A 71,581-nucleotide genomic window follows, 5' to 3' on the forward strand; every position below is an offset into this window, starting at 1 on the left:
ACCTAGGTCATAGTAGTTGATCTGCGAAACAGGCAAAGCGAGTGAAGGATATTTTAGACTCTTCGATATCCATGTGCGCATGTTCATGCAGCGTGTGCGAAAGCAAACTTAAATGTTGAAAATTCATAGACGAGATCTACATGTTGCAACACACATTACGTATATGGGGGAACGAATTTCCTGTAATGTCCGATGTCTCAAACTAGGAAGTTCCACTGCCTGTTATCGAGATGGTGCCTGACTGTAGTCTCTGTAGACATCCTAAAGGTCGACCACAATCGACGAGAATTCGAAATGACATGGATGTTAGGGAGACAGGTGAACCCAAACTGTGCACTATGTGTCGAACATCCGGACATAACCTATCAATATGCTCACATCGTGTCTACGTTTTCGGTTAATCATCTCGTAATGCTGGACTCCAAGATGTCGAGTGTTGGCATGCTTATACCGCGAGGTTGCCGGAAGATTTAGTTGGGGATCTGCAGTGTTGGCATGCTTATACCGTGAGCTTTGTCGAGCGACAAAGCCGTCTACGAAAACAATGGGCGGTTGCTGCATTTTACTGCAGTCTTGGGCATTATACCGAATGTCATTTCTGGCATCAGTGAGCCCCCAACCGTATGTCTGGCCACTCGTTAATAGGTAAATATGTAGTTCAATTTTGCCATCTATTTTTTTATTGTATACTATAATATACTTATTTTTTGCATGGGAAAAATAATTTGATAATTTTTCTTTTTTTAGATGGGTAACTGTACCGAGAATCGGGCGATCGTTCACCATACCTATGTACCGTATGATGATAGAGACTCATTTCGGGGATGGCGTAAAATACGATTCCGAATATTTCTTTTTTAAATACAATAATTGTACAATAAAAAAATAATGTGTTGTCTTTATTTTGTAGTTTATATGGATGTCATATAATAAGGAAGATATCGCGACGCTCATACCATTATAGGTTATCGAGCAGCAACAGTTGTTCGTGTCAAATGTGTCGTTGATTCATTTCTATATGGTGGAATGGCACGATGGAAGTCAGATTTTGAGGCAGTTCGGTTGCGCACAACCTATCCTGAACCCTCCCGTCGACATCAAAGAAGTCCGCGGAATGGATAAAAAAGGTTCGGGTCGGGACGCTTTAAATTGGGCACAAAAACATGAACCGTATATCTTTCTGTAGAATCAGCGATATTCGAGGCGCCCTTCCTTGTATGTCATAGGCCCTCCTACGCCCGAGTACGCAACATGGTATATGGCATACGGGAAACCCTTTATATTCCAAGGTCAGTACATGCTGATCTAAAGAGATGCGCAACTTGAATATTCTCGATGGCAACCAAAGAATGCACAACCATGCAGCAACCGTGTTCCGCCATTCGGGAACATCGAGTCCAATACTGCCTCAAACCCCAATCTCAAGGCCCAATATGAAACATCCTACTCATCATCACACAACACGGATCCGGATCTGCTGCATGAAATTTCTCCATTGTTCGAACATATTTTTGGTGACGACCTCGAACCCCAACATTCAACACCATCTGGATCACCCTCATACCACCTGGAGTTTCATTCCGAAGCACGTACACCCACCACTGAGAATATTTTTCCATCGGCACTTCCGATCACGCAATACCAATTAACTCTCGATTATAGTGCATATGATTATTCTACCTTTCTAAGTACACCGGATGGGACACCGGACCGGACGCCGAACCGAGCAATAATCAAACGCCTCAACAAGGTGCACGGCATCACCGACGGAGGCATCCGAACCGTTACACGCCAGCACCAGGGACATCCCCGGGAACGCGACATTTTGAATTTTTTTCTGTTAATTTTTACTTTATTTTAAAATTATTCTGTAAATATTTCTTTTATTTTTAAAATTTTCTATTTTTAATATTAATTTAATTTCTCTAAAATAATAATTTGTTTGAGTAAATGACTTCGTAATATTTAAAAAATAATAATTCAAATAAGTAATACTACAGAACAAATTAAATTTATATACACAATAAAATACAATCATTCTACAATATTAATACAAAAAAATTCAAACAAAAATAATATGCACTATTTTAAATTTAAACACTCAATGAACTACAAACAGATGGGTAAAATTAATACACGAAAATTTAATTTTCAAACTTTATATATTACAGATTAAATTAAATTTACATATAAAAAATACAAATATTCTAAGAAATTATTACACGAAAATATAAAAATGAAACTTTAAATCCTAAACAACTATATCAAATTTACAGATATAAAAAAAAATACAAACATTCTTAAGAAATAAAACAATTATTTTCAATACTAGTTTCTTCACAATTAATTGTCTTCTGCTTGAATCAGGTCTATGTTGCATCGGTACTAGTTTCTTCACAATTAATCGTAATCTGCTCTAGACATTTTCTTCTTCCATTGTCCCATGAGATACCTTTGCATGGAGACTCTACCAATCAGTTCCAACTACAACCTAGTTGCGGAATAAATATTATTGCACCATAGATAATGCTCATCTGCATTGGACAACTCGATTAGCCATCTACGGTGCAAATAATCATCCAACCCTTAATGGCATAACCTTTAGGATGGACATGACAGTATATAATTCAACTCCATTAAAATATGACAGTATATAATTCAACCCCAAATTCGGTTGCACACTACGAAAAACTCCATATACAATCCACTCTAAAAAAAACTCATTTGATGATATATTACAAAACACTCTCATTTTGATGGCTTTCTCAAAATATTTTTTCTCATTCCATTTACACTATCAGAACCCAAACCACCCACTATATATAAAGTTTAATGTCGGTCATTAGAAGGTCAACACCTAAAATTATTTTTTTTCTATACACTGGTGCCAGCCATTGACAGGCCAACACCAAAAATTTTTTTTTCGTACAAGTGGTGCCGGCCATTGACAAGCCAGCACCCAAAAAAAAACTTTCATACCGGTGGTACCAGTCATTGACAAGCCAACACCTAAAAAAAAATTTCGTACTGGTGGTGTCAGCCATTGACAAGCCAGCACCTAAAAAATAATTTTTTTTTCGTACTGGTGGTGCTAGCCATTAACAGGCCAGCTCCCAAAAAAAAAATTTTTTGTACTGGAGTTACCGGCCATTGACAGGCCAGCACCCTAAAAAATTATTTTTTTTCGTACTGCTCGTGTCGGCCATTCACAGGCCAGAACCCAAAAAAAAATTTTCGTATACTGGTGCTGACCATTGACAAGCAAGCACCCAAAAAAAAAAATTCCGTACTGCTGGTGCAGGCCATTAACAGGCCAGCACCCAAAAAAAACTTTTTTTTCGTATACTGGTACCGGCCATTGACAGGCCAGAACCCAAAAAAAAAATTTTGTATTGGTGATGCCGACCATTAATAGGCCATCACCCAAAAAAAAAATTTCGTACTGGTGGTGCCGACCATTGACAAGCCAGCACCCAAAAAAAAAATTTCGTACTACTGGTGCTGGCCATTGACAGGTCAACACCCAAAAAAAAAAATTTTGTATTGCTGGTGCCGGCCATTGACAGGCTAGCACCTAAAAATTTTTTTTGTTTTTTTTTTAATTTTTGTATACCAGTATGATACGATTTAAAAAAATACACTAGTGTCAGCCATTGACAAGCCAAAGCCAAAAAATTCAATTTTTTAAAGTCTGATACAATCATCAGGCAATCATTGGTCCAAAATATCAAGTGATGCCGGCTATTGACAGGCCAAAACCCCTTTTTATTGTTCATTTCAAGTTATTTTAATGATTATTTTTAAATCTGAATAATTTTTATAAATATCAACTTTTTTGGGTCAGTTTGGTAAAATAGCCAATTTCTTTCTTCTTCATTGTTTTTTAAATTTTCTTGCTCAGTCTTACTGATCTGCCATATTGGAAATTGACAATCCACCAAAAAGGGAAAAAAAAAAGGAAAATATTTTTGTTGTCGTAAGTAATGATTATAAACTAGCTGTTTTGTCTTGTACCCAGAACATAAATAAATAATAAAAAAACAAATTAGGTGTTGATTGCCATAATCAAAGAAAAAGTAAAACCAGATATGTTTCATGTTCATATTCCTATTCCTACTCTTTTTCTGAAAGAATTTGTCATTCAGAGATAAATATTCCCCGGAAACATTGATGGAATCCATTAATTGGTGACTGCTTTTGACGAATGAGGAATTTAAGGTGAGGAGGTACTAAAAGATTTTTTATTGCACTTAAATAATACTTTAAGAAAGTAATTAGTATTATTCGGTGGGATTGTTATTGTAACAATTAAAAGGTTCGAGAATTAACGATGAGTTATGACTAAAAATAGGTATTTTGTCAAAAAACAAACAAATAAGTATTAAACATAAGTTGAGTTTATAAATGGCATTGACGACATGCATACTTACTTAAATTTAGTTTAGTTTGAAATATGGATCTCAAAATTTATCAAAATATATTTATATTTGTAAAGGCTAATTCAAACTAATTTAGATTTGTCTGTTTTTTTCAATTGAGACTTAACTCGATTGACATGAGTATTGTTGTCAATATAGAAATATGTAGATTCAAATTTTTAAATATAAATCATTTAAGTTTTTTTTTATATTTAACAATGTTTTTAGAACCAAACTGATGGTCAGTTCAGTCAAGTCATCAATTCCTTGTCTGATTGATCCAAAATATATATATAATTCTAAAAAAATAAGTAAAAATAAGGGAAATTTAAAAAATAAAAAATTATAAACACAAATAAATGACAATAATGACATAAACATCAATTATACACTTTGATTTACGTTATTTTTTCTCTTTTTTCGTATTTTCAATCATTTTTTAGTATTTGTATAGGTTGGACCGGTTGGGTTTTTTTCCCTGAATTGGGCCATCAATTTCCACTAAAAACATTTTTTTTAAAAAAAAAACAGTTCACAGTTTACAGTTCAATCCTAATTATGAGCAATTCACTCTAAATCCAGTCTATTCCTTTTATCCGGACTCGTATATTGATCAGTTCCTGATTTGATCTAATTGTCTGAACAATCCAATCTTATTTACACAATATTGATATTTGCATTATAATATTTTATATTTAATATATAATTAAATTAGATGATATATAAAATAAAAAATAATATATTATGAAATTAAAAAAGGTGTTGAGTAGGACTTGTGCTTTGAATTTTAAAATCTGACCATAATTTAAATTTTTTTAATATTCGTTTTTCAAATTTGATATTTTATCTAAAACCACTTAAATATCAAACCAATGTTTAAATTTAGATAGATAACCTGACCTTAAAAAGAGAAATCATCTATAGTTTGATTTTTGGTGCCCATTTGGATCCTTAAATTGGGGAGGGTAAGAGAAATATGAAAAAATTTGGCAAAGCCATCATAAAGAGGGTTTCAACTTTCAACCATTGAATAGCCCTTGAGATAGGGATATTCGTGAAATGTATTGTTATGGTTATCAGAATTAGGGATCGTAAAAACTCAATTTTAATAGGTTTCAATTTGACTTAATTTTTTAAGGTCGAATTTTTGAAAAAAAATCAAGTTTAGGTGAATTGGTTTGAGTAAAATTAAAGAAATAGTTCAGTTGGGTTGTGGTCGGGTTTGAGGTAAATTTGTCTCAACCGTTCCAAGACATTTACAAAAATGTCCCTAATATATATAAAGTTTTTGCTTTCAATATATATATCTATCTAAACTAAAAATAATAATCTTATTTGCTTCAAATAAGAATGGCTTAAGGGTGTAAAAAGCCCTCAAACTTTTTTAAAAAAAAAACTCAATTAAGCCCCCCTTTTTTTGCACTCAATTGAGTATTTGAACTGCCAAAATGCATTAAAAGGACCCTCAAACTTTTTTAAAAAATGCAATTAAACCCCTGCTCCTTTTTTGCAATAATTGGGTACTTGAATATCCCAAATGCATCAAAAAGGCCGGGGGCGAATCTAGGGGAGTTGACAAGGGCCCTGACCCCCCTACAATGGAAAATTTTTCATTTAGGCCCTTTATAATTTGTAAAATTTTAAATTAGTAATGGTAAAATTGCACTTTGACCCCCAAAATCATAAAAAATTTGATTTAATCCTCTAAAAGTTATAAAGATATAGGCTATTAGAATGACGAAATTGTATTTTTACTATCATAAAAATGTATAATTTAATTCTACCCCAAAAAAATTTTCTAACTTCACCCCTGGCCCCCCCAAGGCATATTTTTGGATATCCCACTAAAAAAAACCCTTTGACCGTTAACTTTAACAGTTGACCATTAACTTTAACGGTTGACTATTAAAGTTAGTTGCCCCTAATTTTTTCAGTTAAAGGCACCACGTGTCACAATCATGACGTGACATGTGACGTGACATGTGACAAAAAATGATAAAAAATAAATAAAAATTATTAAATTTTAATAAAAATGCAAAAAATATAAATTTTATTAAAATAGTACAAAAATTATAAAAAATTGTAAAATTTTATAAAAATCATAAAAAATATAAAATTTATAGAAATGTATAAAAAAATTATAAAATTTTATAAAGTCATAAGAAAATTAAAAAATGTAAAGAAATATAAAATTCGTAAAAAATTATAAAACTTATCATACCAAAAAAAAGCATTTTATAATTTTTCTAAACGATAAAATGGCTTTTTTAGTGGCGGATCCAAAAATACGACTTAGGGGCAGGGGTAAAGTCAAAATTATTTTGGGGGTAGAATTAAATTATATATTTTTATGATAGTAAAAATGCAATTTTATCATTTTAATAGTCTATATCTTTATAAATTTTAGAATATTAAATCAATTTTTTATCATTTGGGGGGGCAAAGTGCAATTTTACCATTGCTAATTTAAAATTTTATAAATTATAAAGGGCCTAAATGAAATTTTTTCTATTTTAGGGTGGGTCAAGGTCCCTGCTAGCCCCCTAGATCCACCCATAGCCTTTTTGATGCATTTTGGCAATTCAAGTATCCAATTAAGTGCAAAAAAAAGGGGGCTTAATTGCTTTTTTTGAAAAGTTTGAGGGCATTTTTTGATGCATTTTGGTAGTTCAAGCACCTAATTGAATGAAAAAAAAAGTAGGGGCTTAATTGCTTCTTTTTTTTTTTTTGAAAAAGGTCTTTTTTATGCATATTGAAAGTTCAAGTACCCAATTGAATGCAACAAAAAAATAGGGGCTTAATTGCTTTTTTTGAAAAAGTTTGAAGGCTTTTTACACCCTCAAGCCAATAAAAAACAAAACAATTAAACTAAATTTGGGTTGGAGTCTGTTCTCCTATTAAATTTTGAGTTCGATGTAGATTTTTTTTCTTAAAAATCGAGGTCAAGGTGAATTGGTCAAGCTTTGGGTCAGGGTCAGAGCAGGTAAAAATCTGCTTTGCCACGCTCCATTGCCATCCCTATTCAAAATAAATTTTGTGGTTGAATCAATCAAGTCATTGATTCGTCGATCCAATCGGTTTGAAAAATCTATCCGATTTGATTAAATAATTTTTTATAAATTAAAAAAAATGAAAACACATTTAAAAAATAAATAAATAATCATGTTCAACTACTTGTTCCAATTGGTTTTTTGTCCGATCCATACTGGTTTTCGAATCAATTGATCTAATAGCTTTCTTCAAACCAATACTTCAATCGATTTTCAATCTAATCAATCTAATCAAATGATCCAATTCAATTCAAACAACATTGGGTATCCACAATTTCATTTTAGTTAATGTACAAAAAAAAAATCAATCCATGGGATAGTTTTAATATATGGGCCTGATAGTTGAATCAAGTAAGTCATAGAAATTGGCTGAACTATATCCATTAGGCATAAATCAAGCCCCTTTCTTATTGTCAAACTAATCAAGAACCTAAAAGTAGTGTCATCCACCATAGGAGAGTATGTCTCTTCATAATCAATATCAGGTCTATGTGAAAATCCTTGTGCAACCAAACGCGCTTTATATCTCACAATTTCTCCTTTTTCATTTCTCTTTCTTGCAAAAACTCATTTATATCCCACAGGTTTTACACCTTCAGGTGTACGAAATACATGTCTGAATACATCTATCTTCGTAAGAGATTTTAATTAGAGTTTGTCCTTCAGTGACATCAATTTTTATTGGAGCATTTACAGTTGGTATATATGATTTTGTCACTCTTTTTGGATCAGTAAATGTGTCTGACAATTGATTTACTAAACTTTGTAAATGAATTATCCTTTGAACCTCCAGTTCACATTATTGCATACGAGGATCAAGGTGAGATAATGATAATTCATTTCAATCTATTTCTTTTTCAAGCTGTTTATTTTCTCCCCCTAACGTTGAAAAAATTGACTCACTAAAATGATAGTCAGCAAATCGAGTTGTAAATAAATTCCCCGTTGATGGCTCGAGATATTTAACTATTGACAATGATTCATATCCAACATATATTTCTAACCTCTTTTGAGGACCCATCTTAGACCATTTTGGTGGAGAATCAAAACATATACAGCATATCTAAAAATTCTCAAATGGAAAATATTTAGTTTCTGACCAAAAACCATTTGCAACGAAGAGAACTTATGATAACTTCTTGGCCAGACTCGAATTAATGATGCTACATTTAGTATGGCATGCCCCCAAGCAGAAATTGGAAGTTTTGACTTCATAAGTACGTTTCTGCAATCAATTGAAGACGTTTGATTAATGATTCAGCAAGATCGTTTTGTGTATGAACATGTGCTACAAGATGTTCAAAACATATTCCAATAGACATACAAAAATCATTGAAAGCTTTAGAAGTAAATCCACCAGCATTGTCAAGACAAATTGTCTTGATAAGGAAATCTGAAAATTGTGCTCGTAATTTGATCAACTAAACACGTAACCTCACAAATGACAGGTTACGAGTTGATAACAATGATACATGTGACCATCTAGTCGAAGCATCGAGTAAAACCATAAAATATCTAAATGGTCCAGACGGAGGGTTTATTGATCCACGTATATCTCCTTGTATCTGTTCTAGAAAAGTGATAGATTCATAGTTTATTGATAAATGATAAAACTAACATATTTTAATCACGTTATTAATGCGTTTTTGGATGATTATTTATGCAAACTGGTGAATTTGATGCTCCTAATCCTTTGAATTTCTGTTCATATACTTAGGTGAGCATTTGGGAGCAAAATGAGCAAGAAACGAGCAAAAATTGGTCAAAAAGAGTATATTTCAGGAGCCACACAGGCCAGGCCTTCCCACAAGGGCTGGGCACACGACCATGTGAGCCACACGTGTTGGATACATAGTCATGTGCGAGGCCGTGTTGATTTTGCAACCTGCTTCTCAAACACGCAGAAAAACACAATTTTTAGGCTTTCTAAGCATTTTAAAGTCTATAAATACCAAATAGAAGAAGAGATATAAGGGCATCAAGGAAGATCGAAGAAAACAACTCGAAGAACACCATTTGAGCCAACTCTAAAGTAGATTGCCATCAAGATCGAAGACCTCTTTTTAATTTCTTTTGAAGTTTTTATGAGTTTCTTTATTTCTTGTGGTTTTTCTAACTTTGAGATGTTTTTATTTAGAATTATGGACTAATTCCCTAGATACCTAGAGAAGATGAAACCTATGATGAATTTTATTATTTAATTTCTATTATACGCGATCAATATTTGATTCTTGTCCTCAATTATGTGTTTATTTCTTGTTTTAATATTTTTGGGATATTAATTCATGTTTAATGTGCTTAATTCAATAGAGGAAAAGTCTCTGTTTAATAGTATATATAGCATAATTGAGTGGAGTTGTATGCAATCCTAAAAATAGGATGACATAAATCTACTGGATTAGAGTCAAATCTAATAGGGGAATCCATAGATCGAGTTAATACGATGATAGGGGTTTTAATTAGAAAGAGATTTCAATTAATCAACTTAGAGTCAGTTGTCCTTACTCTCGAAATAGATATTAACATAATTTAGAGATTTCTACAGATCAAGACACTAAGTGAATAAATCGTTTAATTCAGATTCATAATAATAGATGAAGTCTAGGTGAATTCTTTCATGGGTATTGTCTCTCTCATTAGTTATTGTTCGATTATTTTCCTTATTCATTCTCTGTTGAGTCCTTAGTTAAATTAGTTTAGTAATTTTAGCTTAAAACCTATCACTCCAAATTGTTGGCTAAATAATAGAAAAATGGTAATTACTAACATTTTTAGTCCTCGTGGATATGATATCTCTACTCACCATAGCTATACTATTTATCGATAGGTGCATTTACCTTAGTCGTATTTTAGTTAGTCACGTTAGACGCATCATTTATCTTGGCTGGTGATGGCCTAATGATTAATTTGCCTTGAGAGCAAGCATCACATGAAAAATTATTAACTCGAAAAATTTGTTGGCTCTTCAATGAGTGTCCATGTGAATTGTCAATAACTTTTCACATCATAATTGAACCGAGATGGGCTAACCGTTCATGCCAAATAATAAAGTCATCAATAAATTTCTGATTTATTATAACATGTGTTTCAATTGTACTAATTGTCGTGTAATACAAACCAGAGGAGAGTGTGGACAATTTCTCCAAAACATGATTATTTCCTTGAATTATACTCGTAATGTGAAGATATTCATCATTCACTTATCTTATTGTCTCAATATGATATTCATTATGGCGAATATCTTTAAAACTTAATAAATTTCTTTGAGACTTAGGAGAGTATAACACATCATTAGTTTGAAACTTAGTTCCTCTAGGCAATAATATATTTGCTCTTCTGAAGCCTTCTATAATTTTGGTACTACCTGATATTATACCCACACTAGCTTTTTGTATTGTCAAATGAGAAAAATATTTATTATTCTTAAGTATAGTATGAGTAGTTGCATTGTCTGCTAAGCATAAGTCCTCACCATTTATCGCTAATTGAATTTGAGAGGTATTCATATTCTTCAAAAAAAATAAATAGATGTCACATAAATTTTCAAATATATAAAAATTTTCTGTAGATAGTTCAAAACATAATACAATAACCATCAAATATTGCTAAGCATAAGTCTTCACCATTTATCGCTAAGATTTATTTTTTAATTTTGTCCATCTTAGTTATTTTGTAATAAAATTACAAAATTTGCTATCAAAACACTCAAATTTTACATGAATTACTAGTTAGAAGTTGCTGAAAAAGTCTATATAATTTAGAGTTATCAGTATATTTTTTTCTAACATATCCTCATAAGTTATTTTCTCTCCATATAATTTCAATTGGGAAGTGATTCTAAACATTGTTAAGCTATATTCACACACAGATTTAAAATCTTGTAATCTCAAATGCAGCCAATCATAACGAGCTTTAGGAAGTATTATTATTTTCTGGTGGTCATATTTTTTTTTAACTATTCCAAAGGACAAGTGGATCTTTAACAGTCAAATATTCAGTTTTTAGCCCCTCGTGAAGGTGATGGCGAAGAAATATCATAGATTTGGTCTTATCTTGACTAGATGCTCCATATCATTCATTAATAGTTTCACCAAAGCCTTTTGCATCTAAGTGAATTTCAGCATCTAACATCCAGGATAAATAATTCTTTCCAGTAATATCAAGAGCCACAAATTTAAGTTTTGCAATGTTTGACATTGATGATACAACTACAATGCAAATTTAATATAAACACAAGTAGTCCCTTAACAAACTTTCAAGCATAACATAATAGAAGAGTACTCAGGCGATTACAACAATTTAGTCACAAAATAAATTACAAGTAAATTGGCTATGTTAGAAGTTTTAACAAATTACGGGGTTAGTGGAACTTTTAACAATGCAAACATACATTGATCCAAACTAACAAAAAATGCAAGACTCTTGGATTTAAGTGTTCGTGCTCATAACGTATTATAAAACAAGAATAATGTATAAAAGATAGATATATTCTATTATTTTCATCATCAGCAGCAACAGTATATTCCTATATATATTAGACTCCATATTTTTCTAATACATAAATAGGAAAGGGGTTACAAAGAGATAAAAGATGAAGAGTTAAGAAATATGAAAGATAAAAGGTGAAAGGTTGATTATAATGAACATCCACTTAATAACATTCATAACAATTATTATTATTATTATTATTATATTTGACATATTAAAAAAACATATCATATTATTATATCTTACTATAATAATCACCAAATTAGAACAAAAAATTTCTACCCCTTTTATTTAAGGTGTTTAAATTTCAGTTAAAATTGAATTAACCGATGAAATCGAACTAATTCGATTAATCGATCTAATTCGGTCGGAGGTCGTTTAATGATTTTTTAAAAGTTTGATTATCGATTAATTCGGTTCGAAACCGGAAAATTAATCGAATTAACCGAACTTTCAAAAAACCAATATTAAAAGATTATATATATTAAGCTTAGCTAGCCCACCCAAGCCCCAACCACCAGCCCACCCAATAAACCCAATCCAATATTAAAAATCCATAACTTACTAACCCTAATCCAATAACCTTAACCCAACCCAAAAATCCCTAACCAAAAATAATAATAAAAAACACAAAAATCCCCAATCCTACAACCCTAATCACTAATCTATAAATTGAAACTCATTCTCATTCATCTTCATTCTTCATCGTCAATTCATGGAGATCTTTCATTATATAAGCAAAATCAGGTTGATGTATATAATATAAACAACACCCCTATCATCATTCATACACGTTATCCTTCTCAATTTCCCTTTTATTTTATATTTTATTTCATCTTGCTTGTTTGCTTTGTTCTAGAAACAAAACACTCTTTTTCTCTCTTTGATGACACCCATTTGCTTTGCTTCTTTTCAGACTTTGGTCCCTTTTTCTATTTAATTTTCTAGGTTTTGTTTATTTTTTCAGAGTGATATTTTGTTTGGTGATTAAATATTAAGCGATTTAAAAAACATAAAAACTTCGGTTAATTCAGTTAATCGACCGAATTAACCAAATCAATTCGGTTCGATTAATGGTTTAAAAAATTCGATTAATTTAGTTAATACTAGTTCGGTTCAATTAACCGATTGAATATCCCTACTTGAATTTGCTCCGATTTGTACCCCACTAATATTAGTGATTTACGTGTAAGATTAACTTTATGTTTTATTTTTATGTTAACACTGAAAAAAAAATTTCCTCCTAAAGTTTATCGAAAAAGATGTTTCTTTTAACTTCTGCGAATTTATTGAGATTCAAAATTTTTAGTTTTGAATTTCAAAAACTCAACCAAATTTACCTATTTCTATACCTTTTTCCTTTTACAAGTCCACACATTTAGTGGAGCCTTTACATTCATGAGATTGTCACTTAAAATGACAGTCTGAACATCTGATTAAATGGATTGAAAATTTGGCAATACTGATGTTTTATATTAATCAAGTAATTACTAAAATTTTTGAAAAAAAGCTTAATCAGAAAAGGGTTCAAATTAAAGGTAATCCAAAAAGAGTAGGCAGATTTCAAATAACGAAGCTTAAAAGAATTACCATCAGTACCGATGGTATCAAGAGTAGAACCTGAAGTGAAACATGACTGACAATAGGCATCTCCAGCATAAGCACTAGTTATAACTCCCTTCACTTTCTCCAAATCCATACATAGTGATCTTCTATCGCCTTTTAACTTGATAACCAGCATTGCCCATTCACTCTCCTCAATATAATTGGTGGGGCACAACTAGTGGCAAGCAAAAGGGGCCAAAGATTTTTGTTCGCGAAGATCACTATAACTAACTGGATTTTATCGCTCACTGTACCAACCTATGTAAAAGAAAACAATTTTAGAATGAAAGTATTGGTATAAAAATAGTGAGCATTCTTTTAAAAAAATAAGGATGATTGGATCGGTGAAATCGATCCGGGTATCAATTTAGAAAAGCGTATTAAATCAGTTGTTATAGATTCGTTGAATCAAATTTCTAATTTTTTTTATTTTTTTATAATTTTTTAATAATTTATTTAATGGAATTGAATGAACTGGTCAAATCGGTGAAATAAATAAACTGACGGTATAATTAGTTCGATCACCAGTTTAGTTCTGAAAATCTTTTTAAAAAACGTGTGCATTATTTCTTTTATACAAAATTCAAATTATTTGGGTAATTCCTTTTATACAATTTCTAAATTATTCATAATTTTTCAATTCTTAACATAAAAGGTATCACGTGCTTAATTGTATTTTAGCTCATGATTTATAGATTGGTGCGTAACAACAACGATACCATTTGAGTTAAAATTTGAGAAATCCATTGAAGACCATTATCGATTTATAAATAAATTTATATTTTATAATAAGTAAACTAAATAAAAAATAATATAAGCTTTATAAAAAATTATAAATTGTATAATAACTTTCATAACACTTTTTATAAATAATATATTTTTTTTATAATTTAAAAAGTTATTTTTATAAATAAATTATGATAAAAAATTATAACATTTTTAATGAATAACTATATTATTTTTATAATGTATAGTATGAACGCATGATTAAATTATACCTATACTTCTTAACCCATAAATTTTTATAAATAAATATATTATAATATTTTTATAATATGTAAATTAATTTTTTATAATAAACTTTTTAACCATAATTTTAGAAATTTTTTAAGATTTAAATAGTATAATTTTTAGGACTTATAATACAAGAAAATATTTTGTCATAACTATCTTGAACACTTATACATATTCATGTTTATAATATAATTTTTTAGTATAAAAATAATTTTTTAAAATTTGGCTTTGAGTGTAATTGGGACCCAATTCAGTAGAACACATGTTAACTAAATATACGATCTTGTGTAATTACAAACAATTACACCCAAATCTAATTACTAGATGACTTTTCAAACCCTATCTTAAATATTCTTAATTTGATATGTTTTTGGATTTAAATTTCATTTTACTCACAATTTAATATGTTTTCTTTTATTTTAATACCGTACATATTGTGTTACTATTAATTGATTTTAAATTTTATTTATTATTTATTATATATCATTTTAAAAATAACTTTTTTAAATACCTAATTTTTACACGCATATGTAATAATTTTCTTAGTATTGATAAAACACTCAAAAAGAAAAGAACAAAAAATACTACATAGAATATTAGTATAAGAAAATAATAATTTTTTAGTTTTATGGTCGGTAAAGAGTACAGTTTTTTCAGGTCATAATTTTTTCCCCCTTCCATAATAGCTGATTCACTCAAGTCCGCCACCCTCCACCGTACCGTCATCGTCACGCTAGAAAAAAAAGAAAGAAAGGTAAAGAAAAATATTAGCGTCGCCGGAATCCGCCGCAAGTCACCGGCGATGATAGCCGGAAAGCCACCGCTACAGCAATCTCAGCTGTTTTCTTTAAAGGGATCCGTTCTCACTCTCTCTATTCTGACCCTAATTTCATTCACTTACTTCTCCTTCAAATCCCTTCGTCCTCCTCTTCCGTTCTCCCCTCCCACTCCTCAGATCACTCTCCTCCCTTCCTCCGCCGCCGGCACCAGCACCACAACTCCTTCTCAGCCTCGTATCGTCGCCGAGAAAAAAGAAGGCAATGTCGGCGAAGAACAAGAAGACAACGACGACGATTTTTTTACCGATATTTATCACTCTCCGAAGCTTTTCAAGTTGAATTTCGAAGAAATGGAGAAGAAATTCAAGATCTACATTTACCCCGACGGCGATCCGAAAACTTTCTACCAAACTCCCCGGAAACTGACCGGTAAATACGCCAGCGAAGGTTACTTTTTCCAGAATATTCGCGAGAGTCGGTTTCGTACGGAAGATCCAGATCAAGCTCACCTCTTCTTTATCCCAATCTCTTGTCACAAAATGCGCGGCAAGGTATACATTATCTTCTTCTTCTTCTTTTTTTTAAATTAGATCTACACAAATTAGTTAATTCAGAAACTTATTTTCATTGAAATTATTAATGCAGGGAACGTCGTATGAGAATATGACAATAATTGTTCAGAATTATCTAGATGGTTTGATAGCTAAATATCCTTATTGGAATAGAACACTAGGTGCCGATCATTTCTTCGTTACTTGTCATGATGTCGGTGTTCGTGCAACGGAAGGGGTTCCATTTCTTGTAAAGAACGCCATTCGTGTTGTTTGTTCTCCGAGCTATGATGTTGGGTTTATTCCACATAAAGATGTTGCTCTCCCTCAAGTTTTGCAGCCCTTTGCTCTTCCTGCTGGTGGAAATGATGTTGAAAATAGGTAGAAATGAAATCCTCTGTTTTTACATATGGATGTTATATTCAATGCGTTGTTATTTTGTAGAATAGCTTGTATTCAGTGGTTATAAATACGCACTTGTTAGGGAAACTATTTTGTTTTAATTGTTGGGAATATAAGTTTGTAGCTTCATAATGACTAAGAGGCATGTTTTTGTAGGACGTCGCTTGGTTTTTGGGCTGGTCATAGGAACTCGAAGATTAGGGTGATACTGGCTCGTGTGTGGGAGAATGATACTGAGCTTGACATTTCAAATAATAGAATAAGCAGGGCTACTGGACATTTAGTGTACCAGAAGAGGTTTTATAGAACTAAATTCTGCATATGCCCTGGTGGCTCCCAGGTCAACAGTGCTCGCATAACTGATTCAATCCATTATGGATGTGTTCCTGGTAAGCATTCTCAAGTGTCGACTTCTTGTGATTGATACAATGAACAACGTTATAAGAATTTCTATTTCATTTGTTGCTTTTGTTTGGTTAGTGGTTTATGTGGACTGCTAAGTTATAGGATATGCTAGCTATAATAGAAAGGACAATCCTAGAACTACAAATAAAAATAGGAGTGATTATTTTTAAACAAAATACACAAACTGAATAAGCTTATCAAATTGGCTATTAGCTATGCTTTAGAGGAGGCTATGAGACTCCAATTTCATGACATAGATTCCAGATGTACTAGTGACAGAATTGCTCTTAAAGGCTGGACATATGTAAGAAGGTGTGCTTCTTTTAGGCACCCCTTTGGAGTGCAGAAAAAGTATTACATTTTTATTCACATAAAAACCTGGGAATATCTCTGTTACTTTCAGAGATAGTGTGAAACTTGGTAGCTTCCCAGCATAATCCGAGTCTGATGATTCTGTAGGCTGTAACAAAGTATGAGTCAGATTCAATCTTACCTAGTTTTCAGCAGCTTTAATATCTCCTGGATTTTATTTTTCTTAAGATTTGGACATAAGATTTTATCCATGACTATACCTTGACTGTATCATATCTATCAGAACACGAGATGCATTGTCTGTTATCAATAATTTATTGTGGGAAGATTTGTGAAACTTAAGAATTAGTTTGGAGTAAGGGCTTTAGTATTTTCTACGGATCCTCATTTTGAGGCACAAGTTTTTGCACACTGCTGTGCATTTTTATTTTCCATGTCAACAGCTGAACCAGAGAGAGAGAAATGATTAAAAATGTTTTCCTTAACCTATTTGGCTACTTTTGTTGCAGTAATATTATCCAACTATTATGACCTGCCATTCAACGACATTCTTGATTGGCAAAAATTTGCTGTCATCCTTAGAGAGAGTGATGTTTACCAGCTGAAGCAGATCCTGAAGAGCATATCCCATGAGGAATTTGTTTCACTACATAACAACTTGGTTAAGGTAGTCGTCCTTTCTGCAATACTATTTCTTTTCTTTTCTCACTAAAATCGAAGTTCATGTAAATAACAATTTGCAGCAGTACTCATTGATGAGAATTTCTGATGCTATTTATCTTCTTTTACCAGGTTCAGAAGCATTTCCAATGGAATACACCCCCGGTAAAGTTTGATGCATTCCACATGGTTATTTACGAACTTTGGTTGCGCCACCACGTAATCAAATACTAAAATTTTGTTGATTTATTTAGTTAATGTAAGTTCTTCTTCACTTTTATATATGTTCAAAGGTTGATTTCTATTTTCTAACAACCAAAAGTTTGTATTTTATGTGCATACTGCTCAAAATTATTAAGTCCCAAAGATCAACTATTTGTTTATTCTTCCGATTACTCTTTTGCATTTTTGTACAGACTGCTTCACTTTATATGCAGACATGATGAAGATAGAGTTGGTTTTGTAAACAATGTTATTCAAAGGCATGTATAACTCAAATTTAATTATGATTTTTTAGGTTAATGGCCAAAAAATAGTGATGTCTATGGTTATGGATTATATCTGGCAATTTATGTCATGTTTCATGTTTGTGATGCTTTTTTTATCATCATCATATTTAAAGTGTTCATTATAGAAAATATTGACATGAATGATTTTTGTTAAATAGGTTTTGACACAATTGTGTATTCTTGTCTATGTTTATGTTTATGTTCTTTTTTTCCATATGGTGTGTGTTTTGTTTTGGTTGTTTTATCTTAATCGTGAAACATTTATTAGATGGCATTCATTATTTTTAAATTCGAATATTATAAGAATAATTTTCAGTTGCTTTATATATATTAGAAATTGTGGGGTTGGATTGATATCATTTGTTTTTAGGGTGAATATTTGATATGATATGTATCTGCTTTAAAAAATTAACATGATTTTTTTAAATATTTATTTTTTAATATCTTTTTATATTCTGATAGGGTATTTTTTAACTTCTAACTTTATTTGTGGAGTTTAAAAACTCTATTGTCAGTGTATCAAATATTTTTCATAATTAAATAATTAAAAAGACACTTGGCATCATTTTAGATTGGCTTGTGGAGTTTTTTTTACTTGCAGTGGATAGTATAATTACTTATTAATAATAGGGAAAATATTTGGTATATTACCAATAGAGTTTTTAGATTCTGGTCAATATATAGGGGTATAGTAAAATATTTAAAATAATAAAAAAAATTAATTTTTTAATGCTGTTTGTGGAAAAAAAATCGTGCACTACCAGTTTACTAATATTAATCTTAATAATAACATTATTTAAATGAATGTAAAAATTAAAAGTAAATCTTTGATTGATGATAAATTTAAAGGTTTATCATAATCTTTATTATTTTTTAAATAAAGAGATTAAAATACATTTAAATAATGACTTATTTTAAATGTGAAAAAGTATTTTATAGTTTTACTAATTAAATTAATATTCGGTTGATTCATGACATCAATTTAATCATAGAATTAAATAATAATACATATTATTAGAATGATCAAGCAGTTGCATTTCTGCGTATGATCAAGCTGAAATGTTCCAAAAGTATAGAGTTAATTACTCTAAACGTCCCTCAACTATGACATCATTTTAAGTTGGTTCAATAACTTTGAATCATTTTAATTGTATATATCAAAAAGATTATTTTGTTATTAAAATCGTTAATTAACTATTAAATGATACATTTCGTGTCATAATTTAAAATAAAAATTAAAAATTGAATATTATAAAAGTAAGTGTTTTCAAAATCTTAGTTTTAAAGTTTTCATGTTAAAGTTTTATTTTATTTTTTAAAATTTTTACTTTTAAAAATAAATATGTGACTTAATTGATATATTATTAATAATTTGAAAATCAATTTAAAATAAAAATTATAATTTAAAAATATTTGGTGCAATTAACTCAAAATTTAATTACATGATTTTTTTAATCATATCCAAAAAAATTTACGCGCCAGGTAGGGGTCGAACCTACTGCCTTCTGCTTAGGAAACAGACGCTCTATCCACTGAGCTACAAGCGCCAGTTGTAATCTTTATACTACTATCATTACTTAACTGTAGATCTCTGTCCTTTTTCTTTTTAACTTTAAACTTACATTTAACAATAAAAAGAAAGTCAGAAGGAAATTACATAAAAAGAGATGGGCTCAAAAAACTGAGATTCATTCTGAAGTGTGATTATTTTAGTGCAAAATATTATTCTCTACGTTTGACTTGAGTTTGGCTAAAACTACCATACTCCATAAATTATTGCAGACGTTTTTATATTAATAAACGAATTATAATTTAATATTTTTATTAAAAAATAAGTAAATTAGTTATTATGTTTTGAAATAAAAAAAGTAAATCGATCATTTTATTAAAAAATTATCTATTTTTAATATTAAAAATTAATTCATATACATCAAAATAAAATGCATATGCCACACCACGTGTAATTATTTAATTATTTTATTAACTACCTTAACTTTTAATGATTAAAAAAAATTAACAAAAATATCAATTTTATCCAATATTTTACGGGATATGGAATCCTCAGCAAATAAATAAAATTCCTAAATTCCATAATACCTAAATTACTCTCATATAAGTTTACAAATTACCAACCGTTGGTCGGTTCGTTACTCTGCTTTTCAGAAGCGTAAAGTGTTAGTTGCGTGTAAATCTCGAGCGCCAAAAATCAACGGTCAAGATTTCATCAACACATGAATATCGTTAATTATTTAATTTTTATACTTTAATTTAACATAGTTTAATCATTTTACTTCTTTTTCTAATATCGTTATCTAAAATTATTAATTATTTTAGTTAAAACAAGAATCAAATTTAGTAATTTTTTATTTTAATGGATATTTAGAAGGAAAAGAAAAAAGAGTGTATAAATATAGGAGAAATTCCAAAACAATTTCATGAAGCTTGTTGTTAGCAATTGCTTTGATCTTCCCTAAGAATAACCAATTTCCAAAGATAAACCATTATTTTTCTTCAAATCCACTCTGTATATCTAAAATTCCATTGGTTAATAATCATCCTTTTGTAAAAAAAATTGGGGATTGGGATTTGTAAATCTCCACCCTCAAAACATGAATATGGAAGAACTTTAGTTGATTCATTCTATTGTGGGGAGGTGGAATAATTTTCAACTTTTTTTTTCATTATCCAAGAACTTTTCAAGTTTAATGTTGAAGAGGAATTGAAAAAAAAAATCAAAACCCAAAAAAATTCATAAAAAACCCAACTTTTTTCTTCTTTCTTTTTAGGAACTTGAAAAGCCTTGGATAATAATAACAATAATGGCTGCTGAAGGTATTCAAATTTGCTCTTTTTTTAATAAAAAAAATGGGTTCTTTTTGGATAAAGATTTTATTTTTCTTTTTTTAAATGCAGGGATAAAATCAGACAAGGAATCTCCAAGGGGTGTATTGGAAAACCCTGGGGTTGGATCAGATTCAGATAGCAGCACTTGCAGCAGCAGCAGTTCAAGCTTGAGTTTACAAGAGAAACCGGTTCCTTCTTTATCTTCTTCTTCTACATCCAATAAGAACAACCTGGATTTCAATGGTTTACAATGGAAGAGTATATTTGGGACTTTCAAGAAAAAATCCCCCATAAGTTTCTCAATCTTCCCTTTGGTTACTAGTTATGAGATTTCTAGGAAGAATTTTATGAAGAAAATTGCTAAACTTTATGGTTCTGAGGAAGATGATGATTGTATCCCACAAGTTAAACCTTCATGGAAGAATTTTTCTTACGCTGACCTAGCTGCTGCTACTGATAATTTCAGTCAAAGTAAGCTATTTTAATTAATTTACATCATTAATGAATGATTAATCCCCGTTTTTGTTTTTTGTATTATAGAGAATTTGCTTGGAGAAGGTGGAAGTGCTGAAGTGTATAAAGGGGTATTATCTGATGGTAAAGTTGTGGCAGTGAAGAAGTTTATTAAAAATGACAAGGAAACTGAAGAGAGAGCCGGTGATTTATTATCGGAACTCGGGATTATTACGCATATTAATCATCCGAATGCCGCTCATTTGATCGGTTATAGCATCGATCGCGGCTTGATTTTAGTCCTCGAGTTTTCGCCTCATGGCAGCCTCGCTTCTGTGCTTTTTGGTAACCATCTGTGATTACCATTGCCATTGCCAAGCTCTGTTGGAGACTAATGAGGATATTGTTGATGCATTTGCAGGTTCAATTGAGCAGTCCCTTGATTGGAAGAGAAGGTTTAAGGTTGTTCTGGGGATAGCCGAAGGATTGAAATACCTGCATCATGAATGTCCGAGACGGATTATTCATCGAGACATCAAAGCGTCCAACATATTGCTCACCGAAGATTACCAAGCTCAGGTACTTCCGACATGCACTTGATGATTATTTTTCATTCAATTGGCTCACATTGGCATTTCGTTTATAGATATCCGATTTCGGTCTTGCGAAATGGCTCCCGGAGAACTGGGAACACCATGTTGTCCACCCCATCGAAGGAACATTCGGGTAATACCATCCATCGTCTTTTAAATTCTTCAGTAAACTTAGGGTCATCATACTCATAACGTTGCCTTCAGGTATTTAGCTCCAGAGTATTTCATGCACGGAATTGTCGATGAAAAAACCGATGTATTCGCGTTTGGAGTTTTATTATTGGAGATATTAACAGGTCGCCGTGCCGTCGATTTATCGTCGAGACAAAGTCTTGTCATTTGGGTACACCTTCTCCACTTAAAATATCATCAAAACACGATACATAAACAAAGGAACTTAATCTCATTGTCTTGTAACAGGCAAAACCACTTCTTGAATCAAATAATGTCGAAGAATTAGTAGATCCTAGACTTGGAGACAATTATAATCCAACTGAACTAAAAAGAGCAATGCTAACAGCTTCTCTCTGCATTAGCCACTTATCCACCATGCGACCGAGCATGATGAAGGTAAACATAACATCGATACTAACATGTTGTTCGATGTCTCCCACCCGGAAATTCATGCCGATTACCTTTTTCTTTTTCTTTTTTTCAGGTCGTAGATATGCTTAAAAACGGAGAACAAGGTCTTCTAGAGTATCAACCTAAGTCATCCGGAGAAAAAGCGATGATCATAGACAACTGTGACTCCCAAGCTTATAATCGAACCAGCTACCAAAATGACTTAAACCGTCATATGCAGCTGGTTATGGAGTAAGTAAGGATTGATGTTGCTGCTGCTACTAATTTTTTTGTTAGTTGTTTGTGTGAGAAAAATTTCCGAGCTGTACAGAGTATAATGTCGGCCTCGTCGATAAAAAACAGTGTTCTTCAGGATATTTTTTTTCTTTCAGCTTTTACTATAAAACTGGCTTTTAATTCTTCAAAAAAACAACCATTTGAGAAACCTGCAATGATCTCAGAAGAAAATTATATCAGAAAAATCCATATGCAATGAGGTCAAAATATTGTACTCATTTTTCTTTTCTTAAAAAAAAAAAAGATTAGTTCTTGTTTCTCAAAGAATGTAACACCTAGCATATAAGATTTCGCAGCAACAACAACAAAAAAAAATGTAATTCGTATCGTTACCATATTTTGTCTGGGTCAAACTCGAATCGGGTGCGAATTTCATTTTTTTTATTATTATGTCATATGTTTATTAATTTATTTATAAATATTATTTATTAGTACTACAATTTGTTTTCTTAAAAAATTTAGGGCACGTTTGGTTCGTTGTATTGGATTAGAGGTGTATTGGATTAGAGGTGTAATAGCAAATCAACTGTTTGGTTGAATGTAATGGAATAGAGGCGTAATAGTAATCTTGTGTTTGGTTGAATGGAATAGAGGTGTAATAGCATAATGGAAAAAACTAAAATGACTAGAATACCCTTAGCATAAATTTGTTTAGGTAACTGATTATTGTTATTGTTATTAAATTTTAATAAGATTATTAATATAAATAATAAATAATTTAATCATATTTTAACATAATTATTATTAAATATATTTTTTTATAATATATAATTTGATAAAATATATGAATTTATTAAAATTATAATATATAATATTATAAAATATAATTTAAAATAATTATTATTAAATATAATTTAATAAAATTCTTAGTATTAAATATTCTTATATGAATTTACTAAAATCATAATATATAATACTATAAAATAATTATTATTAAATATAATTTAACAAAAATATATAATTTAATAAAATTAAATATTCTTATGATTGTATCAACAAACTTCATCAATTTCTTCTATCAAATATTAAAATATTTGAACTTGACTTTGAATAATGATTTTATGATTGTTACTTTACCATCAGCATCCCAAGTTAAATTTACTTAACAACATAATGAATTAGGGTTTTTCTTCATATTCCCAATTATGTATTCTGTTTCCCAATAATGAATTATGTATTCAATTTCATTTTTGTTTCTAGATTTGACTTGCAGCAATTTTGGTCTTCAATGTTGTTTTCTTCGTTTATTTTAACTTTTTTTTGTTATATTTTCTGTAGAAAGATGGATTTTTTATGATTAAACTTTTAGACATGTTTATTTTCAATTTTTTCCACGAGCATTTAGATAAGAAAAATATTAAAACTATTCAAAAGTTACTTGTTTGCTTCAAAACGAATTATATAAGGACTAAATTGCTCATTTTTATATTAGAGGACCCAATTTGCTCTTGAATTTCTAATAGTTTAACCAACAAAAGTCTTACATGACCTAACAAAAAACCTCTCCAACTAAATTGCACGCATAACTTGTTTAGCAAAGTTCATTATATTGTGATACAAGAAAACTGATCTGAGGCAGTACATGAACTGTCCTCTTTCTCTTCCAATGTTCGGCACAACTCATCTACTTCTTCCCTGCATTAGTAAACTGATCACTTAATTTGCTTATATAAAATTCAACATGCAAATACTATACACATTCTCTTAGACATGCTAAAGAGTAAAGACTTCAAAACATGGGGCATATACCATATACACACTTCTAGACATGTTCATTAGTGGTTTAACACTACTTTCTTTGTTTTTGGTTTGATTGCAGTTCTTTATGGGACACATACTTTCTTTGTCAATGCAAAGATATCACCTACTTTAGCCTCAAATCTTTGAACAAACATTTTGCAAATTACATGGCAGGCAGTGCATTAACTTTTCATATTAAAAAAAACCATGCAAATGATAAAAGAAATCCACAAAGTTTCTAAACATGTTCCATTCCAACACAATCAAAACCGAAGCATGTGAACATAGCAGGATCTTGAAACAGAAGTAAGTCATGGCATAAAAAGACAGGAAAATGCACAAAGAACAAATAAGCGCAGATGTGACTACCACACAAATGATGCAACTAACAACATCAGTAACAAAACATGGAAACCTTAAGTTTAGTTGTTAAAGTGACATACTTGTCTTGATTAAATAGGTCAATGATCTGTGTTCTTCCATTGTCATGGTTGAAAAAGATGAAGAGGCTCCAATGCATAAGCCATATTCTACTCTGAACTTGGTTCAAAGGTGATGAGAAGCTCTGCAGCAAAAAGACCAATAAATGAGTCAACGAATAATCGGAAAGCAAATTGTCAAAATAAAAACCGAATAATCAATGGGGATATAACCAAAACCTTGGAATCGATTATTTCTTTCAAACGATTAAGTTCTTCAAGAGCAATATCCCAGTTTTGCATCAGTATCTCGGCAGCAAGCTTCCTCCACAATGCACTCAAGCTCCTTTCGCTGTTAGTACATAAAGCCCGATACTGATACAGATAGTCAGCAGCACCAGAGTAGTTGCCACACTCAAATTGGAATTTTGCATACTGATATAATGCCTCTATTTGATCTGGACCAATCTGTTAAAAAAATAATTTTATCCACCATTAAATTAAAAAAAACTTCAATTAATTCAAACCCAGGCAAAATCAAAACTGTAACAACAAAGAGCATGCTAGAATTTTAGCACAAGAAAGCATATGCATCTATTTGGTTATTCTTTATACTTTCCTTAAAAATCACATAATGTTATGACTAATACAATTTCACACTTGAATGGGTTATTCACTAAAAATCAAGAAGGGGTTAAAATAACATAAAAATAACCTTAAATTCATGAAAAAGGGGGGAACAGACCTGGTAGCGGTCATTAAGCATCTGGAGATTATACTGTTTATCAGCACGCAGTTCCTGAACAGCGTTAGCGTTTTACAAGAAAGTAACGAGAGGAGCGGCGGCATCTTCCAAAGCTTTGAGACGAGCGACAACCTCGACTCTCCTATCGACCATGTCCTGAGGGACATCATCGGTGCGGTACAGGCTCTTATGGAATATTTGTCTTGTTCAAAAGCTCGATCTTTGCTTTCAAGATCTGTTCATCTGGGTATAGTTGTCGCTCTTACAAGAACTCCAGCAATGGTTGTAAAGTAAAAGAAAAGAAAAGGTTGAGAGACAGAGGGAGCAAATCGGTTGAGCAAATCGACAGAAGGCAGAAGGAAGGAAGAGGAGACGCAATAGGAAAGCCAATCAGGAGGGTAAAACAGAGAGGGTAAACGAAGCAGCACCTAAACTGAGCTTTGGGGATGTATTACAAATCGGTGAATTTCACCGATTAGGTCAGGAATCTATTACACCCGTAATAGAATGATGATTAATCTGATTGAGTTGTGGGGCAGTATACAGTGGCGAAGCTAAAAAATTTATTGTAGGGCATCGGAATTAAATTGTATATTTTTATGATAGTAAAAATATAATTTTATTATTTTAATAGTCTATTATATATTTATAATTTTTAAGAGATTAAATTAATTTTTTATTATTTTAAAAATTAAAATGTAATTTTACTATTACTAAATTAAAATTTTATAAATTATAAATGACCTAAATGAAAAATCTCTTGGCTCCTGGCAATATACTAATTTTAAATATTGAAATAGTAGGACAGTGTACAATTTTTAAATATTGGAACGATGAATAAGAGGATGTAATAATAAATTGATATTAGTTAGAGATATTGTTTCATGAAATTATATCGATAACTGCTCTAACGATTTATGAAAACTAAATTAAGTTAAATTAATATATAAGCTATAACATGATACATTAGATCAAAATTCATAAAGGAAATAAATTGAATATATATATGTCTTCTATGAAAATTCATACACAGACGAAAAGAGCATTTTTGAAGTCCTTATACTCATTATGCCTAGCATTGAATAGACCGGGTATTCACCCTATCAATATTTCAAATCAATGATGGGTTCGATTCAGATCTTGCCTAAACAGCACCCGAATCGGACCGAACCATTTGTCAAGCTATTGTTCTCTTATTTTGTTCCTTCAAAATAATGGAGTAAGACATTGATTTCTCGCCAAAAGATCAATTCTTTTGTCAAATTTTTCCCCTGGAATTGGTGTGACAAAGACATGAAAAAATAATTTTATATGATATCAGATTATTAAATGAAACCATAATTAATGTGATAGAAAAAGTCTACCTAATAATTTCATTACACAAATCAAAAAAGATGGAACTATCTGACAATCCCTCGCTGTATGTAAAATAGTTTCCAACACCTTTCCGCATAATCGACAATGCTATTCACATGAAATACCTTCAAGGGCAAAGCTAAAAGAGATAAACAAAAGCAAAATTGATTCTACGTCTTCTCAATATCAATCTTAACAGTCGTCTCATAATTTTTTTTAGCAATCAAGATAGTATCAATAATAAAGCTGACTTGTTTTCATAATCTTCCTCAATCCGTTGGAGTACAGTTTTAGTGACGAGTTGTAATGGAGTCGTGCAAAAGCTCATAAGCTTAAACTGAGTTAAAGATTCAAGCGCCGTCGTCATTGACACCATAAGCGTGTAATTAAGTTCTGGGTCCAGCCCAACCCCGTAAAAGACAGAGTATAGTGTTCTATAGAAAGAGTCGCCCAGCAAATCCTATCTAAACAACTGTGCCTAAGACTCAATAACTCCAGGCTCTTTCTAAAATGAAGTTTTAAAATATAGAATCTCAAAAAGAACAAAAGGATAAATGACACAAGGGTACAAATGGTCAAAATTGAATGGGGCAGAAAAGTTGGAAATGTGCACCTTCTGCTGCTTTTTACCCCCATTCTTTTCAGACTTGTCATGTCTTTAAACCCCTTTATATATTTTGTTTTTGGTCCTCACTCACTTTTGCTATAAGCCTACAACCAAAAAGCCAATTAATTAATCATATATGTTTAAACAAAGATTAATTAATCCTCCTTTTCAGCTTACCTGCTCCAAGTTTAGATGATTAGGTACAAAATCAAGCATCCATGTTCTCATTAGAGACCAAGTAATGAATGAAAAAGATTATGGCATTGGCAACTAAGATTTTTACTTCATGATAGGGATAACAGAAATTGGTTGGAGAAATTTTACCCAGAGGAGCAAAATGGATTACTTTTTGGATAATAAATATAAAGTAATTGTATCCAAAAATATAAAATAATTGTGATAATTGCTCAACTCGCTCTATTATAATTAAAACTTAATTATGTTCAAATCTTTTTAAAAATTTATATTTAAATATTCACCTATTTTTAAAAAAATAAAAACAATAATGGAATAATGTGAGGCGTCAATAGAAATAGTGAAACAAGACGGGAGGCGGAGAAAAACAGGCTCGTTGTGAAGCACTGATAGATTTCACAACACCAACCCTAGCCTTCTCCATTGCCATCCCTAAACGTTAAACTACTAAATTTCATTTGATATTCTCTGTGGCATTCTTCATTTTTGTGAGTCCTCGAATGGCCTGTTATTTTTTTATGATTAAAATATCCTTCATATCCATTTCTTCCCCATATATGAGGACTTCCATAACGACTCATCCGCAAAATTTGAACCTTGGAGCCAGTGGTTCGACTTTGATGAAAACTTTGGAAGACATTTTTTCGCAAGAAAATGGAATTGATTTTGCCTATTTCAGCATGTCTCTCATCTCTAACATATGAAGATAAGATACTTTACAAAATCCAGCCTTCAAAACCAGAAAAAAAAAACCCTCAACCCAAAAGGTAGATCAGATTGGTGATGGTTAGATTATGGGGTCAGCTGGGAAACATGGTTGCTTCTTGCTACTAATGTTAGCTGAATTGCAAAACTACTCCTTGTTAAATAAATAAATAAAAACCTGATTTATGGGTCATTTCAGTAAGACTGGTGAGGCCATAAGAAAAACTGATCCGCTGTTGGTTGCGACATTAAGGTCGTTGGAGTTGTGGTCATCGTTGAGGAAGAACCGGGGAGATCAGAGATGCTGATATTGGAAGCCTGAAGGTGGTGGTAGAGATTATGCTGATAAAATGCCGCTGCATCAAACGGGATTCCACAAGGGATAGTAGATATCGACTGCTGCATGGGGGCAAAACTTATGTTGCTGTTAGAGCTGCACTGGGGTTGTTGTTCGTGGTTTACTACTACTGGTTTTTGCTCCGACTCGAGTGAGATCTTTAGCCGCTTAGCTGCTGCACCGATGGGGAGAGAACTCTTGGCGATTGCTTCGACGTCGTAGCGGCTCATCTCAAAGTTGGTCACCGCATTTATGCCCCTAAACTTGATGGCCGCGATATCGTAGGCCTCTGCTGCCTCCTCTTCGGTAGCTGTCATCAAACATATGATTATTATTATTAGATATCAATACTTACCCTTACAATAAGGTATCGGATCATCATCACACGCATTTGCAGCCTTACCAAAAGTCCCCAGGTAAAGGTCCTTGTTTCCAGCAACACGACCGATCCTTGCTTGCCATCGACCTTGTTGATGATGCCTGCCAAAATTAAGTTGATAATTCAAGCATTAGTCTTGGTTTGTAATAATAGAAAATAATCCGGAGTGCATAATTCAAAATCTAACCTTGTGACACCTCTGTAAATTGATGCTCCCCTTGAAAATCCGCTGCTCTTCCTATTAAATTTCAATCGAGACGAACAATACATTAAATCGCCACAATTAACCAAGAAAATAAGGAATCACAAACTGATTAAGAATACTATGCTTTTACCTCCTTAAAGAAGCAATAAATTCTTGCTTTGTCACATGTTTCATCTCCTCCAACTCTTTCGAATAGTTTGTAATCTAAACCAAGCATAAGATCGAACAATTAAACGAGTTCACACATAAAATATCATTCAGCAACAAAAAGGACCTTGAAATCATATATACCGGAAAGTTGGTGGTTGCAGTAGGACCCCAGTATTTCAGCGCAGCCAAATCGTAAGCCCGAGCTGCCTTTTCTTCTTTATCATATCCACCTGAGGAAAATTACAAAATCTCACATTATCGGCCTACAAACTTAAAACTAAATACAACAGAATATGAAACTGTATTGAGTTTTCTTACCTAAGTACACTGTTGAAAACAAATATCGGCCACGATCCCGCATTTTCATGCAAAAAAGTAGGAAAAAATTGTCAATATCAGGCAATAAATTTAGTCAAAATTTTCTGCTTCCAATCATTCATACAAAGCAATGCAAAGCCAAAATATAACAATCATTTTTTATACTGTTCAATTCTTGCACTTCACTATTATTTTACCCTTTAATTAAACTTCAAAAATTACATTAGGTTAAATATTTTAAAAAAAGTACAACTATGGCTAGATTATTAAGCTTGAGTGTGAACCAGAACATAGCCCACATTATCAGCTTTTTTAGCCAAGAGGCACTGTCAATAAGTTTAGGCTATAAAAGTGGGGGTTTCACACATACTTTTTTTTTAATCTTTCATATAAAATAAACCCAATGGGTGGTTTGGTCAAACCCAGACCTTCTCTCTCACAGACCCTGGGGACTGAACCAGTGGTGTGTGGGTGTGGGACGTTTCAAACACAGGGTGCTAAAATGGCGGCATATCTGATCAAATCAATCAAAGAACGAAAAAAAAAAAAATGTGTTTTGTTTGGCTGTAAAGAAAAAGCAATATTTGTACATTATATATAACATCAGTCATTCAATCATAAAAAAAAGGCTGACAACAAATGGCTATCATTTGAATGCATGCAAGTTTCTTTTCCCTGCCAAACAGTGTATATATAACCATATATGTATGTATTTATGTACCTTGACGCCCTTTCCGAGCTTGACCTTCTCTCCTACAGCTGTTATCCCATAGATGAGCTTCGTATCTACCCGTCCATCGGTGTCTGTATTTACCATTGCCATGTAAGTAACCCCCATTAAAAAAAATTAAAAATTTTTCGGGAAAAAATAGTAAAATGAAGTTGTATACCTGGTGACACCCCTGTAAATTGAAGTTCGCTGACCAAAAGTATCAACGATTTTCTTTGAACAATCGGAGTCAACTGAAACGACGGCTTTATTGGTGGTGGTGGTGTTAATTTCGGAGATTTGATTAACACCTAGGGATAAGGAACCGGCGGTGGGACAATTTGAGTGGCCAGGAAACTCAACAGCAGCTAACTGAGTTCGTCCCATTGAAGCTGAGTCATCAACTTCAGACCCCGAGTTAGTCGAAAACGCTTGAAACCCAGTAATGGCTTTGAGATCTTGGTGGTCGTTGAAGTAAGCAGCAGCACCGACGTGGTGGTGATCGTAGATTTGAGTTAAATGAGTTAAGGACGAGTCCTGGGTTTCGGTTTGGCTATTATCTGAATATCTAACGATTGACGAGGAATCTCCGAGGAAATCTTCTAGTTTCGGAACTTGATGATGGTGAAAGCTTGAGAGAATGGATGACTCATCGGCCGCCATGGCTGGTTGTTGAGTTTGATGTTTTGGATTCGTCCAGTCTATTAAAGAAAACCAAAAATGCACATAAAACGAGTCAACTCAGTATGCCTTTCTGGGTTTATTTTATATGTAACAGTAAACAACACCCTATATTTTCTCGGCAACCAAACAGAAACCATGAAAAGAAAAGAAAGAAAGAGAAGATTACCATTGGCATAGAAGTTATCGATCAAGTAATGAGGAGAAGCAGCAGAAGCAATAGCAGCTGAGGATCCTTCATATGACACGAACTGAGGCTCAGATGAAGACCTCAACATCTCCATCGGGGATAGTGAAAAGGAAAGCCAGTTACTCACTGTTGCTGGTGCCATTTAATACTTGTAAAAAACCAACACTAAAAACCAAAACTGTTTTTTTTCTCAGGAAACAAACAAAAAAAAACTATCTCAAACTTTTTTAACCTCGAATCATAAGCTGAGAAAATAAAACTGATCATGTACTTAATCGTTACTTAAAAACTGCCCCCCTTTACGATAATCACGAAGCTTAAAACTAAGAAAAATGGGAAAAGAATCTTTTCTAAAAGCTTAAAAAGAGGGTTAAATGCATGCAGAACTGGTCTGGGGTTTCTTTGAAATTGGTTTAGCCTTTTGGTTAAGAGAGAAAGAAAACTAGGAAAAAGGAAAATAGAGAGAAGAGGTGTTCGGGTTTTTAAAGGGATCGAGAAAGAGAGAATAAAGGGCAAAACTATTAATGCCAACTAGAGAGAAGCCGCATTCAAAAGGAACTTGTTTGAGTGATTTTTAAAATCGAAATATATATAGGTTTAATTTTCCAAAAGGCCTTCTACTCTTTGGATTTTTTTAATTTAGTCCTTTGTCGACTGAAATTAATTATTACAATCACTAAATTGAATAAACTAAACTAAACTAACCGACTAAACTTAACTAATTATTTTACTTGTCTTATATAAAAATTAAAGTCTTAAGTTTAAAACTTTTAATAAATTTCTGTTAAATTAAAATATGTGGTATTTTAATATTTCAAATAATGAGTTAAAAGATTAAAATTCAATTGATAATACACATTCAAATTAAAGAAGTCAGTTAACAGTATTATCGATCCGACCTTAATTTTTAAATTTAACAAGTAGATTAAATATAAAAAATTAAAATTTATAAGGATTCGAAACAAAATTATACCCAAAAAATTTTAACAAAAAATTAAAAAAAAAATAAGAGGCAATGTGAGGGTGACTTTTAGCTCTGCGCGGTGAAGAAAATTTGTCTGGAACAGCGTCGCGAAAGATCCGGGCTAGGTGGGTTAGAATTTTTTAGGGTTAATATATTTTTAAATTTATTTCGTTTGTATTATTTGTAAAGAGATTATATATTTTAATTTTAATGTAATGTAATGTAATGTTCTCGATTTTACACACTTGTCCGACATGCAGCTTTGTTTCCCAACCTTTTATTACCCATTGGCTGTTTCTTTAAGCGTCGGTTAGGTTTATGTATTTATTCTCCCTTCATTTCTTTTTTAACTAAATTTATTATCCACGAAAATAATATCCATTTTTAATTATAATTCAAATATTCAAATATAATTTTTACCCAAACTTAGAATATTTATAACAAAAGAATGTGTAAGACAAGCATGTCTACATTCTATATTTAGTTCAAATTAATATTATTAAGCTAAGTTGGAATGTATACAAACATTATTTATTTATTTATTTATTTACAATTTTTTCCACTCTAAAGCTTTTGATTGGAAAAAGAAAAAAAGTTTGTCTCTCGTGCCATGGCGCGCCCAAAACTATGACTCTTTTTCCAACTCCTTTTACGCCCCAATTGGCAAAACAAAGAGGAATTAGCAAAAGAATTTAATCAAATCATAAAATACCCAACAAATGGAAAAAGAAAAAAAAAAGTAAAGGATAAAGATAAAGGTGAAAATGACGAAAGCTTGAATGTATAAGATAAATCCAAAAGAGGTTGCACCACGCAATATGGAGATGAAAATTAAGGAAATATATAAGGTGTGATTTATGTTCGTTTCTCGATTTATAAAAGTGAAATTTATGTTATCTCCTTTGAACAATGTCATTTTAAGAACGGTAAAATAGATGAAAATATCTACCATTATATACACTAAATATATATTATTTAGGTTCATCGTGATTATGATTTATAAGTTGGACACAATATATTTGATGTTTTTTAAGTTATTAAAACTATATTCATTTTTGTATATGATTTTATTTTATGATTCGTAAATATGATACACTCAACTCTTCTTATAATAACATATTTTATCTATTAAAATTATGAATATTATAGATTATATTTGATTTTTTTCATTTTCAAGTTTAAAAATTATAATATATCAATAACATTAATTACTAATATCTAGATAATATTTTTAATAAATTATTTCTACCTAGATTATATTTAATTATCTAATCTCACTATTCTGGAAACAATTTAAATTTATTTGTTTGTTTTTGAACTTAATAAAATATGATTAACAGAGAAATTTTCATATGAAAAATAAATCAATTTTACAATAAAATTAACCGTTACAGTTACAATATTATAAAGAAAGATAATTGTATACATAAGAATGCAGTAAATAACATAGTAACCACTAAGAAAAGCCAAAAATGAGAAAGTAAAAGTAAAAGTGGGGGAGAATAGAAAATGAAAACACTAAGTTGAACACTTAGATTTACATGAGATTCGGTCAAAGGAATATTGAATGCGTAGGTAAAAAAAAAATTTGCTTTTATTTTTTGCTTTGAAAGTGCAGAAAGAAGAAGCCAAAAAAAAAAAAGTTAAGGATTGGGGTAGAGGAAACCAATGAAGTGCGAGACCAAAAAGCTAGAAAACCAGGAAACAGTGAGGCGGCCACCCATCACCATTCACCACCTTCAACCCTTTTAATTTGTATTGGTTTCCTCAGTTAAATCGAAACAAACAACCTCATCAATTTAAGGCAATGTTTGATTTTTGCCATAATTTGCGTACCCCATATGAGCTAAGTTAAGCTATACCCTCTATAGCCTCTAACTCATGCATGTTTTCCGTAATTTGTAATCCCGGCGAGTGAAAATCCGACGTATTCTACTGCTTATTTACGAGTGTAATGGAGTTTGATATTTGGATGAAGCTTGATTGAATATTTTTATTTTTTAAATTTGAATTTAAGTTCAATTAATCATATTTATTAATTTTCATAATCGAATTCGATTAAGTTCATATGCACTAAGCTCGAACTCAGCCCTTAAACATAGAGTTAATAAAATTATTTAATAAAATTTTGTAGAGTTTACCCTATGCATGCATATGAAATTGTTTTCAGAGTTGAAATTAAAGGAAAATGGGCGTTTGAATTATCTTTTCCGTGAATATTCCGACAGTGTGCGTAGAATAATTAATGTTGGGAGTCTGAAACGATCTGAAATGTATAAAAATTGAAAGTTCGGACCGATCATTGATTGATTCAACACGAATATGTAGATTTGAAAGCAGGCAGCAGCGTCGAGTTTGTAAAATAATTTTTATTGTAAGGTATAATTATATAGTCATAAGACACGTTGCTGGAAGGCCATTTGTTGAAAGCTTCGGTGCCCAACAGACTGTATAGCAGCAACAGCGGCTGCTACGCAACCGCAACGCCAGTAGTAGGTTTGGTTCATTTGGACGCCTTTCTTTTCTTCTTTCTTTGTTTCGTACTCCATCACCATCAGGGATAGTAAAATCCCAATTACTCAATGGTTTCGGTGAATGTATCCAACAACTCCTTTTATTGTAGAGATATAACTAAATTAATTTTAGAATAAACTTAATATTTATTGTTTGAAAATTATTTATACTTATTTTTAAGTAATTATTTTCAAAATATAATTATGTTTAAATCTTAAATATAAAACAAAATTTTGTTACCACCCACAGTGGAATGTAATTTAAGAAAAATAATAAATGTGGGTTTAGATGGGCAGTACGTTTACTTATAATTAATGTAAAAACAGCAGTGACGGTAAGATTAGATACTACAACGATATTATAGCGTGAAACAAAAAGTAAACTAAACGTACCAAATTGCACCCTACCGCTTATCCAAACTCACCCCTAAGTATAACATTTAGCCATCTTTAGACTCTAATGTTGTCAATTTAGAAACAATACTATAATTAAACAAAAATTTTCGGAAAAATTTCAAAAGGATATAGTACGGATGTTTGACAAAATTACATAAATATAAGAAGTTTAATGTTAAAACTAATTCTATGTATATAATTAAATTAAAATTAAATATATTGATTGAACTTCAATTTACTTGATATTATTTTCTAAAATCACTCATAAAATTATTATTATATTATAATAAGCAAGACTAAAAAACGTACTACAAGAATAGACAAAAACTTCTAAAACTGGAGACTTGTTAAACAATAGAAAAACAAACAAAAAACATATAAAATTTAAGATAACAGGAATCAAAATCGATACGTGAAATCATTTATTATTCTAAAATACTCTCAAAACAAAAACAGATTAAGAAGTTGACGAAAAGTTACCGACATTTTAATAAAAATTACTGGTGGCAGATAGAATTTTAGCGAACGACGAGCACCGTCATCTATCCATTATAACTTGTGAAGACATGTGTAATGAATAAGAAGAATAAAGAAAAAAAAGATTGATGAGAGAGGAAAAAGGCAGGTAATAACTAACTCGAACACTGATACTGTCGCTAAGTAATACAGAAGATAAAAAGCAAATGACTTAGAAAAAGAAATTTAGAGTGTTTCGCCAAATAATATAAATTTTAGTATTTATAATCTAAATTAATGGTTATAAAAACATATTTTTAAGACACCAACATGATTTAAATGGCTTTAGGTTCACACTTTGCATCTTTTGCTGACTTTTGAATTGATAATATATGCATCATTTAACGGCATGTGACATCACACGTGATAATGACTAACCCATGCAAAACGGAATTACAATATTATATTTTAATTATCCTTTTTTCTACCTATAAATACATCATGAAAAAAAAAATAAGCGGCTGATGAGAAATATACTACTATTCATCCATATATCACAAGACACGTGGCGAATACGTGGCACCCCACGATGTCTTCTTTTAAAATAGTAACATGTTGGCAACTTTGCATGACTTAAACTTGATTTCGATCATTATCAATATCTTTACACGTCATCTGCAATGTATATATATACGAGTTTAGCATTTTTATTTAAATAAAAATATCAACCCTAAGAATATTTGTTTTCTTAATTTGATAAATTTTTGTTATACACGTGGCACAAGTTGACTGCTTTAATTAAGTCACGTCCCACATTGAGATTTTATTTCGGGCAAATCACCAAAAAAAAGTTATTTTTTTCAAAAATTATCGAAATGGACCAATTATTTAATTATTTGTCGGAATGGTCTATTTTCCGCGAAATCGCGTCCACATCAGCGCGATGTCAGGGTACGCGCCAGGAAATCACGTCCACGTCAGCTCGATTTGCTTACGTGGACACAAATCGCGCCCTCTAGGACGCGATTTGCTGACGTGGATGAACAGTTTCTTATTTTTAGCTTGAAAAACTTTGAAAGGTCATAACTTTTCGCTCGGTTGTCCGATTGAGACGAATTTTTTTTATTTTGAATAACTTTTCAAGATCTACGATGCTTAGGCAAAGGCATCGGTAACTCATATAATTAAGACAGTTAGAATCATTGGTCGTTTGAGAAGAACTTAAATGAATTTAATATAAAATTATATTCAGTTGACTTTTCTGTACGTAACTATTAACATATACACACACTACAAATAATGATTTGAATGTTTCAAAATTTAATTTTAAATCGAAAAAATTAAAATTTAGGGACAAAAAGGGATCTTTTTCGATGAAAAGTGCGGCAAACTGCCTTCGGCTGTTTGTCAGCGCGTAGATCTCGAAAAGTTATTCGAAATAAAAAAAATCGTCTCAATCGGACAACCGAGCGAAAAGTTATGGCCTTTCAAAGTTTTCCAAGCTAAAAATGAGAAATTGTTCATCCACGTCAGCAAATCGCGTCCTCGAGGGCGCGATTTGTGTCCACGTAAGCAAATTGCGCTGACGTTGACGCGATTTCCTAGCGCATACCCTGACATCGCGCTGACGTGGACGCGATTTCGCGGAAAATGGACCATTCCGGTAAATAATTAAATAATTGGCCCATTTCAATAATTTTGAAAAAAAAGGACTTTTTTTGGTCATTTGCCCTTTTATTTCTACCATGTTTAATATATGTATAAACCTCTGTCCATGTCGGATTTTACTTTACAAATTTAGAAAAGTCTTCAAAATATCATTCAACAAAAAATTAGTTAGATTCCCAATAATATAATATATTGTTCCTACTAAGGAGTTTTATACTTGATTCTGTAAGAAGTTTGAGTATAGCTCGTGTTATCGTGCTCATAAGTATGTAGCCTATATGTCTTAGGTTGATGGCTCGAGTCTCCCTCATATTGGTGACTTTTATAATTAACATTACGTACAATACTGACATGTCATCCACTAATTAAAACGCTCTCAATTTCATGTACTCGAACCTACATCAGAACTTTTAAGATAATCTTTACACAAACAAAATCTCACCATCGAAACAATACCTTTAATTATTCAGCATGAAGTTTCATTATTAGGACAAAACCCTCAACACGTATCAACAAATTAAAATATTTAAATATCAAAATAGGTATAAAATAAATCACATCATGCATTATAGGTAAAGTAAAAATAAAAGTGCATTAAATAATATTGTCCATGACTTGAAAAAAATCAAGTGGTGATGATGAAGGGCTTAGATTCCATAGAAGAGATCCTAATCATCGTTCTTATCTTGGCTTCATCTTGGGATATCTTTGCCTTTTTAATAAAAAAATGATAATTAGTACTTTAATATAGTAATAATTAAATTTTATATGATAAGATTAAAAGACTGGTGGTGTAATCACTGCCTCTGACCATTGACTGAAAAGCACGTGCGCTGCATCTTTTAATTCAAATGTTTTCGGTCGACGATTTCGGTGACGCACGTGCATTCTCTGTCCCCGACAACTTATAATAATCATGTCTTCCATGTTTATTGTTTCTACTAATATTTAATTACACATTTCTTAATCATTTTTTAATTTAACTTTTCTTTTTATTTTTATAATGCATTAAATCTCCATTTATATTATTTCTATATAAAATAACAAAGACACTCTTAAAATTAATAATATAATTTACTTTATAAATCGAGAGTATTTTCGTCTTTTCCTCAACTGAGTTGATATCCGACTAACTCATAACATCGACTCAATCAAAGTTTACTTTAACAACAGCAGCTTCTGGTTGATAAAGCAAATTACATCAAATTAGAGAAGGACTAAACTATAATTAGAACAATGTTTCTTTTTTATAGTACTTACTACTTAGCTGTAAAAATGGATCTAAATTGGGGGGCAAAAAAAGTGATTCTTTTTTTCCCTTTCTTGTGAAGTATCCAAAGCAAGTTGGAGGCATAGACTTTGATCTAAAGTTTTCATTGCATTTTTAATAAATAAATAAATAAATAAATAAGCCAAAGCTTTTACCATTTGACCATGCTTGTTGTATGCATTTGTATAAGGATTGTACTCTCTAAATCAAACAATTTTGATGTCAAGTTTGAATTTTGCAATTCCTTTTGTCGGTTTTGGAGCATTTTGTAATTTAAAATTGTTATATCACGTGAGATTTCAAGAGATTAATAATAATTTATAGCTTCTAATTACAATTACAATCATAAAAAAATAGAGTACATCGATGAATTTTAAATCAGAATAAATTTAAACAACATTAACATATGATTTACGTAAAATGAGACTCAAACTCGAGCTTTTAATATTTGAGGTATCGGTGGTTACCAATTATTTCAAGGTTTTTATTAGATTAATTGGTGTTATTTATGTTAAATAGGTTTTATATTTGATGTCCTTGTAATTTACACAATGTATTCATGGTGGATAAATTTATACAATTAACAAAATAATGAAAAATAATTAAATTTAAGTGTCTTCATTTTATATTCATTAACAGGTTGGCTTAAATCGTTTAAAAGTGAGTTAATGGACGAAACTATATTGCTGATTTGGGCCGAACCTCTAAAAACAATTCAGTCAAGTTCGTTAGTTGGGCTTGTTTGAGAGCCCATAAAATAATAAAAATTAAAATAATTAAGTGTTGGAAATGCGGGGAATCGATCCCCGTACCTCTAGCATGCGAAGCGAGCGCTCTACCATATGAGCTACATCCCCGAGATGACAGTATTTATTTAAATATAAAATTTTTAATATGTTAATAATCTCGCACTATATAAAAACTAAAACTACAAAATATTATATTTAATTAATTTTAATATATTTTTAATATATAATGTTTTATATTATTTTTATTTAATATAATTATTCTTCTTTTATCAATTTTAAAAAAATAATTACAAATACAGATATTTTGAAACAATGTATTTTAAAAATCTCTAAAATATTCAAACCAACCTTTATATATATATATATATATATATATATATTCATTCATACAGTGGCAGAGCCAATGAAGGTTGGCAGGGGCCCTGGTCTCCCGTAAAATAAAAAAAATTCATTTAAACTTTTTATAATTTATAAATTTTTAAATTAGTAATGGTAAAATTACACTTTAACTTCCCAAAAATAATAAAATTTTAATTTAATCATTTAAAAATTATAAATATATAAATTATTAAAATGATAAAATTACATTTTTACTATTATAAAAATTTACAATTTAATTTCGACCCAAAATAAGTTTCTAACCCTACCACTGTGTTCACAAAAGATGTTATAAGAAATATTGTTAGATAAATATATTAGAAGAATCGTATGTCTATTTCCGGATCTTCCAAATAACACTTGTTTTCTACCTTCAATATATTTTGAATATTGGGAATTGCCCTTATACTTTACTTTTATTGATTTTTTTATTATATTTTGAAAAAAATAATAAATTTCTCACTCATGATTGGATTTTACAACTAAAAAATATTCAATGGAGCTTTTAGACTCCATAAATAAAGCTAGAGATTGATAAGTGTCCTATAGGGAGTACAGTTAAATATTTTTCTTTAAAAATGAGACATTTGACAATTTTTTAAAATTGCTTGTGGAATAAAAAAAATACATTGTCAGTGTATTAAATACTAACTCTTATTATTTGGTCCAAGTTCAAACAAAATCATAATTTTAAAAACTCGAAAATATATAAAAAGACATTTAAATATAAAATATTATAAAAATTTTGAATTTTTTGAATTTGGACTGAATTGACAAAATGTGCAAACATTGAGGATTAAATTTGTTGAATATTTTTAAAATTAGGACCAACCTAACAGAATGTGTAAAGTGTTAATAGCTAAATTTGTTATTATACCAATCAAAAGATTGCCACATCAGCATTTCGTTTAGTGACTAATGCATTTTATCGGTGGAGTGATTAAAATTGATAATTAATATAATGGAAGTGACTAAATTAACAAAAAAAAAATTCATTGGCCAAAATAGGAATGCATTAAAACTTAGTGACTTTCTAAGTAGTTTAACCTTTAAATTTTTTAAGAAATATTATTAAGAAAAAAATTAAAAGTATCAAATTGATATTTTGGTTATTAACCTTTAAATTAACATGCCGCATCATCCTATGAACGTACGTTAACGGATAAGTGACCAAAATGTAACATTTCTATAACTTAAGTGACAATTATATAACTTTTGAAAGTTGAGTGACCGAAATGTAATTTTAATCAATGGTTAGGGACAATTGGTGTAGTTTATCCTTAAAAATATTAAGACAAAATTAACTCTATTTTATATTGGTTTAGGGTATTACTCTATTAATAAACGTAAAAAAGAAGTTATTGCCTTCTTCCTAGAGGTGCTCATGGACCAGGTTCAAGCCACTTCCATGCAAGGTGTCTAGACCAATTTTCTAAGCTCAAGCTCGGCTCGACTCAAAAAATGGGCTTAATTTTTTGCCCATATTTGGCCCAAATTAAGAAAGGTAATCCTAGACTCGTGTCTCCCATATTTGATCTTTTAGATTAGTTTTTATTTAAAAATATATTTTTAAAAAATATAATACACTAAATGCACTAAAAACACTAAAATAAAGGTTTTCTAACACATTAAAATTATTTATATTAAAAACACTACCAAAAAAATAAATGTTTTATTATATTAAAAACACAAATAAATATAATAAATATGTTATTGTATTAAATATATTTATTAAAATTTTATGTTTTGGGTTGTGTTATTTAGTTGGGTAAGATTTTGGGTAATGAGTTTAATTGTTATTGGGTTAGTAATTTAATATAAATATATATAATTATTTTATTTCTTATAACATAATATATTCAGGTCGGAGTCGAACCAAAAAAATCTTGCCCAAGGTCCGACTTATATATAAAACGGGTCTTAAATTTTATCAAAAACCCATTTTTTAAGCGAACCATTGGACCTGGACAAGTGGCCTGGCCCAGAAGAATATACATGATTATATATACATTTTTTTAAAAAAATTATTCAAAACCAAGTTTTATATATACATGATTTTATATGTGCATTATTATATTTACAAAACATATGTAGGAAAATTTTGATATAATTTAAAAAAAATTTAAAAAATATCAATTAAAATTTATTTTAAATATTTAATTCAAATATTTGTTAAGAATAAAGTTTATTATAAAAAATTAAGCTTGTTGGACGTGTTTGTTTTAATTTATTAATATTACTTAAAAATATATTATGGTATTTCACTTCTATTTAACTTCACTCATAGTGTATTAAATAATATTTTTATAAATTATTATAGTTTATAAATCAAGGTAGCCAAGACTGTTTTTCTACTAGTACTGATACGTACTGGTATCGATCTGTTCTATTGTACGGTTTCAAGTTTATCGCTATTTTATATATGTGTATAAAAAGTATTTACAAATATCAAATAATGAGGTTAAAGAAATTTTAAAAATAAAATTTAGTTAAATTGATAAAGAAAAATTTTTAAAAAATGTTTGTGGCATGGGTTCAAATATCACCGTACATAAATTTTAAGATAAAAGAACTCATTAATTATATAAAATATTCTTTAATAAACTTTGCAAATGCAATCCATCATTAAATAAACTCAGATTAAACAACGAAAAAAATATATTCCATAAATAATTCAACAAATTCAAATAAATAATAAAAATTTAAAATATATTTTAAATTGATATTTTTTATAAAAATAAATAATAAAAAAGTAAATTTAAAATTAAAATTATTTTTACGAATAAATAATAAATTTTAAATATATTTTAAAAGAAATTTTTTTAGCACTGACTGATACACCATATTCCAGTCGGTACGAGTGAAATCAACTAGTACGACCGGTACCGATTAGAATTTGCACCAGAATGAAACTTAAAGTTTATTGTTCCGATTTATTACCGAAACAGAGCGTTTCGGTCGATATGGGATGTACCAAAACGATATTGACTAACATGTTATAAATAATAGGCATAATGACTTATTTAACCCTCCAACTTTATAAAAAAAATCATTTTAACCCTCCATTTAATATTTCTCCTCTTTTAGCCCTTGACTTATTTGACTTTTTTTGGTTAAAAAGTCATTTTAACATGGCAAATACATGAATTGCCACGTGGATGACACATCAACATTTAACTAATTTTTTAAAAAATTATAAAAAAATATTTTTTTTTATAATTTTATAATTTTTAATAATTTTAATAATTTTTAATTTTTAAAAATAAATTTTATATTTTTAAAATTTTTAAAATTTTAAAAACGTAAATTAAATGATGGCGTGGCAACCCACTGTATATCATATTAACAAAGTTAAAAAAGGTTAACTTTTCCATCCATTTTGAGGTAGTTTGATAAAAAAAATACATGTTTAAGGGCTAAAAGAAAGCAGAAAAATAAATGGAGGGCTAAAATGATTTTTTTTTATAAAGTTGGAAGTCCAAATAAATCATTATGCCTAAATAATAAATATTAATTTAGCTAAGTGATATGAGATAAAACCTGCTCATGGGCTAAGCCGCTGGTCTAGGCCCGAAGGCCTACATGAAAAATGGGAGGGTTTTCTATATGAAAAATGGACTTAAGTAAAATTTAAGGTCCATTTTTTATATGGGCCGAACATTGGGTAAATTTTTTTGACCCGACCCCAGCCAAACATGAATAATATGTTATAAAATAATATTATATTAATTGTATATGTTAAATAACAATTATTTATATTTATATTAAATCACTAATCTAATAACAATTAAACTGATCGCCCAAGACCTAATAAAAACAAACACAACTAAATAACCTAACCCAAAATATAAAATTTTAAAATTTATATTTAATACAATAAAACATTTATTATATTTATTTGTGTTTTTTTAATATAACAAAACATTCGTTATATTTATGATAGTGTTTTTAATATAAATATATTTTAACGTGGTAGAGAACTTTTATTTTAGTGTATTTAATGTATTATATTTAAAAAATAATAATTTTTAATAAAAGTAATCTAAAAAAATCAAATATGGAGGAATTGGGTCGGATTTTGAATCATGCCGGACATAGATAAAAGAAGAAACCATTTTTCGAACAAGACGAATGTAGAATAAAAAATAAAAATAAAAATCCCAAGACTTGAAATATTGGCTTCCAACAAATTTCCATTCTCATTTCGTGGTCTTTTAAATTGATGAATAAATCTTTGATTATTATATAGATAATTACAATTTTATTTAAAAACATATATTTTTTACATTGTTTGCTTACAATTGGTGCTTAATTAGACAGCAATTAAAATTTCCATTAAATCCATACAACAAGCTCCAAACTAGCCGTCCTACCTTCTCATTCAACGCGCCTAATTTTCTGTTCTTCTTTGAAAACATCTATAACTTGACAACAACCCCTTTCAGTGTTTTTCACAAAATTCAACTTAATCCAATTTCCTTCAATTCCATTTCCAATCATTTTATTTATTTTTTTCAAATTAATCCTTTGACAACCCTTTATTGCTTTATATTTCCTTGGATGTTCACTGAGTCTTGAAAAAAAAAAAACCCTACTGTTTGAAAGCTAAGATCACCAATGGAAACACAAGTGGAGAAGGTCTATGTTGCAGTTGGGAACGATGTAAGAGATGGATATAAAACGTTGGCTTGGACGCTAAGAAGATGGAATTTTCAACCATTCACCATAGTCCTCCTTCATGTTACTTACAACATTTCCACTGATTTTGTTTATACCCCATGTAAGTTCAATCATCAAACACTTAGGGTTCATGTATATATTTTCGGTTTTATCTCTCTACTCTACCGAGAACTTTAACTGATTCACATCATGAAAGCATCTCGGAGTGCTTGAACATGCAGAACCATGATAAACCGAAGAGTTTGTTCATGGTCTGACTCGACCCTAACATTTTTTTTTCACCTTCTATATAGTTGGAAAACTTCCAGCAAGTGCAGTGAGTGAAGAGAAGCTGGAAATATTGAAGAAATATGAGCAAGAAAAGACTGAAAAGTTACTGTCCAAGTACATAGCTTTTTGTGGAAAGGTTCTTTCTTTTTTTTTTTTAATGGCTTTGGTGGTTGATGAGATTAGTTTTTTTTACTTTGTTGCCATCGATCTGATTATAATAGTTTTTTTTTCATAGGTAAAAGCTGAGATATTAAAAGTTGAGAAATATGATCAACCTATCCACAAGCTCATAGTAGATTTGATGTCAGGTCTTGAAATTGGCAAACTTGTAATGGGAATCACATTCATGAAATCCTCATCATGGTATGCGATTATATAGATCTTATATTCAAGTTGAATCTTTCTACTATTAAATTTAAGAATTCTGATGTTTCGAATTAATTTATTCCTTTCAACATCAGAATTAATTTATTCCTTTCATAGGAGATCAAAGAGTGCAATAAGTGGAGCATTCTATGTTCATCAATATAAACCTGATTTTAGTGAGCTATACATTATATGTGGGGGAAAACTAGTGGTCCTCAATGGGAACATCAATGAAGGGTTGATGGAAGATGATGGAGGAGGGTTCATGGTCGCAAAAATAAAAGAAAAACCAAGCATTAAAAGCTTGTTAGGAAGAATTTTCTGCGAACGCCGAAAATGTTCGTCCCTTCCGTCAACAAACCAAGATTCGGTGAAGGATCGGTGGGACAATAATGTGGAAGAGCTTGAAAGCTATTTCCAGCAATTGTTGTCTTTGAATTTGGATGAAGAGAGTGATATGTTACAAGCTAATCCAATGGAGTCAGATACACCAGAAAGCACTAATTCCAACATGGTGAGATAAGAACCATTTTAAAATGTTTGCAGCAGGTAGAAATTTTTTGTTGTTTATGACTAACTAAATCCTGTTTTGCCAACAATTATCTATGTTCATTTCTTGACTCTAGAGGCATATGACAGGGACAGGATGTTTAATTATGTTTGGTCCCTTGTCTAGATTTGAATGTCTTGTCATTTACCTAATTCTATAATTATTGAGCATCCATCATTCCATTTCCATGCCATAAGGAAAATGGTTGCATGTGGTAGAATTCCAACCCCAAAGCTGCTAAATGTCTACATGAATCAACTGAACTAAACACGCATTTAAGACAGTGATTTTCTGACAATTATGTTGATGAGTAATTGGACAAAGCATTGTCTTATTGACAGAATGATGAAGAAAAAATGGAAGCTGTGCAATGTAAGATAGATGAAGCACATGAGGCTATTCTTTTGAAGAAGAAAGAAGCTAAGGCTGATGTTGGAAGACATGCAAAAGCTAAATCGGCTATAGATTTATGCAATGCCAAGGTATTTTTTCAAGCTCTTTTGATTTTGTTTCGTGTGTGTTTGGAGCCTTAAATTCATTTATTTTCTTTTAGGCTGAGGAACTCGAAACTCAGTTAAAAGAAGAGGTCACCCACCGGTTAGAGATTAAGAACGTATTGGACATTGAAAAAGAGAAACTCTTTGAAGTTAAAAGAGAAGTTGAAGAGAGCAAAAATAGGCTTAATTCACTTAAGGAACTTCAAGTTGAACTATCAAATAAACTTCAGAAATCAAGTCAAGCAAGAGCAAATGCTGTGGCTCAGTTAGAAATGGCTGCAGTTACAAGAGCTAAGATGGTGATGGAAATCGAGGAATTGAGGCGACAAAGGGATGTTTTTCAACGTAGGATTGAGTTTTGTAGAGAGAAAGATGCACTCAGAATGGTTGCACGATCAAACGAGTTAAGATGTGGTTACAGAGAGTATATGGCCGAGGATATTAGATTGGCAACTGATGATTTTTCGGAGCGTTTGCGATTAAAAGTGAGTGGAGATTGGTCGAATGTTTATCGAGGACGAATCAATCATTCAACGGTTGCGATCAAGATGCTCAATTCTGTTAATGGAATGTCCCAAGAAGACTTTCAAGCTAAGGTATGAATGAGAAATGACTACTTGTTTTAGTTAAAGTAGTTGTATCTAATCAGACAGATAGTCACATATATCTGAATAAATGTCCAACGTGAATATTTGTAGGTGAGGCTTCTTAATGAATTAAGACATCCACATTTGGTTGCTCTAACGGGATTCTGCTCGGAGCTGACATGCATAATCTATGAATACATGCACAATGGTAGCTTGAGAGACATTTTATTTACCCCCCAAAGGAGCTGTAGGAAAATAAACAGAAACCGAGTCCTTTGTTGGTATGGACGGATCCGAATAGCTTCCGAGGTTTGCTCGGGCTTGGGCTACTTGCACTCGGCAAAGCCAAGGCCCATAGTTCACGGTCATCTAACCACATCCAACATCCTCCTAGACCGCGACCTAGTTGCAAAGATTAGCGGCTTTGGCTTGAGACAGCAACATGATCACTATGATATAAGATTGGATATTCGAGCTTTTGGGGTTTTATTGATGCATATGTTAACTGGGAGGAATTGGGCGGGCCTGATCGAAGATGCGACAGTGGAGGACCAGGCAGCACTCATTAAGGTCTTGGATGAGAAAGCAGGGAAATGGCCTTCGGACTTGGCAGTAGAACTTGCAAAATATCTATGAAATGCATGTCGGTGTGCCGAGGGGCGAACCCAGATTTGCAGATTGCAACAGTAATGGAAGAACTACATGAGCTGAAAAAGAAAGCTGATGAACTGAGGGCTAGAGGGGGATTTGAAGTGGTAAGCAATGAGAACGTAAACAGTGAAGACTCAAATGAGGCACCAAGTGTTTTCCTCTGCCCCATATTCCAGGTTTGACTTTAATGGCAAATCCCTAAAAAAAAAACTCTATTCATTGCAATTAGACATTTCAATCCTACCCAACACAATTTGACCATAGAAAAGCTAACCCGAGTCCATTCAACCCATACCCGAGTTGACTTGAACTTAAAACCAATTCAAACCCAAAAACAATTTGAAAGTAATTTGTAATGATGCATACCTACAATAACCCAAATTAAGAAAAAACCAAACTTCAATAACCCAAATTAAGAAAAAACCAAACTTCCCAACCAAATGACCTGAACTTGAAATTGACCAAACCCAAAATGATACAAACCTGAAATTCACCAACCAAAATGGAATGGAAATTTTAAAACACAAATTGACTCAACCTAGATTCACCCAACCCACATCCAATTGACAAGTCCAATTACAATGAGATTTTGGTTATGGTTTTGATATGTTTGAATGGTATTTGTGGGTGCAGGAAGTGATGAAAAATCCACATGTGGCAGCTGATGGGTTTTCATATGAATTGGAAGCCATAGAAGAATGGCTGAAGATGGGGCATGATACTTCTCCCATGACAAATTTGTGTCTTAAGCACACATTCCTGACCCCAAATCGCACCCTTCGTTCCCTCATCCATGAATGGCAGAACAAAGGAGCAAATCTGCCTTGTTGAATTAAAGATATTTCCTTGTGAAGATTTAAGGATTTGGCGTTTGAGTTTCTTCATAGGTTATTTATTGCTTTTGCCTATGACCCAAGTAACAGTGCTACCCAAAGCATACCAGTGAAATCATCACATAGCCTAGCCTCGTTATCCAATAAGTTTGATATTTGAATCTCGCAATCCCGAGCGGCGAACTCCTTTGTATAATAAATCAATGTAAACAATATCAAATATAGATATAGAGTTCAAGCTGTTTGATATGTTTCTCTTGTGCAGCTCTTTGGATCAGTCATTGCTATTGCTATAAAAAATACGCATGCTTTTCATTTTTACCATTTTGCTAGCATACAGTCCAATCATGTTCATCCCAATCAGTACATAATATAGGAAGTAATTATTCGAAGTTTCAGCACAAGACAGCAAAGGAAAACAAATAATTTGATCATATTTGCTCATGAAAATACGACCATTACCTCTTAGAGAACACCTGGGTAACTTCTTGCAATTATTTGGAGATCTTTGCCATGTAACTATGATTCCTTCTACAATTCCATTCAACTCAATACAACCTGAAACTAGAACACAACAAATACTGCAATTATACTGGGATCTTTGAGCATGCAACTCTTATGCCTTCAATGACCTCATTCAACTCAATAGAACCTGAAAACTAGAATGCAGAAAACATATTGCCACGCTTGCTCTTTTTCCCTTCTAGCTCTGCTAAAAGGCCTAAATGATCACAAATTAAGTAGTAATCAAAGAATATGATATAGCCCTCTAATGACAGAAAACTTCCACTTGATATGAGGCTTCTCAAATCAATATAAATGAGATTAAAAAGGATTAATCACAAAGACAAAACACCAATTTCTAGAACTCATTCAACTAAGCAACTCCAAAGAGTATTATACTTAGATCTCTGCCTCTTAAGCCTTCAACGACTCCGTTCAACTTGATACAACCTGAAACTGAAATGCAACAAACACCTTGCCGCGCTATCCACTTTCCCTTTCTCTCTTTTCTTCTCACTTAGCTAATGCCTAAATTTGCACAACTTAAACACATAATCAGAAAAACATAATTTAGCCCTCTAATGCCAGAAACTTCCACCTAATATGAGGATTCTCAAATCAATATCAATTAAGAAATTAATTGAGATTAAAAAGGATTAATCACAATGAAAAAAGAGCAATTAGTAAAACTCAATCAACTAAGCAGCTCCAGAGAGAGTTTAATTTTAAGCCTTCAATTTAACCACAAACAAACATAATTAACATCTACTTAAACAATTTAACACAAAAAGGAGTAAAATAACTATTTTCCGTAAAATACCAACAAATTTTTTAGCTCCCCAAACCCTAAGAGCAAGAAACAAAAACCTTTTACAATTTCAAATCAGTTAAAATGTAATTCCTTCTATCTATCAAACATGATCAACACTCACAAAACAACACCATCACCACCAACAACAAAATATTCTAAAAGGAAATATTAACAAAAAGGTATTTTTGTTAAAATCGCCGAAGGAAAAGCTGTTTCTTTTGTTTTTCATTTAGCAGGAAGCGAAGAGAAGAAGCGCGCCACGTATTCTTGCTGCTCGCGGAACCGTTGTTTGAGGTAAGATTCGAGGATCTCCATGACGGAAACGAAACGCTTCATTTCCTCGAGTCGGCGAGTGAGTTCGGCTTCTCGAGCCCTGGCTCGTTCGAGTCGAGCCTCCGTCTCGGCTAACCGGACTCGGAGCGTATCCACCACCAATGCGTTGTTGTTGTTGTTTCGCGGCGGACGGTCCGGTGAGAGAGATCGTCGGTGATGACCGTAACACATTTTCTCTTCAGAGAAATTTTTTTGTCTGTGGAGATCGAAACGTTTGTCGTTTCGAAGGATGGAAGAATGAAGGAAAAGAAAGTTTTGGTTGCAGAGTTATTGCGAGCGAAAAAGGTTTGCAGCACGTTTGGGATCAATGATGGATGTGCTCATCGTTTGATCTGGACCGCTGGCTGAGATTACTGGAATTGGTATCGTCTTTTGATGGGTCGGGTTGACCGGTCCAATGTTGGATTGATTGAATCGAACGGCTTGAAGAAAGCATACGTGGTGGGCCGATCAAATCTTAGAATAATCCTAAATGTTTTTTTAAAAAGGGTAAACTACACCATTAGACTAATCTATGATAAGTTTTTGTTTCGGTCATTTAACTAAAAAGAGTTACAATTTGGTTATTAAACTATTTAAAAGTTTTTATTTAAGTCATTGGGTTGTTAAAATCGATGTTATATGACTTCCTCTATCTGCACTATCAGCACCAATCAAAAGTTATCTTTCCCTTTCTTTTGTACAGTTTAATTATTTTTCATGAAACAACTTTAGACGTCATGAATTTGTGAACCAAAATTCAAACAATTTTTTTCTTCGATCTATGACACTGACCATCAAATTGATTTAGATTTAAGGTATGTTTTTTTACTTGTCGATGGGTACTGATCTATTATATCGATCACTAAATTGTCACTTTGAGTTCACTAGCGGAACTTTTTAATTAAAAAAAACTTAACAGTCTAGTGACTTAGATACAATTTTTTGATGACTTAGATACAATTTTTTGAATAGTACAATGACTTAAATGAAAACTTTCAAATAAATTAGTAACTAAATTGTAACTTTTTTTAATTAAGTGGCCAAAATAAAAATAAATAAATAAGATGAGAATTAGAAAACTATGTTTTTTTTAATAAATTGAAAAGTTAAATTTGTATGTACATAAATTATGCTAAATATTAAATATTAAATGAATTGATCCATTACAAGAACACAATATAAGAAAATAAATATACAAAAAAAATGCCCTAAAATATACAAAAAAAAATGCACTAAGTACAAATAAATATATCAAAACGTTTTGATAAATATACACAATATGAGTTAATTACGATACATGTGTCTAAATTAATATTTCCATTTTAAACTAGTCTCGAGACTTTAAAACGTATTATTAGTGTGATAGCCCGAAATAGGGCCTAATCGGAATAGTAGTTTCCTAACCACAAATCCGAAGTAAAATATTTTAATTTTATAATTTTTTATTAGTTACTGATTGATTGAAATATTGTGTGAAAATATGGATAGGAAATTTTAATGATTTAGTGCCTAATTGAATTTTTAGGACTAAATTGAGAAAAATGCAAAGTGTGTCTAATTAGTGATTAAATGACTTAATTGAATTATTGCATGAAATTGAAGTGTTTATGTGGCAATTAGACCATAAATTAATGATATGGACACAAAAGGGTAATTCTAGAAAAATATCTAAGTAATGGGTTAAGGGCATTTTTGTCAAAAGTGAATAAAAGACAAAATAAAGTGAAAATAAGTGTCCATCTTCTTCAAAATCAGACGTTTGCTGCCAAAAAAATTCATGTCACCATAGCTAGGGTTCTTGAACTTCCTAAGCTCAATTGTAAGTGATTTCTTGCCCCGTTTTTAATTATTTTCGTATTTTTATGCTTATTGAAGCTTGAATTTCATGTTTCTACCATTTAATTTAAATGAAATTAAAGTTTAAAAATTGACCCATTCATGATATAATTGTAAATTGATTAGTGATGTTAGATAATGAATATTTGAAGTGTTAATTACAAGTTTTACTAGATGAATTTTGATGAAAATGTTGAAAAAGGGCTAAATTGTGAAAGATGGTAAAGTGTGCATAAAGTTGTGATTTTGTGAAATTGAGGGCTGTTATGAGCATGAAATATGATTTAGTGAAGTTTGAAATTTAAAAATTTAGTGAATTTTATTTTTACGAGCTTAGGAACAAAAGTGGAATTTTTGAAAAGTTATGGGGAAAAATGTAAATGTGCCAAAATGTTGTGTATGAATTGTATTTGAATGGAATATTGATAAAATGTATTAAATTGTGTTAATATAGATCAAGAAAGAAGAAATAGTGGAAGTGATCGGGGAAAAGAGAAAGTTATCGACTAAATTACAAAAATAGTCGTTTTGCATCCGAGGTAAGTTACGTGTAAATAATACTTATATTTTTATAAATTGTGAATTATATTTGATATGTGAATTAATATTGAATGTGGAAGGAAAATTGTTCATGAATTACTCAAGTGTTAAAGTGTTAAAAATAAAGTGTTAAGTGTAAATTCCCGGTTGAACTTAGGAATAGAAGTGGATACAAGTGACATGTCACTAGAGATCAGTGTTACAGTGTTACAGTGAGTCCCGGGTGCTGGGTGATCTAGCATGTGTTGCAGACACCTGACAGCTTGTGTGAGCAGGCCCGTGGACATTTCCAGTGTTATTGATCAGTGGTAGCTTCGGCTACATCTCAGTGGTAGCTTCGGCTACATTCAGTGGTAGCTTCGGCTACATATCAATGTGGCACTATTGTGCTAAATTTCTACGTATCTGTGTATATTTCGAGTGTTCAACGGGATTAATAATGAGTTAAAATGAATATGAAATGAAGTGTGTATGCAGGTACAAATGAAAGAATGAGCATATGTGATAAATGTTAAGTGTGAAAATGTATATGCAAGTGAATTGGTAAGATTGTGCATGTGTAAGTGATTGAAATTGCTAAGAAATATTTTGATTAGTTATATATTAAAAGTGTTAATTATTAAATGAGTACCTATTGTTTACATGTAACTTACTAAGCTATTAGTAGCTTACACCTTTCTTCTTTTCCTTTGTTTTATAGTGATTTGAACTTGATCGAATTGGGGATCGTCAGAGCTCGTATCACACTATCATAATCATCTCGGTATTATGTGCTTTTCAAAACATTTAAACTATGGCATGTATAGAGTCTTAACCATTTTGAGCATGTTCAAATGATATGGCTAAGATTAGCTATTGAAATAGTTAGTAAAAATTATGTTTTGGGTGTTATGTATGTCAAATAGTAACTAATTCAAAGAAGCAGTTTCTTTGACAGTAGCAGTGGAGTGAATGTTAAAATTCACCATAAATAGTAGAAATGGAATTAGAGAGTGAATTATATATGGAATTAAATCTTATCAAGTCTATTTTTATATGAAAGAAACGGTGTAGGCAAAGGAATTCTGTATTTTGAGATATTTGAATTTTAGTGAGACAGGGTCAGAATGGTTTTTGTAGTCCCCTGTTCTGACTTTAGAAAATCATTATAAATTGTACAGAGAGAATTATAAGCTAAAATTTATATGTATAGATTCCTTAGTGAGTCTATTTTCAAAATAAATAAATTATAACCTTATATGAATTCTTTACAATGAGATAATTGATTTTTAGTGTTAAGAGGTCAGAACTGTTAAGTAGTGAAACAGGGGAGACTTCAATGAATAAAATGTACTAATTGAATAAACCAAAAATTCTAAAAATTTTATGGTAAGTAGGAATATGAGTCTAGTTTCAGGGAAAATTTACGGATTTAAATTTCGAGTTCTGTAACTCAAGTTATAATTAAATTAGTGACAGTCACGCAGATGGACAGTTTTGTTGTGAACAGTGAATTTAATTTTAAAAGCAAATTTTTATACTCCGAATTGGTAAGTTAAATTGGATGACATCTCGTATTCGAATCCGGCGACGGTCTCGGGAAAGGGGTGTTACAATTAGATTATATTAATAATGTCTTTTCGTTTTTAAAATCATTAATTTAACCATTAAATGAAACAAGAAATTTTATAAAAATTTAAAGAAAAACACCAAATGGAAAAGATGGAAATTTTAAAATGAAATTTAAAAGAAGGGTAAAAGTTATGCTAGAATGTTTTTATTTTTCTTTTAATCATTCATTTATCTTTTTTATTTAAATATTTTATTTTTTTAAGAAAATCATTTAAAATTATTTCATATAAGATCTACCATGTTACTTAATAATTAAATTAATGGTTTTAATAACAAAATGACGTGATTAATATAATCTTGATAGTTTATGATGTTGATAGAATGTTTTCAAATTTATGGACCAATTTAGAATGAGGTTGTAGTTTGGGGGACCTATAGTGCAATTAACTTTGGGCTTCAACCAACATCCCCACACAAATAAACATCCGTATTCTATGTTTCTCCCTCCATTCTTTATGTTTCTTTATGGAAGTAAAATTATTATTTATTATTCCAAGTTTTCTTTTGAAATGGGGTTTTTTATGGATGATATTTAAATGATTAAAGATTATTGTTATTGAATATGTTTGAAATTTGATTAAAATAGTGATAGAAAGTGTTACTAATTTATTGTTGCTGATTATCGAGTTTTATTAATTTATTATTGTTGAACGCTTGGATTAAACGTTTTAAATTGAATTACAAATTTTAAATAATTTATTGTCATAATAATCCATAACATATATTTGGTATTGGAATTTGGTACAATGTATATCGGATAACTTTCAAGCATTGTACGAAAAAAATGATTGTTTTATAAATAGTTTTTACTATTAATTTATAAACGTTGTGAAAACAAAATTATTTTAGTACTTGTAATAGTGCTCAGGATAATAACCAGGATGATGACCATGATGTTAATAGTTTTCATGTATATTTTACTATGATTTTTTTTTATTGTAGCATATGCATTGTAATTGGAGACTAACCATGGCAATAACATGAACGGATAGATTTTAAATTGAAATTCATTCATGTTTATGATGGTGGCTATGAAAAAGAATTATGTTAGATTTTAATATGTTAGATGTGAGCTTTATTCATGCAAATGTTTAACTCTGAAAGATATGACCATTAGAATATGATAATTTTATGCACCTGAAGTTGCAATATCACCTATCTAAAACTCATTGTGATCAAATGCACCTGAAGTTGTAAGATTTTAAAATTGTAAGCGGGTATAATTCTGTAACAATTAAGATAAGTTCTCAATTAAATTAATGTGGGAAGATAAGTTCTCAATTAAATTAATGTGGAAAGAATATTACTAATGAGAATTTGTTAGAGAATTTGTTTTACCTTTTCATGTTTCAAATATGCTCCTACAGTAGCAATATCGTGAATTAAGATATATCCTGAATGCTTACCTATGCTTGAATAAAATAACAAGCTATCAATGAAAATCATGAAGCCCTTCCCGTTAAATTTGTTCCATTCCTTGAAGTGAATGCAACAATACATGATAAATCCAAAAAATGTAATTCTTTTCACCACCAAAAGTGGAAAAATAAAAATAAGGAAAAGATGAATAAGAATTCCCGAGAGAACCCTTCAAGGAGTGGAGATAACTTATATTATCGAAGGTCATTGGTCACGTACCTGTTGTACGCCTAAACATTTAGTTAAACTCTATCAAGATTCCATCAAATGGAAGGGAGACAATGCAGAAACGAATAATAAAAATGATGTTAAATCAAATTTGACATGCTAGATTGATGATCGTGATGAAATTAAATAATAAAGGGATATTGGCAGTGTCTCTATGATGGCGATCATTTTAGATGTTAGCTTGTCAGTTTTTAGGATTTCTATAATCTATATCGAGGAACTTGTTGTTGTAATCTATTCGCTATTCATTATTAGCTTAAGTATATTATTTTATTTTAATATTTATATAAAATTTTACTGCCATATTTCTTAGGATTGTATGCTTTTTTTGTTAAAAACAAAATTTCTAAAAGTGTGAGTTGCATCCTTTTTATGAATTGTAGAACTTATTATTTGGTTCTTGGATATTTTATTAGTAATAACTCTTCTTACCATAAGAAGTGAAAATATAAAGATAACAACAAAAATTTTCAATATAACCTTTCAAAGAAGAGAGACAACTTATGAAAAGTTGTTGGATATGTACCTATCCTATCGTACAATTGTATCCAATAGATAATACAACAATGCATACTATCATTAAGGATAAAAGACATTTTTCTTGTTTGGTAATGAAACAAACCAACCTTTGGTGATACATTAATTTAAGGCTCCAAAAGAGCTAATATATTATTAACTTATGTTCAATGTGGTAATAAAACATGTTAATATTTCATGGTACAAAATTAATTTAAGGCTCCAAAAAAGCTAATACATTGTTATCTGAAGAAACAAAAGGATAATTAATGTATAATGTCTTAGTCAGTCTCAAAGAAATTATTATCTTTTAAAAGGGCATACGTTGTAACAGATACAATATTGAGACTATGGATGAGGAGGTGATTAATTTCTATACATTAAATTTATTCACTGGGTAAGAATTTTGTATTGGAAATTATCGTATTTGCTCTAGTTTGTACTATGTATATATTGGCATGGTTAAATCACACAAGATGGTAAAGTAAAAGTTTACGTTAGTATTGTTGAATAACATGCATAGTAAACAAGAAGTTTACTAGTCCAAATATACAAATTAGTTGGCATGATCGGTTAACCATCCCGATCAATATGATGCGACAAGATAAAAATTTGTATGTACATTTATTAAAGAACATAAAGATTCTTCATTTATCAAGTGTTGCTTATTCTCAGTGAAGATTTATTAAATCTTACTAGCAAAGTTGAGATTGAATCTCTTGCATTTTTGAAAGAAATATGAGCTTATTTATCCAAAAAGTGAATATTTTGATATGATTTATTAGATGCATCTACAAGATAATCACATGTGAGTTATCAAATCACAACCTGTAGTTTGTGAGATTACTTGTTTAATAATTTGTTTAAGAACAAAACTTTAGATTATGCAATCGAGACTATTATTACTAATGTTGGTGAATTTATTTCTCAAGTTTTCAATGATCATTATATGTTAGATTGTCAACGCGAGTAAATATCGTAAAGCTTGATGCTTATGTATGTAAAATGGTTTAGCAAAATTAATGATTCAATGCCTCCAGCTAAAGCATCACTTTTGAGAACAAATCTTTTTGTATAAGGATATGATATTTTATATGAATATACACTTGCACACTTCATGTTAATGAGTTATGACAAATACTCTCCATTACAATTGGATTTGGTCAATAGCCAAATACAATCCATTTTAGAATTTTGTGAATGTGCAGTATACACTACACCAAAACAGGCTTTTAACGGCGCTTTTTTGGCCAAAAACGCCGCTAACTTTAGCGGCGCTTTTACCACAAATGCCGCTAAAGACCAAGATCTTTAGCAGCGTTTTTCCTACAAACGCCGCTAAAGACCAAGATCTTTAGCGGCGCTTCTCCTACGAACGCCGCTAAAGACCATGACCTTTAGCTGCGCTTCTCCTACAATCGCCGCTAAAGACCATGACCTTTAGTGGCGCTTCTCCTACAAACGCCGCTAAAGACCATGACCTTTAGCGGCACTTTTCCCTCAAACGCCGCTATAGAATAGACCTTTAGCGACGCTTTTGACACAAACGCCGCTAAAAATATATCTTTTAAAAAAATAATTTTTTTTAAATAATATTTATTTCTATAATAAATATTATATTATGTTTTAAGGATAAATAAAAAATATTATTTAAATTAAATTTTCTACAAAAATTTTAACTTTAAAACTAAATATAAATATAAAAATTAATGAATTTAAATTTAGAATTTAAAATAATAAATTAATAACACAATTAAAATCCAAAAGTTAGAACACTTAAGTAAAAATAAAAATTTAGAATCAAAACTAAAATAAATAATACATATGCAAGGTAATTAAATATACAATGCATTTTCTTAATCAAGTAAATCTTGGTTACAGAACTAACACAAAAAATAACACAGTATACAGTAAGTTTCGTCTTTCACATTTAAAAAATAATAATAATAGCATGTTTGTTTGCATGCTACCGTGATCAAAACACAAAAATGAAGTGAAAGTATGCAAAGGTTTTCCACCTGATACAAATTTCTCCTACGAATGTGCAGAATCAGATCTCTAGATTCTCAGAGTTCTTCATCTGGTGCTGTCTCGATGGTTTTGGTTATTGTGTCATCTAGCTAGATTCAAAAAAAGAATAGAATGCAAAGCATGTTATACATTTGGACTCCAAATTTTTAGCAACTTAAAAGAATGCTAAGCATGTTGTCCAACCTTCCAGTACTCACAAGGATCCTGAATAAAAATGAAATCAGACCTCACCACTTAAGATAAGACGCCTACACAACTAATTACACAAAAGAAAAAGATGAGAAAAAATAACAATGTAAAAAAACACTAAAAGAACTAAACATGTATTTCGCAAGTAAATGAAATAGATGATACTAACAGTCTTTAGCACGATAGCAGATCTCATCACCCAAAACTCGCATAGTCTCCATGAACCTGCAGGTGGTGTAGCATGTATATTAAGTTTCACTTACTTATCCACATCAATTACATTCTGACCATTTGCAACAATATCATATAAGAATTGCTTCTCCTTTGCACTCTTCAAAGTAAGCACAAAATAGTGTATGTGTTAGATAAAGCAAAGAAACAAAGAATGTCTGTACTTCATACTGGAGCAAAATATAAAAAATCCAGTGATCAACATGTGCCTACACTTAAAATATAAAAAAACCAATGATCAACCAAAATTAAACTATTCATCAAAATTATTGCAATTAACTGAGTTAAAACATGATTTTTTTTTCTTTTCTTGCAAATATCTAAAGTTTTTTATACCTTCCCAAATGGTGAAACAAGCTGGTGAAGTGCTGTAATTCTGTCTCCTAATTTTTCTTTCCTCACCTGCCATATAACATATATATATGTATATATATACAAGTCAGAAAAAAAAGTAGGTGATTAATTTACTATTTTACTTTCACTTAAACTATATTCTCTTTTTCATACATTAATCTGTAAAACGAAGACTCCCCCAAATTACTTCAGATGTCTCTCTTAAATTCTATTTAAAAAAATTAAAAATCTATAAAAAATCAATTACTATAAAAAAAGAAAAGATAAGTGTGAAATAAAAATATAATCCCAAATACTGATTCGAATCAGCTGATTTTTAACCTGAGAACAGCTGATTTTTTCTCTTCCAGCAACCTGCACAACTCGACCTTTAACCCTACAACTTGCATGTGAATGTTTATAATAAATTAAAGAGTAAAACATCACAAAAGAGGCCAACAAAATTTTCATGCATGAACTTAAGGCAAGCAAATATACATTTTGAGTAAGAAGTGGCCTATTATCTATTCAACTTGCCAAACATTAGTTTGGCCTGTAATGAAATATTGTATTCATCAAAAGGAAAAATTATATACTACCTGCTGTTGAAGATCTGGAACAAAATCCGACTAAGCATCTCTTGTCAGACAGAGAAGATTTTCATCCGCATTCATTGATTCGGACTTGGAACGTGAAAGATCTCCATTAGTTTTTGAATCAACCAACTCTACTGTCTTATTTGTTGAAGATCTGCACTATTTGTTGTTCATGCTATATAATTTACTTGCTCGACCAAATTAAAGAATATTTATAAATAACAAATTTGAAATTTTACCAAATAGTATCTAAAAGTTATAAAGCAAAATTCTATTTTGTCAATAACCCAAAACCTAAATAGAAAAAGCAAAAAGCAAATCAAAGTGAATTATTATGAATAATCTAATAATATTAAATAAATTTAAAATTTGAATATTAAAGTTTAAGAAAATGGTTGAGATGAAAAAAAAAATGAAGGTTGAGTAGAAACTTGAAATTTTATACAAAAGTAATGTCTTATTGAAAATTCAAGTAATCTAAATTCTACAATGCTTCTACTCTTAACTGTTTTGACACTATTTTTTTTTATATTAGTATACCTTTATATGTATTTTTATAGTGTTGGAAAATTAATATATTATTTCCAAAATTTCAACTTAAATTTTAATATGTTTTATTGTTGCACACTGTCTCCAAATAACTTTTAATTTACCCTGATTTTAAATAATAATAAAAAAACAAAACTGAAAATATAAAACCTGCCTTTTACAACAAACATCCCAAAAAGAAGGACAACAAAGAAAAAAGGCAGTTTAGAAAAATATTAGTTTTCTTACTCCAATTTTATAAACTATATTTCATAAATCCACGGTGCTAAAAAAGATTTTATATTTTAAAAAATAAATGATTTATAAATAAAATTATTAAAAACAAGAATATACTTTTAAGATGTGGTTTTATCAAACTAAAGTAGAACAGATTCGTTTTATGTTAACTTTTCCTAATAAAAACAATTAATTGTCTCTTTTCGGAAAAGAGGAAAAAATGACCTTTTATTCAGATAATTATTCTTTAAAACATAAATTATTGAGATAAATCAACATTTAATCCCTGAATTTGATAAAAAAATTCAAATTAGTCTTAATCTTTTTTTTAATCCACATTAACTTTTAAATTTCACAAGTAATTGCCATGCACAAACATGGTACAGTCACTGCTAGGATACACATCAACCATGGTAAAGCAAGCTTCCATCATTACGATTTATATCAAGTAGAACGAACTTACAATTGCCTGGTGCAGATCATTTTTGCTACTTTGGTCAGAAATGTGCAGTTGCCCAAACACCTTTTTCCATTGTGCATTGGCTCAGACTTTATGGAAAGTGATAAATAGTAAGCATTTGATCTGTTAAAGAATCTTGCAGACTGCAAATACCACATCAGAAAATTGCTAGTTGAAATATAAACAAGGGAGATCCATGAGTTACAAAGAGAACAATAGGATGGCCTTTTTAGACTCTAAAAGGGTGATGTTAAGAACTTAAACAGATTCCATCACCTTTTACAAACTATGATTCGCCATTCATATTTCTCTACTTCCATGATTTCCAACTAGGAATTACTAGCAATAAATATTGTTACCTACATCAACAAAGCTAGAACTGTTTCATGATTCATTTGCTCCCTAAATAGGCTAGAGTCAGAGTCAGTCCAACTGCTATGTCTCAAACACCATCCTGCATGAGTTATAATCTGATGAAGTGACCTATACACCATCCTGCATGAGTTATAAGCAGCATACTGAAATTAATACAATTGACCACTTCCAACTAAAATATAACATTCTAATCGAAATTTGTAGTCTAAAATTATTACACAAAGCATAGACAACAGTAGAATTCTCGGTATACCTCATTTAAGTCTTCCATTTGAAGTACTTTTTGTACATCAACAGTATATAGATTGTCTACTTCAGCGGATTCTCCAAACCTCTCCTTCCATACTGAATCAAACCGCTGATGAAGAAACATTCGATTTAAAATTCATATAAAATTGATTTATCAGACCCTAATCTAACAGCAGAGAGATGAAAAATGAGCAATCATATAACTGCTTAGCACATTGTATGAATAAACACAAACCCTCTAACCTTAGATCCCTACTTCTGAGATACATGCGAAGAAGGCAATGTTCAATTTAAATCCCAAATCAGACGGTTTAGGTTCAGAGAAAATTGAAGATAGACAAGAGAGGAAGGAGTGGACGCTTTAACCGTTTACGCAATACGGATGTAAACATAAACTGCTGCCCGACAACCACCATCTTCAATGCTAAAAATAGCTAAACATTTACCTCTAAAATTTATCATTCTATCCGGGATTCATAGGCAAAACACCAACAATATTTGGAACTTGCGCAATACCAAAAATGAGAAAAAAGGAAAACTTGAGGATAATTTGAAGGAGGGTTTGGGTTTTGCTTGAAGGAATTTGGGTTTTGGAGGGAAGGGTGGAAGGGGAAAGTGTGTCGAGAAGGATGCAGAGGGCTGCCGATTTGGGGAAATTAGGGGGGGAAATAAAGGGAATCGGGGTAGGGGAGAAATGGCTTGGGAAAAATAAAATGGGGGAAAAAGAGAAGAGATTTCTGGGGATGGGGGGAATCGATTTTGGGAAAAAGAAGGGGGAAAAAGAAGAATATTTCATTTGAAATTTTGGGCTAAAAAAATATATAAACACAAAACGACGTCCTTTTGTAAAAATATTAGTGGCGTTTGGCAGAAAAAAGCCACTATTGCTCTCTTTTTTGCGGTCCTAATTCCTAAAAAACGCCGCTAACACTTTACTTTTTTACAATTTTTAAATTAAATTATTCTATCTTTCATATAAATTTTAAATAAATAATTTTTAAATTTTAAGTAATATTTAAAAGAACTAGATAAAATTATAATTTTTAGTTTTTGTATTTCATTTTTATTTGTTATAATTTGGTCCTATCCAAAATAGATAGTTACTTATCCATATCAATCTGTTACTTTTATTTACAAATAATTTAAACTATAATCATAATTTTAATATACTAAAATTAATATTATCTCTTTTACAATTATATAAGAAATTATTTAATATATAAATTAAAAAATACCGATTAATCTAAACCCCTAACCCCTATCTCATAAGCCCTAAATTATAAAACATTGACCATAAAACCCTAACCCCTAACCCCTCTTTTACAATTATATAAGAATTTAATTAATATATAAATTAAAAAATACTAATTAATCTAAACATTAAACCTTAATCCGGCCTCGAATCTCTAAACCCTAAATCACTAACTCTTAACCTATAACCTCTAACCCTTAACCCCTAACCACTAAATAATCTAAACCCTAAACTCTAACCCGAGCCCCTAACCCCTAACCACTAACCCCTAAACCTTATTTAATATAAATTAAAATACACTAATTAATCTAAACCCTAAACCCTAACATAACACTGAATCTATAAACCCTAAATCCCTAACTCTTAATCTCTAACCCCTTAACCCCTAAATCACAGCACTTAAACCCAAACCCCTAATCCATAATTCCTAATTCCATAATCTATAAATCTTAAAATTGTAACTCCTAAACCGGCCTTAAATCCTAAATTAACCATATGCCCTAAACCATAAACCCTAAAAAATATATATTAAACCCTAAAGTATAATAATAATAATTAATTAAATATTTTAAAATTAATATTATCGTATCTTTTACATTTGTATATGAAATTATTTAATACATAAATAAAAATCAATCAGTCATGTACCCAACAAATTTTAAAATTATGGCTTAATAATAGTATTTTAATTTTTCTATTTTTAACAAATATTTTTCTATGTTTTTTATTTCAATTTATTTCTACGTGTCATTATTTCAAATTAATCCATTTTTAACAAATATTCAATTAAAAATAAATTGAATTTTAATTAATAAAAACAAACAAATTAAATAGTAATTAGACATATAAAATGTTTTTGCGGCGCTTATCCAAAAACGCCGCTAAAGCCCTGAGCATTAGCGGCGCTTTTCTAAAAACGCCGCTAAATCCTTGAGCATTAGCAGCGCTTTTCCAAAAACGCCGCTAAAGCCCCGAAAGGTCAAAAAACGATGCCGTTGGGCTTAGGTTTTTTGCGGCGTTTTTCCATAAAACGCCGCTAATGCTCAATCTTTAGCAGCGTGTTATGTAAAGCGCCGCTAATGCTCAATTTTTAGCGGCGTTTTTTTATCCAAACGCCACTAAAAATACCGCTAAAAGCCTGTTTTGGTGTAGTGATATGTTTAAGTCACTTCACCACAATGCACAAAATGGGTATTTAAAGGAAATTGAGAATGTATATTAATTATGAATTTCTTTGTATTATTGGATGTTTTAAACAAATTAAAGTTCAATTATGACATGAATTTATTACTATTTTAATTTGACAAGTTTTCCTAACATCGGGGGAGAAATGATACCAGGTGGAAGAAATAATTACTTAGAATAAATTATCATTATCTAGATAATCTTAGAAAGCAATTTGAACTAGAAGTTCAAAAGATGATTCACTTTATTACAAATTAATTGCCAAACGCATTCACTGACCTGATAAGAATAACCAAGTATTACGTATTAGCTAATGTTTTAAAGTCCCAGTAGGACAACCTGTTTAAATAAATGAAAGTAATGCATGCCTAAAGCATGGTAATTTGATTGGTTCCAACTGGTGAAAATTCTTGTAAAAGATAAATTAAGATGATCATATAGTGGAGGCAGGTACTCTTGAAGATACCCAAGACATAACTAATTATTAAAACTTCAAAAGAGATTCAGGTACCTCAATATGTAAATGATAAAAATAAAGAGATCTTGATAAGTTATGTCAGTACGAGAAAATATGAAACCGTGGAAATAAAAAGTTGTTGACAATTTTGCAATGATGAAATAATGAGAGAAAATGAGGGTCTTGAATAAATATGTTGAGAAATATAGAGATAGAATAAATTGGCCAAATGGAAAGGCACAATTCAAGTAATATTAAATTTGTGAAGTTTTTAGACTAGTAGTCTAAACATCTAAAGGTACAAATGAGAATATTTGCAAAAACATAATAAGAAATATGAAGCTTTTTACTAAGTCCTAGTATTGCTTATGAAAATATATTCATTTATCGTGAATGCAATAATATTTAAATATCTTATTAGTTTTGACAATTTATGAAAATTTGATATGTGTCTAATGATTATTGTTACGGGTTTTATATGAATCACTATATAGTGGAAGCTTATATTAAAATCCTTGAAGGATTTAGAATGCTAGAAGTATATATTTGCGTAAATATTTATACGAATTGAAATGATTTGAACATATGTGTTAAATTCGACTTAGTAAATAGTAGTTGAAGGAAGATTATAAAATGATCCAAAATACCCATATGTATTTTTATAGAAATATTGTGATCAAAGTTTATTATGATTATTGTGATCAAAATGTATTTTCCTAAAATGCTCCCTCACTCATGACTTTCAGAATAATGATGATATAAACGTTTATCAAATTCATTCAAGTGATTATTTGAAAAAAATAATATATAAAATTAAATACGTAAAATATGAGATACCATGTAATGTTGTCATGAAAGGAATAAAGATGTGATGTACTAATTTTCCTTTAATTAAGGATTTGTACCATAATCAAGTGTAATGCATACATAAATGCATAAAAGCAACAAGCAGATGGAAATAGGGGTGTTCATTCGGTTAACCGACCCGAAATAGCATTAACTAAATTAACCGACCTTTCAAAATTTTTAACCGTTAACCGAACCGAAATTTTTTTCAAAAAAATTAACCGAACCGAAATTTTTTCGGTTAATTCGGTCGGTTAACCGAATTAACCGAAAATTATATGTTTTTTATTTTTGGTTAAAAATTAACCGAATTAACCAAATTAACCGAATTAACCGAATTACCCGAATTAACCGAATTAACCTAATTGAATCATACATAATTAAATTATTTTTAGACTTTTATACTTTAGTTTTAGTTTTAGAATTTTATTTTTATTTATTAAATTATTTGTAATTTTTATGATTGGGTTGGATTGGGTAATTGGGTTGAATTGAATACTTGGGTTTGGATTGAGTTTAGGTGAATAGTGGGCCTATTTATATATTATAATTTTATTTATTAATATTTTCGGTTAACCGAAAAAATTCGGTTAACCAACCGGTTTCGAACCGAATTAACCGTTAACCGAAAAATCAAAAAATAATTAACCGACCCCCGACTGAAAAAATTCGGTTAACCGACCGATTAACCGAATTCGGTCGGTTAACCGAATTTTTTCGGTTTTACCCGAATTTTGCACATCCCTAGATGGAAAGAGCAAGCCATGGAGAACAATACAATCAAGTTAGCTATAAGGAGTTTACTTAATACATTTTAAGTATTTGTAATTTCTTTCTATTAAATAGAATAGATTTTTTTTAAAAAAATTTTTATGTTAATTTTTTAAAGCAATTAATGTCTTTCTATACAGAAATGAAAGAAATTACAAATACTTTAAAAAAAATTACAAATACTTAAAATGTATTAAGTAAACTCCTTTAATTACAAATTATAAATACTCCCTAATAGCAGTCCTACGTGGCAATCCAAATGGATTTTAAATACTAACTTAGATGTTCAGTTGCTGAAATGAAAATAGATTTTTAATTAAATAAATTTAATTTGGACTACCATATAGGACATCCAAGTTGGCATTTAAAACCCATTTAGACTGCCACGTAGGACCATCATTGGAGGTAATGGAAATTAACGGTAGAGTGACCACTTCGTAACAAAATGATAACGTAAATGGCTAAAACGTAACATTTCAACATAAATGACTAAAATATAATTTGAAGCAAACAAAAATGACTATCTTTATAGTTTAGCCTAGTTTTTTTTTCAGAAAACCTGAAAAATGGGCTTTAGCCCGCGTAGTATAAATATATTGCTAACTCGAACTCTCTACTTCACAAGCACACTTCAAGAACATTCAGCGGGTTCTCGAAGTGTAACAACCAAAACAACTCAGCCGTTTCAACCACCGCATACACCGCCGTCCATGGCGACTCCGCCACCATTCATGAACTCAAACAACCCCAATCCCTTAACTCAAGGCTCCTCTCGCCTCCCGGAGGACACTGTGATCTACTCCATATACCCAGACAATCCCCTTTCCCAAGACTCCCTTCAATCGCTCCACCTCCAAATCCTCAACGCCGTTTCCCCTTTCACTACCTCTTACATTTGGCAGCACGAGCCTTTCACCCTCTCCATTGCCTTCCACCCTTTCCCTCACCTCAAAGGTCACCTCCGTTTCGGTGACAATTTAAACGACGAATGGTTCACTGTTTTCCTCCTCTTTCGAATCTCCGTCGCTTTCCCTTCTGTTTCCATCCAAGTTCACGATTCTGATGGCGATTTTCTTTTGATTGAAGCGGCTTACCATCTCCCTCGTTGGCTAAATCCCGAGAACTCTCAAAATCGCTCGTTTATCCGACGCGGGAAGCTCCATATCATCCCCAAAAGCGCCCTTCCTAACCCGACTCTAACCGAATCCCTAAATTTCTTAATAGAAAATGAACAAGCAGCGGTGGCGCAGGATTCCATGCAATCCGTCATCCAGAATAGAATCACTGGTTATCCGGAGAAGGCAAAACTGAATACCCATTCCGTGAGAGTTCGGGTCCCGGTTTCGGTAGCACGCGTGTTTAAACACGCTCCGTCTTTGATTTCGTTAGCGGTGGAAGGGTTCTACGACCGGGACATGGATTCGATGAAAAACGCGGCGAAGATGGAACGGTTTTTGAAGGGAGGGAAAGGAGGAGAAGAGGAGATGGTTACAGTGGCAGTTAAGATGTCGAGGGCAATGTACGCGCAGCTGATGCAGCAGAGGTTTCAGGCGCCGAAGTGTTATCCTATGCCGCCGAAGAAGGGTGACTTGGAGGCGGAGCTGGGGATGAAGATAGCTTGTGGGTTTGAGATGATGTATCAAGAAAAGAAGAAAGAAGGGGAAGAAGGGAAAGGGAGTGGCTGGAAAAAGTACAAAGAGAGTTTGGAGAAGAGCGGGTATTTCAAGGGCTTGATTCCTGGGTCTAATGAGTATAAAAGGTTAATGGAGAATGCTGAAGAGTATTACAAGAACAGTTCTTTGTTTTCCAAGACCCGGTATGTCATTTTAGTTTCTTACCTTAATCGAATTGAATTTATGTTTATTAGTTCTTTGATTGAGCCTGAGCTTGTGGTTATTGTTGCAGTGCAATGTTGAATGCTCCTGTGAGACAAATAGATGAGATTCTTTCATTACCATATTCAGCTGATGAATTTAAGAACGAGGATGCTCCACCTTCAGATGACGATTCTTGGCTTTACAGTGGAGAAGATGAGTTGAACTCTGCTCTACAGGATAGACAAAAGGAGATGGAACTTTACGAGCTTAAACGTAAAAAGAAGAAGTCGAAAGAGCAAAAGGATACTGGTGCATCATCCAGCTTGAAAGGCGAAGATTTTGATCTTAGTGAGCTTGTGACAACCATGCAAGGCTTTATCCATAAGATGTCAAGCTATGAGGGAGCTGAGGTTCCTAATGACAGGTTGGTGGAGCTTTTAATTAAAGCTAATTCTGCTATGATATGTTCCTAATTTGATTTTTTAATGTAGGGATATGTTATGATCCACTGCTAATTCTGTCAAGTTAAAATAACATTTTACCTCCTTATGCAGGGATCCTAAAGAGGTGGAACTTGATGTGGAGCGCTTTATGAAGGATGTGGAGTCGGTGATGAAATACCAAGGTGATGAAAATGTGACTCGTGATATGGATGATGACGGAGGTTCTTCGGACATGGATTTTGGTATGAACCTTTTATCACTGACAAGTGACAGTTCATATTTTTATAGGATTTGCCTAATTGCAATTTTTTGAGCAGACAATGTTAGCTAGTCATAGAAACGTATACGAGCTAACTAGATATCTCACACGAAAAACCATTATATCTCTAGTGCAAACAGGATACATACATGATTGCTTTCTTCATGATCTTTGTGGAACATATATGTATGGTATACTTCCTTTTTTGGCCTGGAACTTCATGGATTATTTGTAATTCAGATATGGTAAAATTTCATGTCTACCAAAACACCTTAATATCTCCATATATGTCTAAATCTATATGATTTAATACCTGAGAGACATATTTCTCTACGTGTTTCTAGGATATTATTTTTGGGAATGAGTGAAATTTTGCTGACGGTTTATCTTTTGTAGTTCATAGTTTAAGGCATTTTTTCTGCAAACTTAATGCCTCCTTTATTTGTCGGTAGCGCAACAAAACTGCCCCTTTCCCTATTGCATATACGTTACAATACTAAGCAGGTGCATTAGCATATGATCAGGGAATGAAATGTCCCTATCTAATTAATGTAGGGGCTGATTCAAGTTTATTAATGAAAGCTGCAGATGAGTCTGAGAATGGAAGTGACATGTCTGATCATGAGGATGGAGAGGATTCGTTCATGCATTCTTATTCCGATGTTATGAACAATGAACTGAAGAGTACTACCCTCAAGAAGAGCTTCGTTCATGCAAACGAGCAGACCTCCGTTAAAAACGAGGTATGTTTTTGTGTTTTGCATAGGGATACTCTAGTGGACTTAACGTGATATGCCAATATTTTATAATCCCTGTCGTGCATTCTGCTGGTCGAGAATCTAATTGAATTTCAGGCATTTGCTATCGTGCCTTGCTTTAGATAGGGCATGAAACATGTAGAACATTGTAAATCTAGACTAGCTCATGTCCCAAGTTAGCCACCAATGTATTTCGGCCTTTGTTTATGTGATTTTACCAATGGTCGTTAATGCGTGAAGATAACTTTGCAGGGAACATCGAATGCAACAGAAGATATGGATGAAGAGTTTAGTCCAGTGGATGTGGATGTCAACCTTGTTAAAAACCTTCTTGACTCCTTTTCTTGTCAACAAGGACTTCCTGGTCCAACTTCCAATTTGCTTGGGCTGATGGGTGTTAATCTTCCTAAGGATGACAATAAGGGCAAATGAGTTTGTACCAGGGAAATAATAGGAATTCACTGTAATTTACGTGTAGCTGCTGCATTCTTCTTGTAACTTAAGGTAGCAAATTGCTTTGAGAATCAATCTAATACCATCTAGAATCAATAGAAAACTACAAGTTGTATTTCCGTCAAAGTAGTCATAACTGTACCGTGCACGGTTTCGTTATACATGTGAGATATGTATATAAAAAGTATTTACAAATATCGAATACTAAAATTAAATAAATCTCAAATATAAGTGTCATAAAAAATAAAATTTTGATAAAAAAAAAGATTTTAAAAATGATGGTGACATGGATTCAAATTTTGTCATATGTAAATTTTAAAATACAAAAAAATACTTACGCCAATAGTATGATTAGTATCGATCGGAATTCAACTGGTACGATCAGTATTGAACGGAATACAGGAATGACACCGAGTACCGTGATTTCAGGTCTTACAATTACTGTCTTCAGATCTTGTCTTATAATTTGACAAAAGTTCCAATGCTCTGCATATTACTTGAATCTGGGATTTTGTGTTACTGCTTTCTGAACTGGGGATTATAAGGAGACCTGGGAGTCTTTTCATTTGCATGATTAATAATATTTTGAGCTCATCTCTATGTTTTATTCTTTCAAAACATGGACCCGCACCCAGCATTAGAGATTCTGTAATCACCAACCACCACTGGTAACTCCAACTCCAAGGAATCCAAATTTTAGTGTAAGGGTACTTGTATAATAAAAAATCTAGAAAGAGGTTCATGTCTGACCGAATGGCACTCATCGAATCAGTGGTGAACACGTTCATTTTACCAATAATCCTTATTGACTTTTACATTGTCTCTTCTCTGTTCCAATTCTCTCTCTTTTGGGTTCGTTAAGCAAAGAACAATACAGAAGAAGTGGTGTCAACAGCCGTTGATCTCATGAAGAAAGAGCTTCCTTTGGAAGAAGACTCTTTGGTTCTTTCTCAAGATGTTAAGACTGGTCTTATTCTTGTTGTTGTTGTTAATGGCTTCTGCACTGTTGGAGCTGGAAATCTGGTAAAACTAAAATTTTTAGATATTGCATGTTTTTTTAAGGAACTGTATTAATTATTTTGGACAAACGGCAATCTGGGTTATTCTGTTCATTTTTTCTTGCTTATGCAGGCTCCAATGAAACCTGATAAACAGATATCTGATATGGTTGAAGAATCTGCAAGGCTAGCCAGGCTATTATGTGAGAGAAAATGGCCTGTTTTTGCTTTCCTTGATTCCCATCTTCCCGATATTCCTGAGCCTTCGTTTCCTCCTCATTGCATTGCTGGAACTGATGAAACCAGATTGGTTCCTGGTCCTTGATATGACTATACTTATGATTCTTATTTATTCATTTGTTCCTTTCCATTATATGAAGTCAATGACATGTATGTTTCTGTATTCTAGCTCTCCAGTGGCTGGAAAATGAGCCTAATGCTACACTTAGATGCAAAAATTGCATTGATGGTTTCATTGGTTCAATTCAGGAAGATGATTCCAATTTGTTTGTAGATTGGGTTAAGAATAATCAGATCAAAACTGTAAATATTTTTTCCAATGATCACAAACAGAGTTCAGTTTCCGATTGTTCTTTGTGTTGTTTTATATGGAAAGACTACACATAATTCTTGATTGGATTTTCGGTTCGGTCTTACTTACCTTTTCTGGACCTTGAAGATACTGACAACATGTTTGGTTGGGTGTATTGGCAGCCCCACCTATGCATATGTTTGGTTGAATGTATTGTCCTATTACGGGTCTAATACATTCCGGGTGTATTACTGATGAAAGACCCATTTCTATTCCCTTCAAAAAGTTCAGAT

The 71,581-nt window shown here is 31.3% G+C and overlaps 7 protein-coding genes, 1 long non-coding RNA gene, 1 other non-coding gene and 1 pseudogene across 25 annotated transcripts; 5 read left to right on the forward strand and 5 right to left on the reverse strand.

The window, feature by feature from the left end:
* The first annotated feature begins 15,138 nt into the window (after window positions 1–15,138).
* On the forward strand, window positions 15,139–18,067 carry LOC107950486 (probable glycosyltransferase At5g03795). Its single transcript, XM_016885336.2, has 5 exons — window positions 15,139–15,905; window positions 16,000–16,286; window positions 16,464–16,696; window positions 17,534–17,691; window positions 17,817–18,067. The coding sequence occupies exons 1-5, from the start codon at window positions 15,378–15,380 to the stop codon at window positions 17,916–17,918; spliced, it is 1,308 nt and encodes a 435-aa protein (XP_016740825.2). The 5' UTR covers window positions 15,139–15,377; the 3' UTR covers window positions 17,919–18,067.
* Window positions 18,068–19,667: 1,600 nt separating this feature from the next.
* On the reverse strand, window positions 19,668–19,740 carry TRNAR-CCU (transfer RNA arginine (anticodon CCU)). The gene has a single exon. It is a non-coding gene; the product is annotated as a tRNA-Arg (tRNA).
* Window positions 19,741–20,630: 890 nt separating this feature from the next.
* On the forward strand, window positions 20,631–23,328 carry LOC107950485 (receptor-like cytosolic serine/threonine-protein kinase RBK1). Its single transcript, XM_016885335.2, has 8 exons — window positions 20,631–21,025; window positions 21,107–21,508; window positions 21,578–21,835; window positions 21,912–22,069; window positions 22,137–22,216; window positions 22,288–22,426; window positions 22,504–22,653; window positions 22,742–23,328. The coding sequence occupies exons 1-8, from the start codon at window positions 21,013–21,015 to the stop codon at window positions 22,901–22,903; spliced, it is 1,362 nt and encodes a 453-aa protein (XP_016740824.1). The 5' UTR covers window positions 20,631–21,012; the 3' UTR covers window positions 22,904–23,328.
* A 1,018-nt stretch (window positions 23,329–24,346) lies between these two features.
* LOC107950484 (eukaryotic translation initiation factor 3 subunit E-like) lies at window positions 24,347–26,258 on the reverse strand. The gene is made up of 4 exons (XM_041089636.1): window positions 25,849–26,258; window positions 25,344–25,571; window positions 25,128–25,249; window positions 24,347–24,579 (listed from the first exon to the last, which is right to left on the reverse strand). Exons 1-4 carry the CDS (start codon window positions 25,867–25,869, stop codon window positions 24,489–24,491), a joined length of 462 nt encoding a protein of 153 aa, XP_040945570.1. The 5' UTR covers window positions 25,870–26,258; the 3' UTR covers window positions 24,347–24,488.
* Window positions 26,259–28,622: 2,364 nt separating this feature from the next.
* On the reverse strand, window positions 28,623–32,201 carry LOC121215308 (AP2-like ethylene-responsive transcription factor AIL6). Its single transcript, XM_041089638.1, has 9 exons — window positions 31,660–32,201; window positions 30,991–31,510; window positions 30,822–30,904; window positions 30,101–30,109; window positions 29,924–30,012; window positions 29,763–29,836; window positions 29,615–29,665; window positions 29,452–29,528; window positions 28,623–29,358 (listed from the first exon to the last, which is right to left on the reverse strand). The coding sequence occupies exons 1-9, from the start codon at window positions 31,820–31,822 to the stop codon at window positions 28,907–28,909; spliced, it is 1,518 nt and encodes a 505-aa protein (XP_040945572.1). The 5' UTR covers window positions 31,823–32,201; the 3' UTR covers window positions 28,623–28,906.
* Window positions 32,202–44,447: 12,246 nt separating this feature from the next.
* Window positions 44,448–48,832, forward strand: LOC107950480 (putative U-box domain-containing protein 50). The gene is given in 9 exon segments (XM_016885331.2): window positions 44,448–44,854; window positions 45,048–45,160; window positions 45,260–45,387; window positions 45,508–45,904; window positions 46,282–46,422; window positions 46,494–47,033; window positions 47,136–47,646; window positions 47,649–47,851; window positions 48,309–48,832. Coding segments are annotated over 9 exon segments (2,394 nt in total). The 5' UTR covers window positions 44,448–44,691; the 3' UTR covers window positions 48,507–48,832.
* A 974-nt stretch (window positions 48,833–49,806) lies between these two features.
* On the reverse strand, window positions 49,807–50,471 carry LOC107950481 (protein SKIP34). The gene has a single exon (XM_016885332.2). The coding sequence runs from the start codon at window positions 50,325–50,327 to the stop codon at window positions 50,049–50,051; it is 279 nt and encodes a 92-aa protein (XP_016740821.1). The 5' UTR covers window positions 50,328–50,471; the 3' UTR covers window positions 49,807–50,048.
* Window positions 50,472–58,120: 7,649 nt separating this feature from the next.
* LOC107950479 (uncharacterized) lies at window positions 58,121–62,315 on the reverse strand. 15 transcript variants are annotated; one of them, XR_005911056.1, is made up of 10 exons: window positions 61,761–62,311; window positions 61,522–61,626; window positions 61,257–61,388; window positions 60,897–61,036; window positions 59,672–59,827; window positions 59,415–59,469; window positions 59,076–59,141; window positions 58,678–58,733; window positions 58,503–58,575; window positions 58,121–58,408 (listed from the first exon to the last, which is right to left on the reverse strand). It is a non-coding gene; the product is annotated as an uncharacterized lncRNA (long non-coding RNA). The 15 variants fall into 15 exon arrangements; XR_005911052.1 differs by having other exon boundaries at window positions 59,672–59,822; window positions 61,253–61,388; window positions 61,761–62,272; XR_005911047.1 differs by lacking the exon at window positions 59,415–59,469 and having other exon boundaries at window positions 59,672–59,822; window positions 61,964–62,315.
* Window positions 62,316–66,645: 4,330 nt separating this feature from the next.
* LOC107950478 (protein ecdysoneless homolog) lies at window positions 66,646–69,877 on the forward strand. 3 transcript variants are annotated; one of them, XM_041089639.1, is made up of 5 exons: window positions 66,646–67,844; window positions 67,934–68,269; window positions 68,400–68,530; window positions 69,103–69,290; window positions 69,558–69,877. In XM_041089639.1, the coding sequence occupies exons 1-5, from the start codon at window positions 66,739–66,741 to the stop codon at window positions 69,735–69,737; spliced, it is 1,941 nt and encodes a 646-aa protein (XP_040945573.1). In that variant the 5' UTR covers window positions 66,646–66,738; the 3' UTR covers window positions 69,738–69,877. The 3 variants fall into 3 exon arrangements, with proteins under 3 accessions (XP_040945573.1, XP_016740817.2, XP_016740818.2); XM_016885328.2 differs by having other exon boundaries at window positions 69,130–69,290; XM_016885329.2 differs by having other exon boundaries at window positions 69,136–69,290.
* Window positions 69,878–70,162: 285 nt separating this feature from the next.
* Window positions 70,163–71,581, forward strand: part of LOC107950012 (nicotinamidase 1-like) — a 7,149-nt pseudogene continuing 5,730 nt past the window's right edge.

Source organism: Gossypium hirsutum, chromosome D03, assembly GCF_007990345.1.
Source record: "Gossypium hirsutum isolate 1008001.06 chromosome D03, Gossypium_hirsutum_v2.1, whole genome shotgun sequence".
In the NCBI taxonomy this organism is placed as follows: Eukaryota; Viridiplantae; Streptophyta; class Magnoliopsida; order Malvales; family Malvaceae; genus Gossypium; species Gossypium hirsutum.

Bases quoted from the DNA above. Each gene is read 5' to 3' on its own strand.
- LOC107950486 (XM_016885336.2), top strand. From the start codon at position 15,378: ATGATAGCCGGAAAGCCACCGCTACAGCAATCTCAGCTGTTTTCTTTA. The intron at 15,906-15,999 runs GTATACATTATC...TTATTAATGCAG, and splicing joins GTCACAAAATGCGCGGCAAG to GGAACGTCGTATGAGAATAT. The intron at 16,287-16,463 runs GTAGAAATGAAA...ATGTTTTTGTAG, and splicing joins GGAAATGATGTTGAAAATAG to GACGTCGCTTGGTTTTTGGG.
- LOC107950485 (XM_016885335.2), top strand. The intron at 22,427-22,503 runs GTACACCTTCTC...GTCTTGTAACAG, and splicing joins GACAAAGTCTTGTCATTTGG to GCAAAACCACTTCTTGAATC. The intron at 22,654-22,741 runs GTAAACATAACA...TCTTTTTTTCAG, and splicing joins TGCGACCGAGCATGATGAAG to GTCGTAGATATGCTTAAAAA.
- LOC107950484 (XM_041089636.1), bottom strand. From the start codon at position 25,869: ATGCTTAATGACCGCTACCAG. The intron at 25,250-25,343 runs GTTTTGGTTATA...TTTTTGCTGCAG, and splicing joins AAGAAATAATCGATTCCAAG to AGCTTCTCATCACCTTTGAA. The intron at 24,580-25,127 runs GTATGTCACTTT...TTACTAATGCAG, and splicing joins GACCTATTTAATCAAGACAA to GGAAGAAGTAGATGAGTTGT.
- LOC121215308 (XM_041089638.1), bottom strand. From the start codon at position 31,822: ATGGCACCAGCAACAGTGAGTAACTGGCTTTCCTTTTCACTATCCCCG. The intron at 30,905-30,990 runs GTATACAACTTC...TGGTAAATACAG, and splicing joins ATTTACAGGGGTGTCACCAG to ACACCGATGGACGGGTAGAT. The intron at 29,666-29,762 runs GTAAAAGCATAG...GAAATTTAATAG, and splicing joins TTTATTGCTTCTTTAAGGAG to GAAGAGCAGCGGATTTTCAA.
- LOC107950481 (XM_016885332.2), bottom strand. From the start codon at position 50,327: ATGTGTTACGGTCATCACCGACGATCTCTCTCACCGGACCGTCCGCCG.
- LOC107950478 (XM_041089639.1), top strand. From the start codon at position 66,739: ATGGCGACTCCGCCACCATTCATGAACTCAAACAACCCCAATCCCTTA. The intron at 67,845-67,933 runs GTATGTCATTTT...TTATTGTTGCAG, and splicing joins TCTTTGTTTTCCAAGACCCG to TGCAATGTTGAATGCTCCTG. The intron at 69,291-69,557 runs GTATGTTTTTGT...ATAACTTTGCAG, and splicing joins AGACCTCCGTTAAAAACGAG to GGAACATCGAATGCAACAGA.